General features: G+C 37.5%; 1 non-coding gene across 1 annotated transcript; it reads left to right on the forward strand.

The window, feature by feature from the left end:
* The first annotated feature begins 71200 nt into the window (after nt 1–71200).
* LOC132651779 (U6 spliceosomal RNA) lies at nt 71201–71307 on the forward strand. Its single transcript, XR_009589343.1, has one exon. It is a non-coding gene; the product is annotated as a U6 spliceosomal RNA (small nuclear RNA).
* The last annotated feature ends 782 nt before the right edge of the window (nt 71308–72089 follow it).

Consider the following 72089-nt stretch of genomic DNA (forward strand, 5'->3'; position numbering starts at 1 on the left):
AATTTTGATGTCATAATGCCATTTTGATATAATAGTACCATTACGATGTCATCATAGTATTATAAACTAATATCATTGTGATGCCATAATACAGTTGTGATATCATAATTGCATTGTACATTTTGAGGTCATAATTTTTGAAGTCATAATAACATTGTGATATCATAATAGCATTTACCTGTAAATGTCATGATTTTTTTTTATTGCTGAGTAATATCCCATTGTGTTGATGTTCCATAATTTCTGTATCCATTTTTTTTTGTTGGGAGGCATCTGGATTGTTTCAAGGTTCTGGCTATTACAAATAAAGCTACTACAAACATGGTTGAGCAAATGTCCTTACTATGTACTTGAGCCTCTTTTGGATATATGCCTAGGAGTGGTATAGCTGGATCTTGAGGAAGTGCTATTCCTAGTTGTCTGATAAAGTGTCAGATTGATTTCCAGAGTGGTAGTACATGTTTACATTTCTACCATCAATGAAGAAGTGTTCCCCTTTCTCCACAACCTCTCCAGCATGTGTTGTCACTGGAGTTTTTTATGTTGGCCATTTTGATGGGTGTAAGATGAAATCTCTGGGTTGTTTTGATTTGCAATTACCTGATGGCTAACAATGTTGATTAAGATTTTTCTCTGCCATTTAATATTCCTCTATCAAGAATTCTCTGTTTAGCTCTGTTCGCCATTTTGTAATTGCATTACTTGGTTTGTTGCTTTTCAGCTTCTTTAGTTCTTTATGTATACTGGATATTAGCCCTCTGTCAGATGGAAGGTTGGTTAATGATTCTTTTCAAATTTGTAGGCATTTGTTTTGTTTTGTTGACAGTGTCCTTTGCTTTACAGAACCTTTTCAATTTCATGAGGTCCAATTTACTGATTGTTGCTCTCAGAGCCCGTGCTCTTTGTGTTCTGTTCAGGAAGCTGTATCCTGTGCCAAAGAGTTCAAGGCTCTTCACCAGTTTTTCTTCTAACCAACTTAATATGTCTGGGTTTATGTTGAGGTCTTTGATCCACTTGAACTTTAGTTTTGTGCAGGGTGATAAGGATGGCTCTATTTGCATTTTTCTACATGTAGACATCCAGTTATACCAGCACAGTTTGTTGAAGATACTGTATTGTTTCCATTATATGATTTTGGCATCTTTGTCAAAACTTATTTGTCCACAAGTGTCAGGATTTATTTCTGTTTCTCCTATTCAGTTCCATTTTTCCACCATTCTGTTTCTATGTCAGTACTATGTGATTTTTATTACTGTTGTTCTATAGTAGAGCTTGAGATCAGAGATGGAGATACCTCCAGAAGATCTTTTATTGTAGATGATTGTTTTAGCAATTCTCGGTTTCCTGTTTTTCCATATGAAGTTAAGAAGTTTTCTTTCAAGTTCTGTAAATAATTGTGTTGGTAATTTGATTGAATCTGTATATTGCTTTTTTAAGATGGCCATTTTTATCATGTTAATCCTGCCAAGCCATGAGCATAGCAGATCTTTCCATCTTCTGATATCTCTGCTTCTAATTTTTTCTTGAGAGACTAGAAATTTTTTTCATACAATCTATGACTTCCTTGGTTATTGTCATACCAAAGTACTTTATGTTTTTGACCAAATTAAAGAACACATCAAAGATATCAGCCACTATGACCAAGTAGGCTTCGTCAAAGTTATGCAGTGGTGGTTCAATACATGTAAAACCATCAATATGATCCAACATATTAAAAAAATGAAAGAAAAAAATCATATGATAATCTCCTTAGATGCTGAAAAAGCATTGACGAAATCCAATATCCCTTCATGTTTAAAGTATTGGAGATATCAGGGATACCAAGCATATATCTAAATATATTAAAGGCAAAATAAAGCAATCCTAGAACCAATATGAAACTAAACTGATAGAAACTTTCAGCAATCCAACTGAAATCAGGGACAAGGCCAGGCTGCCCGCTTTCTCCATATCCCTTCAACATAGTTCTGGAAGTCCTTGCTAGAGCAATAAGACAATAGAAGTTCAAGGGGAAACAAATAGAAAAGGAAGAAATCAAAGTATCACTTTTTGCAGATGATAGGTTAGTATACCTGAGTGACCTGAAAATTCTACTAGGGAATTCCTTCAGTTCATAAACACCTTAGCAAAGTGGCTGGATACAAAATTATCTAACAGATAATCAGGAGCCCTGCTTTATGAGACTAAGGTGCCCAGAAAGAAATTATAGAAACAAAAGAAATTACATTGTCTAACAAGGCCATACCTTCTAATACTAACCAGACATTTCCTCACTGGGTTCTCCACATGTAAATAGATGGGCTTTTAGGGAACATTGCAATTCAAATCACCAGGAAATAGAAGATGAAGGGATTTATAGGGTAAAAGAAATTTTTTTTCCTGAAAGTTTGTCATTCAATACAATGATTAAAATCCCAGAATCCCAGCGAATTCCAACAACTAAAGAACAGGACTGACGATCTAATTTGCGGAAAATATACAATATTTCCTTAGAGAAATATTATTCATCTACAAAAATGACAGGAAGATATTTTCAGGCAAATGGACAAAACCAAGAATAATCATCCTGGGTGAAGTAACTAAAATGCAGAAAGACAAATATGGTATGTATTCACTTATCAGAGGTCTCCTAATAGTGGGGGATTAAGTTCCAATAGGCCGTCTATTGTAACAAAATCAGTCTTCCACTAGGGGATTGGATGGCCATTATATGAGTTGTTGGGCCAGGGCATAATACAAAAAATTTAAAGCAGCAAAGGCTGTTAAGTAAATATGTTGTTCTCTGCCCTCAACTGATAGATTAGTGCCATGTTCTTGGATCCACAAAGATGTTTCCTTCTGAATCAAATGGGATTGCATAAAGAGACCTACATTCCCATATTATTCAGAGAGAGACCTTAAAACACCCAGCTGTGAATGGAATTTCCCTATGTAATGCTACCTTACCTCAGTTCTCTTCTAAGCCTGCAGGAGAGGAGGCAGGAAGAGTGTCATAAGTAGAGGGAATTGAGAACACAAGGTGAACAATGTCCTGAGAATCAGCCAGCAGAGGAAGAAGATGTAGCCAGCCTCAGTGATACTTGATGAGCTAGGGCAGATAGAAGGGGGAGGAGGACCTCACCTATCAGGGGAATTTTTGAAAGGGGTAGAAGAAGAAGGGTAGCTGGGAATGGAAGGAGAAGAGGGAGGAAGCAGCAGAGGGGATACAAAGTGAACAAACAAATAAATACATTAAAAAAACTGTGATCAAGGTGATGAAGTATAGAGCTTTTCAGGACTTATGGCTTGGGGGTGGTGTCATGGTGCAGAAAGATTGAATGCAGTTTTCTTTAAGGGATTTGACACTGAGACTCTCATCATGTTCCAATGAATAGATCAATAACACATACTTCAATTGTTGTATTATAAAGGAAAAAATGTGTCACACATGAACTTGAGAGCAATGAAAAAGGAATGTAATGTGTATTATATTAAATTTGCATATAAGCAATAAAAATAATATGTTGACGACTTTTAACATGGAGAAAAGATTCTGTTAAAGGAGGGCAGAGTTTGACTTTGTAAGGCATGATTTCCAGGAACTCATTATGTAGTAGATAATCTGTGCCATGAACTAGTGGTTACATACCTACCTCAGACCCCATGAGCTCAGGTGACACCTCTGAAGAAGCAGTATTAGTACTAACACAAGGTTTAGAGGGTTTGTCTGGAGGACCACTGAAAGAATCTCAGATGCTCTTGTTTCCTAGGCAGATAACACAACCCCATATCTATGTCCTGAAAGCCCAGTTTGAACTGTAAACGCCAGGAACAAGAGGATTGCTCACTGACCACTTAGTATGACACAGCTACCAATCCAGCCAGGTCAATGAAGGCAGCCTTGCCCATAAAGGTTTGGCAACACTAGTGTGAAACATCATTAGTTGTCAAATAGTTTATTGCCCCTCAATTCTCCTTTTACATTCACTGATCTTTCCTGTTATAGCCAAACTATTCTCAGGAAATGTTGGGTTTCCTTCTCATTCCCTGCTCCTCAAGAGTCAGTTCTCCAGAGAAACCTAGACCATGCCAGCCTATTTTATCAATAAGAAGATGAAGGTACATTTGGTGAGTATGCCAGTAACTGCTCAGTTCAAAGTCACAACCTAGGAAATTTCAAATTGAAGACTACAGTAGGAGACCATCTTGTCATTCCTACATTCCCCTAAATCCCACATCACTTTGAAGTTTCCATACATAAAAATGTGTATGATAATACTCATTAAAGTTTCATTTACTATCTGACATTGTCACAGAGGTAAATTGGAATAAATGTGTGGGATCTGGAAAAAGTAATAAGATAAAGGATTGTTGGGATACATGAGATAAAGTTACACATGCCCAGGATCAGAGATACAGAACACTGATGAAAGTTTGTTTTCTCGTCTCCATGGAAACCTCAAAATTCTCTCTTGATTGGCTGAGAAGAAGAATGCTGTCATGAAACAGGTGAAAGCCAGTGAGAGTTTCAGGAGACAGTTAAAGGGCCAAGTATACAGCCTGCTTGAGAGAAAGGCTCAGCAGACCTACATGCCTCAATCTGAGCATCAAAAAGCACACAGCACAGAGATGACAGTTCTTGTGGAAAAGACTCTTAGTTTAGGGAAAATGTCACATATTTCTCTCACATGGGCATTAGTAAGGTCACTTTTCCTTGCCATGGGAGTTTTACATTATCACAAATTACATTACTATTTGTTAAATGCACAGATAAGTCCTCAGTCAGTGAATTACTTACTGTGAAAATGCTCACTGAACAAGGCGACTCTTCGAACAAAGAAACTTTTAAATAGGAACTTTCTCATATTATTTACAGAGACCATCCAGGCTGTCATAGCAGCAAGCAGTCATTTTGTTGTAGTACTTCAGCAGATATGTGAGCTTTTCAAACTGATCCCCAAGTGGCAGGCAGAGAGAGGAAGACAGAAAGAGAAAGAGAAAGTGCTAGAAAGACATATTAAAAAATAGAGACACCAACACTGACAGAAACAAAGATATAAAGTAACAGAGACCAAGAGACAGAGACTCCATTCTCTCTGGCCACATTCATTGGCATATAATCTTTAAAGCACAACCTCCTATAATAAAACTGCAATAGGAATTATATTATCTAACACGACCATAACTCCTATCCCTTCCCAGACATTTCCTCACTGGAGACTAAACAAGTAAATAGATGAGCTTCAAGTGAACATTGCAATTCAAATCACCAGAAACAGAAGAAGATGGAGGGACTTCTAGGCTAAAAGAACATAGTTATCCTGATAGTTTGTCATTCAATACAATGGTAAAAGTCCCAGCAACTTCCAATTTTTAAAGAACGGAACTCACAATATCCTTTGGAGAAAATGTGGAATATTTCTATAACGGGAATTATTCATCTAAGAAAATGACATCATGATATTTTCAGGCAAATGAAAAGAACCAGGAAATATAATCCTGGCTGAAATAACTAAACAGCAGAAAGAAAAACATGGCATGTATTCACTTATTGGAAGGTCTTTGAATAGCAGGGGATAAAGTTCCAATAGGCCATCTATTGTCACCACACCAATCTTCCACTAGGGGCATCGGTTGGCAGTGAATTGAATTGTTGGGCCATGGCATCCTACAGAAATTTTTTTAAGCAACACAGGCTGTTGTTAATGAAATATGTTGCTCTCTGCCCTCAACTGATAGATCAGTGCCATGTTCCTGTATCCACATAGATGGTTCCTTCTGCCTCATATGGGGTTCTTTGCAGATAGCACAGTCCAATATTATGCAGAGAAAGCCCTTAAAACACCAGCTCTAAATGAGATTTCCCTATGAATTTCTCTCTCCCCTCAGATCTCTGCGAATACTGCAGGGAGGAGGCAGAAAAAGTGTCCTAAGTAGAGGGAATTGAGGACACAAGAAGAACAATGCCCTGCGATTCAGGCTGCAAATTGATGAGACCTCCTGATAAGCTCAGGTCAGTTAGAAGGGGTTGGAGGATCTCAACTATCAGGGGAATTTTAAAAATTACATAGTGGTAGAGGGAGGGTGTTTGGGAATGGAAGGAAAAGAGGGAACAGCAGCAGAGTGGATACAAAGTGAACACTCTGTATGTAATGAATAAATACATAAGAAAAACTGTGATAAAGGTGATGAAGAATAGAGCTCTTCAAGACTTATGGCTTCTTCTTGGGGAGGGGAGGTGCCAGGGTATGGCAAGGATGAACTTTTCTTTAAGGGACTTGGAACTCAGACTTTGATTATGTTAAAATCAGTGTATGAACAACACATACTTTAATTGATGTATTTAAAAAATATTTTACTGTGACACAGGAGTAGGAATTTAAACTTGGGAGCAATGGAAAAGGATTGTAATGTACATTATATGAAATTCCCACATAATCAATAAAAATAATATATTGACAACTTTTACAAAGACATTTGACATGTAAACATTATTCCGTTAAAGGAGGGCAGAGTTTGAATCTAAAAGGGCTGCTTTCCATTGTGTAGCAGAGAATCCTAGTCACAAACTAGTGGTTATCCAACTACCTCAGACCCCAAGAGTACAGGTGGCACCTTGAAGAAGCAGTCCTGACACTAACACTAGGTTTTAGGGTTTCTCTGGAGGACAACAGCAGGAAATGCTGCTGCTCTTGTGTCCTAGGCAAATAATACCATCCCATTTCTCTGTGCTTAAGGCCCAGTTTGAACTGTAAACCTCAGGACTTGGAGGGTTCCTCACTGACCCAAGTGGAGGCCAGAGCTGCCAAGGAAGGTCAGCCAAGTATGGAACAGCACCATCTTTTAAATACTTTATTGCCCCTAAGTTTTCATTTTACACTCACCGATTTTCTGTGTTTCAGCCAAACCAATCCAGGAATTGGCTGGTTTCCTTCTATTTTACCTGCTCTTAAAGACTCAATATCCTGGAAACCATAGATTCTGCCAGCTTATTATATCAATAAAGAACTGAGGGTACATTTAGTGAATGTGCCATTAAATGCTCATTTCAAAGTCACAACCTAGGAAATTTCAGATGCAAGACCACAGTGTGAGACTTAATTGCTATTCTACATATCCCTTAATCCCACATGACTTAGAATCTTTCCTACTTAAGAATGTGTCCAATTAAATAAGCAGTAATTTTATATTTCTTGTTTGACATTGTCACAGAGGTAAACATGTAAAAATGTGCAGGATCTGGATAAAGGGATGATATAAAGGCTTGTTGGGTTGTTGACAAGAAAAAGTCACATGTGTACAGGGTCAGTGATTCTGGACACTGAAGAAAGATTGTTTACTCATCTCTATGGAAATCTCAATATTCTCTCAGGTGCTGATTGGCTGAGATGCTGAATGATGTCATGAAAAAGGTGAAAGCCAGTAAGAGTTTAAGGAGCCAATTATTAAAAGAGCAAAGTGAGCCTGCTTGAGAGAAAGGCTGAGCAGCCCTACATGCCTCAATTTGAGCAGGTTAGAGAACACATCCCAGAGATGGTAGTTCCTGTTTCCAAGACTTAGTTCAAGAAAAAAAGTCACGTATTGCTTTCAAGTGTTCATTAATAAAGTTACGTGTACTTGACATGTGACTTTCACATTATCACAGATTCCATTATTATTTGTTAAATGCACAGATATGTCCTCAGCCAGTGAATTACTTACTGTGAAAATGCTCCCTAAACAAGGAAAATCTTTGAACAAAAAGCGTTTAATTGGGACCTTGCTCATACATTTACAGAGAACATCTTGAGGTCACATTAGCAAGCAGTCATCTTGTTGTAGTCCTTCAGCAGAATTGAGATCTTTTCATACTGAACCACAAGTGGCAGGCAAGGAGAGGGTGACAGGGAGAGCAAGAGAGAGAAAGAGCTAGAGAAAAAGATTCAGAAATATTTAGACCAAGACTGACAAAAACAAAGATATAAATTGACAGAGACCAAGAAACAGAGACTCCATTCTGTCTGGTTGCCTTCATTGGCATATCAACCTCCAAGCACGCCCTCCTATAATATAACTCCAAAGGGAATTATATTTTTGAATGTTTTTTTTTTATTTTAATTTTTATGAGTTGCACTTTATTCACTTTGTATTCACCCATAAATGCCTCCATCCTCCCCTCTCAATCCCATCATCTCTCCTCTTTGTCCAGGCATGCCCCTCCACAAGTTCACTCATGGGGTAGGATTTTCTCTCCTTCCTTCTGATCCTAGTCTATCAGATCTTATCAGGAGTGGTTGCTTTGTCTTCCTCTGTGGCCTGGTAAGCCTGCTCCCCAATAAGGCTTTGGTTTTCAAAGAACAATCAATTCATGTCAGAGGCAATCCCTCTTCCCATTAATATGACACCCTTGGACACTAAACTGCCATGGGATACCTCTGTGCAGGGGATCTAAGTATGACTCTCAGAAAAGGGCCCTGTACTCAATTTTTTTGGTTCAGTTGTTCACATTGTGGAGCTTCTGTCCTCTCCAGATCTTAGTATTTCCTACTTCTTTTTTAGATTTCACAAGAGTTGGTCCTAAGTCTCAGCATCTGCTTTGATAGTCTACTGACCAAGCCTTTCAGAGGCCCTCACTTGCAGGCTCCTAAATTATTTCGTTTTCTCCTTTTTCTGATGTCCATCTTCTTTGTCTTTTGTGATGGGGATTGAGCATTTAAGCCAGAGTTTTCCCTCTTGATTAGTTTCTTTAGGTGTACAGTTTTTAGTAGATTTATCCTATTATTATATGTCTCTTAGTGAGTATAAACAATGTGGGTCTTGATCTTTTCCAATTCCCACCATTAGCCTGCAAATTTCATGATTTCCTCGTTTTTATGGCTGAGTAATATTCCATTGTGTACATGTACCAAAATTTCTGTATCCACTTTTAAGTTATTGAGGCTGTGTCTTGGTTGTTTCCAACTTCAAAGTTCCACGTTGTAGCACATAAAGCTGCTACAAACACAATTGAGCAAATGTCCTTATTGTGTATTTGAGCCTCTTTTGATATATGCCTAGAGGTGGAAAGCTTAATCTTGAGAAAGCACTATTCCTAGTTGTCTGAGAAAGCACCAGATTAATTTCCAGAGTGGTTGTACAAGTTTACATTCACAACAACAGTGGAGGAGGGTTCCCCTTTGTCCACAATCTCATCAGCATGTGTTGTCATTTGAGTTTTTGATCTTGGCCATTCTGATGGGTGTAAGGTGAAATCGAAGGGTCATTTTGATTTGCATTTCCATGATGGCTAAGGACATTGAGCACTTAAGTCTTTCTCTTCCCTTTGATATTCCTCTATCCATAAATCTCTGTTTAGCTCTGTTCTCCATTTTTTAATGTGATTACTTGATTTGTTGCTTAGTTTTTCATAGATACTGGATATTAGCCCTCTGTCACATAGAGGCTTGGTGAAGATTCTTTCCCAATCTGTAGGCAATCCTTGTTTTGATGAAAGTATACTTTGCTTTACAGAAGCTTTTCAGTTTCATGAGCACCCATTTACTGATTGTTGCTTTTAGAGCCTGCGCTGTTGATGATCTGATCAGGAAGTTGTCTCCTGTGCTGATGAGTTCAAGGATCTTCCCCACTATTTCTTTTAACTGATTTAATGTGTCAGCTTTTATGTTCAGAAATTTGATCCACTTGGACTTTAGTTTTGTGCAGTGTAACAATTATGGATCTAAATGCATTTTTCTACATGTAGACATCCAGTTAGACCAGCACCATTTGTTGAAGATGCTATTGTTTTTCCATTGTATAGTTTTGGCATCTTTGTCAAAACTCGTATGTCCATAAGTGTGTAGTTTTATTTCGGGATGTTCTCTTTGTTTCTAACTATCCTCCATTTGTTTTCTAGTACCCCTTTTTATTACTGGTGTTCTATAATACAGCTTGAGATCAGGGATGTAGATACCTCTAGAAGATCTTTTTTTGTGGAAGAATTCTTTTTGTTATTATTTTTTTTCTTGTTTTTCCATATGAAGTTGAGAATTTTTCTTTCAAGTTCTGTAAAGAATTGTGTTGCTAATTTGAAGGGAATTTCATTGAATATGTAGACTGCCTTTGGTAAGATCACCATATTTACTATGTTAAGCCTGACAAGCTGTAAGCATAAGAGATCTTTCTATCTTCTGATATCTTCTTCTAATTCTTTCTTCAGAGACTGGACATTTTTTTTTCATATAATCTTTGACTTGCTTGGTTAGGGTCATACCAAGGTACTTTATATCTTTGATGGAATACAAGAACAGAACAAAGATATCAGCCACTATGCCCAAATAGGCTTCATCCCAGGTATGCAAGGATGGTGCAATATATGGAAATCCATCAAAGTAATCCACCATATTAAAAAAATGAAAGAAAAAAAACACATGATAATCTCCCTAGATGCTGAAAAAGCATTTGACAAAATCCAACATCTCTTCATGTTTAAGGTATTGGAGAGATCAGAGATACAAGGCACATATCTAAATATAGTAAAGGCAATATAAAGCAAACCTATATCCAACATCAAACTAAAATGAGAGAAACTTAAAGTAATCCTACTGAAATCAGGGACAAGGCAAGACTGCCCACTCTCTGCATATCTCTTGAACATAGTTCTGGAAGTCCTTGATAGAGCAATTAGACAATTGAAGTAGATCAAGAGGATACAAATCAGAAAGGAAGAAGTCAAAGTATCACTCAGCAGCTGATATGATACCTGAGTGATGCCAAAATTCTACTAGGGAATTCCTTCAGCTGATAAATAGCTTTAGCAAAGTGGCTGGATAAAAAATTAACTAAAAAGAAAAAAAAATCAATAGCCCTCCTGTATACGAATGACAAAAGGGCTGAGAAAGAAATTAGGGATACAAAAGAAATTGTATTAACTGACAAGGACATACTTCCTATCCCTAAACAGACATTTCCTCACTGAAGACTCCAAATGTAAATAAATGGGCTTCAAGGGGACATTGCAATTCAATTCACCAGGAAGTAGAAGAAGATGGAGGGAATTATAGGCTAAAAGAACATTGTTATCCTGAAAGTTTGTCATTCAATACAATGAACAAAGTCTCAGCATCTTGGAAAGACTAAAGAATAGGACTAACAATCTCCATTTGGGAAAACATGCAATAGTTTCATAACAAGAGTATTATTCAGCTAAGAAAATGACAACAAGATATTTTCAGGCAAATGGATGAAACCAGGAAAAATCATACTGTAGGAAGTAACTAAAATGCAGAAAGACAAATATGGTATGTATTCACTTATTAGGAGGTCTCCGAATATTGTGAGAATAAGTTCCAGTAAGCCATCTACTGTGGCCAAACCAGTCTTCCACTAGGGGTATTGGATGGGAGTTAATTGAGTTGTGTGGCCAGGGCAACCTATGGAAATTTTAAGGCAACCCATATTGTTTTTATTAGAATAAGTTGCTCTCTGCACTCAAATGACTGGTCAGTGCCATGTTCTTGGATCCACAAAGATGCTTCCATATGCATCAAATGGGATTGCACACAGAGACCCACAGTCTGATATTGTGACAAGAGAGGCCTTAAAACACCCACCTCTAAATGGAATTTCCCTATGAAATGTTACCTATCCTCAGTTCTCTGCTAAACCTGCAGGAGAAGAGGTAGGAAGAATGTCATAAGTAGAGGCAATTGAGGACATAAGAAGGACAATGCTCTGAGAACTAGGCCTCAGAGGAAGATGATGCAGCCAGCCATCATGACACATGATTAGCTAGGATCAGATAGAAGGGTGAGGAGCACCCCCTCTATCAGGTAACTAGAAAAAGGGCATCGGAATGGAAGAAGGTGGGTTGGTAGGACTGGAAGCAGAAGAAGGAAGGGGCAGAAGTGGGGTTGCAAAGGGAACAATTCATAATAAATAAATAAATAAGAAATAATGTGAACAATGTGATGAATTATAGAGCTCTTCAGGGCTGATGGCTTCTTCTTGGGGATGGTGCTAGTGTGTGGGAATGATGAACTCAGTATTCTCTAATGGACTTGGTACTAAGACTCTGATCATGTTCCAATGAGTATATGAATGACATTTACTTCAATACATATATTTTAAAGAAAAAAAATTAATGTGACACATAGGTATAAATTTGAATATAATATAATATATATATATATATCCATTCCCATTGTTCCCAGGTTCAAATTCATACCTATGTGTCACATTAAATTTATATATATATATACATATATAATGAAATTCCCACATCATAATCAATAAAAATAATGTTGACAACTTTTACAATGACTTTTAACATGGAGAAATAATTCCGCTAAAGGAGGGCAAAGTTTAATGTTGTAAGGCATTCTTTCCAGGAACTCCTATGTAAGCATCCTAGCCATGAACTAGTGGTTACCCACCTATGTTAGATCTAAAGAACTCAGGTGCCATCCCTGAACAAGCAGTCCTGGAAAAAACACTACATTTAGAGGGTTTGCCTAGAGGACCAGAGCAGGTAACACAGCTGCTCTTGTTTCATAGGCATATAACACCAACCCATCTCTCTTTCCTAATGGCCCAGTTTTCCCTAGACCAAGAAAATTGCTCACTGATCACTGAGTAGGATACAGCTGTCCATTGAGCCAGGTCATCCAAGGCAACCCTGCTCATAGAATATTGCCAAAACTCGTGTGAATTATCACCAGCTGTTGGGAAGCTTTAAAGTGGTGTGGGAGTGAGGGGAATGTACTGAATGACTGTGGTCTTCGATATGAAATTTCCTAGGCAGTGATTTTAACTGAGCAGGTATTCTAGTCCTCACTAAGTGTACCTTCACATTCTTATTGCTATAGGCTGGCAGAGTTTAGGGTTCCCTGTGATATTGAGTCTTTAAGAGCAGGGGAAAGAGAAGAAAACCTGGTAATTCCTGGGAATGGTTTAGGTGAAACGGAGAAAGAATGGTGAGTGTAAAAGGAGTACTGAGGGGCAATATATTATTTGACAGCTGGTCCTGTTTCACACTAGTGTTGCCAACCCTCTATGAGGTTGCCTTGGCTTACCTGGCTGGATATGCAGCTGTGTCTTTCTCAGTGGTCAGTGAGGAACCCCATTGGCCCTGGGGTTTACAGTTAAAAGTGGGCCTTCAGGACATAAAAATGGGTCTGTGTTATCTGCCTAGGAAACAAGAGCAATTTCGTCCTACAACAAACACTCTAAACATAGTGTGAGTGCCACCACTGCTTGTTCAGTAGTGCCAACTGATTTCATGAGGTCTGAAGTAACTGGGTAACCACTAATTCATGGCTATGATTCTTAACTACCTAATGACTTCCTGGAAATCATGTCTTAAAAAGTCAAACTCTGTGCTCTTTAAGCAGAATCTATTCTCCATGTTAAAAGTCATTATAAAAGGTGTCAATTTATTATTGATTGTTTGAATTTCATATAATATATATTACACTCCTTCTCCTTTTCCATTGCTCTCAGGATCAAATTTCTACCCCTGTGTCACACAAAAAGAATTTGTTTTTCTTTAAAAAAAAACATCAATTGAAGTGTGTATTGCTTATCTACTCTTTAGAACACGATCAGAGTCTCAGTGCCAATCCCTTAAAGAAAATTGAGTTCATTGATGCCGAACCCAGGATCCACCCCAAGAAGTAGCCATCAGTCCTGAATAGCTCTATACTTCATCACATTGATCACAGTTTTCCTTATGTATTTATATATCACCATTTGTTCACTTTGTATCTCCTATGCTGCCCCCTCCCTCTTCTCCTTCAAGTCTCACCCACCCCTTTTAAACCCCTATGCCATTTGTCTAGTTCCCTGATTTGGAAGGACCTCCTCCCCCTTCAATCTGACCCTAGCTTATCAGGCCTCATCAAGGCTGGCTGTGTCCTCCTCCTCAGCAGTCTGAGTCTCAGGGCATTGTTCTTTTGTCCTCTGCTCATCACACTCTTCCTCCCTCCTCTCCTGCAGGATTCCCAGAGTTCTGAGGGAAGGGAGAATTTCATAATGAAATCCCATTTAGAGCTGGGTGTTTCCAGGTTTCTCTCTGCATATCAGACTGTGAGTCTCTATGCATTCCCAATAATGTAAAAGAAAGCATCTCTGTGTGTACAAGAACATGGCTGATATATCAGTTAAGGGAAGAGTGCAATATATTTTAATAAGAACAGCCTGGGTTGCTTGAAAATTTCCATAGGTGCCCTGCCCTAACAGCTCAGTTAACTGACACTCAGCCCCCTTGTTGGAACACTGGTTTGGTCACAATAGATGCCCTATAGGAAGCTTATCCCCTACAATGAGGATACTTCTTAATAAGTGAATACATACCACATTTCTCTTTCTGCATTTTAGGAACTTCACCCATGATGATTTTTCCTGGCTCCTTAAATATGCCTTAATATTGATGTAATTTCTTAATTGAATAATACCCATTTATGGGAATATACCACAATTTCCCCAAAGGATATTTTAAGTCCTGTTTTTTTTTTTTTTTTTTTTTTTTTAGAAATTGGAAGTTGTTGAGACTTTAATCACTGTATTGAATGACAAACTATCAGGATAATTTTGTTCTTTTGGCCTAGAAGCCCCTCTATCTTCTTTTTCTTCCTGGTGATTTGAATTGCAATATCCCCTTGAAGCTCATCTATGTACATGTGGAGTCCCCAGTGAGGAACAGTCTTGGAAGTGTTAGGAGGTATGGCCTTGTTAGATAAAATTGTTCATTTTGGAGTTATATTAGGGAGGGTGTGCTTTCAGGTTGACATGCCAATGAAAGTGACCAGACAGAATGGAGTCTCTGTCTCTTGGTCTCTGTCACTTTATATCTTTGTTTCTGTTGGTATCAGTATCTTTATTTCTGAACCATCTCTCTCACTCTTTCTCTCTCTGTCTCTCTCTGCCTCTCCCTCTCTGCTTGCAGCTTGTGTTTCATTATGAGAAGCTCTAAGATCTGCTGAAAGACTACAAGATGACTGCTTGCTGACATGATATCATGGATGGTCTCTGTAAAAATATAAGCAAGGTCCAGTTAATCACTTTTTGTTCAAAGATTTATGTTGATCAAGGAGCATATTCACAGAAAGTAATTCACTGACTGAGTATATATCTGTTCTTTTAACGACTAATAATGGAATCTGTGATAATGTGAAATTCAATGTCAGGGACACATGAATTTTTTAATTCTTACTTCATTGAAATATATGACCCTTTTACTAAATTAATAGTCTTGGACTCAGGAACTGACAGGTCTGGGTTGTGTGCTTCCACATGCCAAGATTAAGTCATATAGGGAATGCTCAGCTTTGCTCTTAAGCAGGCTGTCCACTTGGCCTTTTTAACGATTGGTTCCTGAAACTATTACTGGCTTTCACCTACTTCATGACATCATTCTCCCTTACAGCCAATCAGCACCTGAGAAAATCTTGAGGATCCCATGGAGATGAGTAAACAAACCTTCCTCATTGTCCAGTATCTCTGATCCTATGTATACGTGACTTTTACTTATGAAACCCCACAAACTTTTACCTCATCTGTTCCAGCACCTTTACTGCTGTTTACCTCTGTGACAATGCCATGTAGGAAATGAAATCTTAATGTTTATTTAAACAGAAAACTTACTAGTTAGGGAAGCTTAAAAGTTGTGTGTCATTAAGGGGAATGTACTGAATGACAATGTGGTTACCTGCTGGGGTCTTGGATCTGAAATATCCTTAATTGTGACTTTGAACAGAGGAGTGTTCACTTACTAATTGTACGTTCACATTTTTATTGATCTAATAGGTTGGCAGGGTTTAGGGTTCCCTGAGGTACTGAGTCTTTAAGAACAGCTAAAGAGAAGGAATCTTAACAATTCCTGGGACTGGTTGGCTGAAACAGAGAAAGATCTGTGAGTGTAAAAGGAGAAATGAGTGGCAAAAAAGCATTTTAAAATGGTCCTGTTACACACTAAGGCTGCCAACCCTCTATGAATGCAGTTGCCTTGGCTGACATGGCTGGATGGGCAAGTGTGTACTACTCATTGATCAATTAAAACCCTCATGGTCCTGGGGTTTACATTTAAAACTGAGCCTTCAGGAGAGAGAAATGTGTCTGTGTTATATGTCTAGGACACAATCACAGCTGTGTTTCCTTCAATTGTCCTCCAGAAAAACTGTCTAAAATAAGTGTTAGTGCCAGGACTGCTTGTTCATAGGTTCCATCTAAGCTCATGTGGTCTTAGGTAGCTGGGTAAGCACTAGTTCATGGCTAGGATTCTCTGTTACATAATGAGTTCCTGGAAATCATGCCTTACAAAGTCAAACTCTTCCCTCCTTTAGCAGAATCTTTTCTCCATTTTAAATGTCATTGAAAAAGTTGTCAACATATTATTTTCCCACACATAATTATATGTGGGAATTCCATACACTATACATTACACTCCTTTTCCATTGCTTCCAGGTTCAAATTGTTAACCATTTGTCACACTATATTTTTCCTATAACATACAGTGATTGAAGTATGTGTTGTGTGTATACACATTAGAACATGATCAGGGTCTCAATGCCAAGTCCCTCGGATAAAACTGAGTTCATCCCTGTCAGACCCTGGCAGGACCCCCAAGAAGAAGCCATTAGTCCAGAAGAACTCTATACTTCATCCCCTTGATCACACTTTTCCTTATGTATTAAGTTTTCACTATTTGTTCACTTTTTATCCCCTTTCCTACCTCTCATTCTTTTCCTCCCAGTCCCAGCTAATCTCCTTCTTCAAACCCTATGCCCTTCCTCTGCTTCCCTTATAGGGGAGGTCCTCCTTTCCTTTGGTTCTGACCCTACCTTATCAGGTCACATGAAGGCTGGCTACATCATCTTCTTCTGAAGCCTGATTCTCAGGGCATCAATATTCTTGTGTCCTTAATTGCCTCTACTTATAACACTCTTCCTGCCTCCTCTCCTGCAGGCTTCCCAGAGCTCTGAGGGAAAGGAGAATTTCATAGGGAAATCCTATTTAGACCTAGGTTTTTTAAGGTCTCTCTCTGCATAATGTTGGAATGTGGGTCTCTGTATGCAATCCCATTTGATGGAAAATGAAGGTTCTCTTTAGATTCAAGAACATGCAGTGATTTATCATTTGAGGGCAGAGAACAACATATTTTAATAACCAGGTCCTGGGTTGCTTGAAAATTTCTGTAGGATGCCCTGTCCCAACAACTCAATTAACTGCCACCCAATTCCCCTTTTGAAAGATTGTTTTGGTCACAGTAGATGGCCTATTGGAATTTTATCCCTCACTGTAAGGAGACCTACCAGTTAAGTGAATACATATCGTATTTTCTTTCTGCAATTTAGTTGCTTCACCCAGGATTATTTTTCCTGGCTCCATCCATTTGCCTGAAAATATCATAATGTCATTTTTTTAGCTGATTAATTCTCTATTATGAAAATATTCCACATGTGCTCCACAGGATATTGCCAATCCTGTTCTTTAGAAGTTGGAAGTTGCTGGGAATTTGTTCATTGTATTGAATGACAAACTTTCAAGATAACTATATTCTTTTAGCTTAGAAGTCCCTTCATCTTCTTCTACTTCCTGGTGATTTGAATTGCAATGTCCCCTCGAAGCCAATCTATTTACATGTAGAGTCCACAGTGAGGAAATGTTTGATCCTAGTTAGGAGGTATAGCTTTGGTAGAAAATATATTTCCTTTTGGAGTTATAGTATAGGAGGGTGAGCTTTGAGGTTGATATAGCAATGAAGATAACCATCACAATTGAGTCAATGTTTGTTGGTCTATGCCACTTTATATATTTGTTTTTATTGGTCTCTGTCTCTCTATTTCTGAATCTGTCACTCTAGCTCTTTTCTCTCTCTGTCATTCTCAGAATCCCTTTCTGGATGCTGATTCTTGTTTAGTATGAAAAGTTCTCAGTTCTGCTGGAAGACTACAACAAGGTGACTGCTTGCTGACATGACATCATGGATGGTCTGTGTAAAAATATAAGCAAGGTCTAAATTAAATGCTTTTTGTTCAGAGAGTTGCCTTTGTCAGTGAGCATTTTCACAGTAAGTAATTCACTGACTGAGATACATCTGTGCATTTAACAACTAACAATGGAATATGTGATAATGTGAAACTTATGTATCAAGGAAACATGAGTTTTTAACAACCATTTGAAATAAATATGTGACACTTTTCCTGAAATAAGAGTCTTGGACAAAGGAAGTGTCATCTCTGTGTTGTGTGCTTTCAGATGCCCAGACTGAGGCATGTAGGGCTGCTCAGCCTTTATTTCAAGCAAGCTGTCCATTTGACCCTTTTAATAACTTTCTCCTGAAACTCTTACAGGCTTTCACCTTTCTCATGCTATCATTCCTCCTTTTGGCCAATCAACACCTGAGAGAATCTTGAGGTATCCATGGAGATGAGTAAACAACTTTCCTCAGTGTCCAAATATCTCTTCTCCTATGCATACTTGACTCTTTCTTGTGAAACTCTACAAGCTTTTATCTAATCCCTTCATCCAGATCCCACACCTTTACTCCTGTTTACCTGTTTAATATAGAAAATCAAACTTTAATGTTTATTTAATTGTTGTTCTTCCTAATTAGGAAAGCTTCAAAGTGATTTTGGACTAAGGATAACATACCAAATGAAAAAGTGGTCTCCTAAGGTCTTCTTGGATCTGAAATTTCCTAAGTTGTGACTTTGAACTGAGCAATTACTGGTATACTAGCTAAATGTACATTCACATTCTTATTGTTATAATAGGCAGGCATGGTCTAGGGTTCCCTGGGGTATTGAGTCTTTAAGAGCATGAAAAAGAGAAAGTAACCTGACAGTCCTATAGGCTAGTCTAACAGGGTCCACTTGAAAGAGGGAATGTAAATGAGGAGGAGGGACAGAGACTTGACGAATGGAGACAAGACAGATTGCTAATCAAATTTCAGTTTACTGAACAAGAAAACAACTCTCATAAAGGAAAACATACAAGCAATTTTTTTTTCAAATTGGCAACACATCCATGCTACATGGCAAGGCATCCAGGAATTCACTGAATGTTTGCTCTCTAGTTCCCATGGTTTCAGGGTGGTTGCTATATACTTCTCACGCTCAGAACACCTGGCTTGCAGAGACCACCAAGGACAGTCTTTGAGACATGGGACTTAGAATAGACCCACATCTGCATGGCAAGGAGGCAGAATTCTAATTACCAGAATACTTCAGTTCCTCCTCCTTTGTTTTATGGAGAGCCTGTCTTAAGTTGGCATAATGTGCAATTTTTCTTACTTGTCATTCAGGTCTCAGATGCAATATTATGAGCTTCTGTCATATTGGAAAGACAACAATTTTAATCTTACCTCTATATAAAATGGAGTTGTTAGAGATCTTTAATTTGAATTTATGCCACTGCACTTGCATGCATTGAAGAAGGAACATGCATGCTCTTGAAGAAGGAACTTTAATGCATGCAAGTGCACATACAAGGAAGGCAGACACACACCAACAAACCTATAACCACCAGACTTTTAAGTGTCAGTCCCCAATTAAGCACAGAGTCAAAGGATCAAAAATGCCTCCTGAGGCTAGTAAATATATCCCAGGTGGTATTGGCTAATTCTAACCTAGTTTTCTTGGTAGAATCTATGTCATGGATCTTATTTGTCATTGTTATCATATCCAATGAGAAGTTTTTGCTAGACCAAATACCAGCAAGGTGATTCTGCACTAACACAATTAGTAAGATTGTTATATACATATTTATTTGAATAGGTATCATTGTTCTTAAAATCTCTTACTACAATGTTCCTAATTAGCAGTCAATAAGGAGGATTAACACATGCCAAAACAGAAGTATACTTGATTAATTTAGGAAAGCTACTTGCATTCCCAGAGAGAAGACCTATATATCCCAAGGCAGTCCCAAATTTCTATACGTAGGTTTGCCAATTTTTATTTGAAATCCTCCAAAGTCCAGTACTAACAGCTTTTTCTAAAATAAAGGAATTTTGACTGCCTTTACCAGAAGCCAAGTTCTTAATACCATTAATGATAGACCAGTCCAGTCTATGACTACCAATACAGGGTCATTGTCCCAGGAGTAGATGGTGGGTGTTTCTCTGATGCATCTTGTCCAAAGAACCATCAGTTGAGGACAAGTGCTATGATCCCCTTTCTCAAAGGTGTGTAACTCATTGGAGATGTAAGACTCTCATTCTTAACTGCCGTAGGAAGAGAAAGTAATATACCTCCAATATTCAACTTTGCCTGATTGCAAAGAGACGCTTGAGCTGCCGCCCCAACTTTAGAGTAGTAGGCATTCCCACCCAGAGGGGGGAGACTGGTAAGTAGTCCTGATGAATATTCTCTCTTGTAAATCAAAGATGACCTCTTCTGATTCCTGAAAGTTAAGAGTCTGTATCACTTGCGTTCCCTCAAATCAGGAAAACCCAACAAACATGTGTTGTTCAAAAAAAAGGGGGGGGGGCTTCTGGACTATTCCAGGAAACTGAATGTAGTAAAGGTGGATTAGGAACATTCATCCAATAAACAGTCATGTTAACCAGATGGGTCTTCATTGTTTTGGGGGCTCATCCCGGGACCCCAAGACTCCAGGAACCTGACCCAGAGGTTTTTTATGCAGGGTGTAAGTGTCTAAATGTTTCTCTGCAATGTTTGTATGTGCAGTACTTTCTGTTCTCTATTCTGAAAATTCCTCAGAGCTCAAGGTGTCAGTATCTGGGTAGCAAGATGTGTTCAAGGTAGACAAACTGCTAGTCTCAAATGCCAAAGTTCATGGGGACATCCCTAGCTACATCAGTATTTTGGTGGGTAATATGTCTAGTCTGTTTTGTTTTTTTGTGTGTCTGTTGGGAGTAAAATTGTTAGACCTTTGCCAGACACACTTCCAACATGGCAGAGTACCGTGGCCTTGTCCAACATGGCAGAGTATGGGGACCTTGTACTCCCGGCTCTGGGTCAGGGCATAGTTACCCCACCACACTGTAAGCTCTGGAATGCCTGCTCTCAGTCCCAGACAGCCTGGTCCTAGTGAGCATCAGGTGGTGTTTCCTGGGGCATCAGGGCCCATGCCTCCTGCACCACTGGGGTGTAGCAGAGGAGGAATCAGTATGTTCAGCCTGCCCCAGAAATAAGTTTTGGTCACGGGAAATTTGGCCAGCTGGTGATTGCTTTTGTGTCTCGATGTCTCTGTACAGTATTTGTTTGTGTCTACCTTCTGTTTTCTGTTCTGAAAGGCCTCATGAAACTTGTATAAAATGTGTATATGCACCTATGTGTTTATAAGGTTTATAAATGCTTATGTTTGAAGGCAACAAGATAGGTTACCATGTAGTGTAACTATGCCATCTTGAAATAAGTCTCATGAAATGTAATGTGACCTGTGACCATCATCTTGGTAGCCACATGTTTCCTTCTGGATTAAAAGGATGGATTATTTAAAATTGTTATTGGCTTTATGGATTGGATTGTTTCACTGGTAAATTCTGGTTTTAAAATATGGTTTTGACTTTTGAAATTATGGTTATGCTTTGTGACTTTTCTCCTACAAAAGGGGTGCTTTATTTTGATATTGCAAAAACAGGGTTTAGAAAATGTTTAGTTTATCAGGCATTTTAAACTATGATCTTAGTTAGTCTAACAGAAAATTTAAGTTTCTTGGTCCTTTTGGGGAGAACAAAAATTTGGTATTTTATTAATTTGACTAAATGATACAAAGCCATATGTTTTGAGCTAATTAAAAAAATTCAGTTTTTACAATGTATCTTGTGGAGAGCTGTTTGATTGTTAAGTTCTTTGTTTATGGAAAAAAAATGTTACCACCCTGGTCTTCACCTTGCACAGAGAAAAGAGGAAGTTACACCAAGTTCCTCAAAACGTGGACGAGGTGCTCCAGCAGGATCATGTCAGTATGGAAAAGATTTTGATAAGTGTTTTTATGTTGTCTGAAAGGTAAGAGAAAGAGAGCAAGAGATATTTTTAAAATAGCTAGTCTAAAGTAAGAATGTCTGGTTAAGCCAGAAGAATGATGCTAGGAACCTGAAGGTATACAGAATGTTGCAGAAGGTTCGTGGATGTATTATAAAAAGTCAGAGAGTTAATATGATTTGAAAAAGAACTGTATTTAAATATGGTGTAATTTATTTAAAAGGCTGGTGATTCTTCATTGCAAAATGTTTTTTATGCTCTTTTAAGGGGAAAATATTTTGGCTGATAGGTTTGTTATGGCTACAATAGTTCGTTCAGTTCAAAATTGTTCTGTACTGTTCTGTTATGCAGTTAGTTCTAAAACTTATTTGATCACAATGTTAGGACTTTTGGTTATAGGAGCTAACAACGTCTAATGGCTATGTTTGCAATTGATAGTTACAGCCTGTGATAACACATGGCTAGCCACCATGATGGTTCAGGCATAGAAAGCATGTGAAGCTGTAGTTTTGCTGCCATGTTTGTCATGTTTGTTAGGGCTTTCACCTGAGTTCAGTTACAGGTGGCCAGCTGCCATGCTGGTCCAGAAATAAAGAGGGTGGTGCCATGAGTTTGTGATCATCATTGTTTAGGTCCTGAGTTATGTTCAGTCCTCTGATTAGTGATACATGCAAAGCTTTTTACTGTTGAATTTTAATGCAAAGTGGTAGGATCAATAAGATTTTCTACCCTCTTTATAAACTGTATCTGATTAAAAGTTTTGCTTTGATTTTAGTTCAGAAAGAACAGATTTAAAGTCATGCTAAATACTACAGGTGAGCCCTAGTCTCTTTGTTTAGGTTTTTTATTGGTTAAGCATAGGATAGTTCTAGAACATGCATCTCAGAAATATGCCAGAACTAGAGAGTATAGCATTCTGTTTTATAGGACACAGTTTAGAGCAGATGATAAAGACAAAGAATAACTCAGATATGCTGGCCCTCAAGCTTGTCAGAGATCTGATGAATATGACATTTTAACATACATAAGCTTAATGTGAAAGAAAGTCCTAAAACCATGACAGTAGCTCCCAAGGTCTCTGAGAAGATTTGGGCACAATAACAGATGGCTGCAACTTTGGATCGTGATATGCTAACCACTGGGCAATACTGCCTCAACTGGCCCACTGCTAGGGCCCAGCCTAAACTGTGGACAAAGCCATGGACACTTGGAGAGCTATTGTCTCACATTGTGAGTGGAAAGGTGAGGTCAATTTCTCATGTTCCTTTTTTTCACAGAAGCAGTCTCTCACCTTCTGTGCCTGGCTGGACTGCCTCTGTTCAGGATGCAGTGAGACCACAGGAGCAGGAGACACTGCCTAGGTGATGGACTAACTTGTCATCTCTGTTATTTTGATTGTCACATGGATTGGTATATTTATTTAGCTTATAATTTATTCCTCTTAAGTCTCTGATCACTTTGATGGCTATGCTAAGCTAATGATAACTTTGCAGCTAGAGAAAAGACAATTAGATCCACTGTTAGCTCATTGATCATTTCATTAGCTAGAACTACTAGATACTAGATCTCTTATTTAGAAAGGAAAACCGGTTTGCCTTGCTCACAGAATTCATGTCAGTTGCCTGTGTCTTAAGATATATAGCTGGATAAAAATATTGAGCTTATATAGGGTCTGAGGATATAGAAGTTTAAATCATAAAAATCTAGAAAGTGTTGTTTGGTTTGGAAAATGTTTCAGGGTTGATTATTGCAAGAAAGATTGTAAAGTCTAGGTAGGTGTTTTAAGGTATATAATTATGAGTATAAAGAGATAAAAATATTTTAAAGCATATTAAAAATGGGAGATACTTTAGATTTCTCCCCCTCTTTGGTACTGTTGTGCTTATGTTATACAATTTCAGAAGTTCATAGTTTTGGCATTGATCAATAGAGTTCTGATAAGTTGATGGAGCACTGACTGCTCACTATTAAGTCACCAACTTGAGATTTTAATTTTCTTTGGTTGTCTTCTGGAGATAGACTTAAAGGAGCTTCTCGTCATGTTTAAAATATTTTTTTAATGTGTATATCTGACCCAAAAGTCATAGCTTTTACTATGGTATTCTTAATATCTGCCATTTCTGTGGTAGATTTGACACAGGAATATCTTAAACATATTCCTTTTAGTTGCATTGGTAAGCAAAGTCCAAGCATCCAGGTTTAGCACTAAAGCCATTTATGTATTTCTGCCTAACTTTTCAATGTGACATGGAAGTGGGGGCTAAAAGTAGATGCTGAGTGTATGAGAAATGGCCAAGCTCCATTGATGGCTGATTAGCTGGGCCCACAGAAAAAGTGTTAAGAGTTTCAGACTGTGGATTCACTTAAGTTGTTTATAAAAGGTTACAAAACAAACAGCTAACTTATACTCATTCCATTGGATGTAGTTTTAACTTTTACTCTCAGAGTGTTGTTATATTAGATTTAATGATGTTACTTTTTTGAGGTTTTTTTTAATATATATTTCCTTTTGTGTACCAAAAATTTTATGAGTTTCAGGAAATCAAAAGGTCATGGGACCTGAATCTGGCATAGATCGAATGGATCCCAGATGACTTTTTTCCTGTTCCTGGGAATCCTCACTTTTCCCAATTAATAGACAAATGTTAACTTCACTGCTTCCATGGTGTAGGGTGTGATCCCGAGCTGCAGCTTGTAATTTATAATAAAATGATTGTCATGTGGTTTGCAATGGACTAGGCTCCTGGTGGTGGTCTTTTTGGGTATGGCGATTTGGGTACAATTGACATCATCATTGTCAGGAGAAAACTCCTCACTTGTAGCACAAGATGTTCTGGTAGACATGGACCTGCATATTTTCCTGTGAAAAAACACAAAGAGATCCTCTTCCCCATATGAGTTCAGCCTTGTATCCATGCCATTGATTTGTTAAAGGATCTCTCCATTTTACTGTAGCAAAAGTTTTCTTGTGTCTGTAGCTCAAAATGTATGTGCTGACGATTTACCATGCTTATCCAATTTAAAAGAATTCAGAATGAAAACAGCATGATTAAGATGATTCTTTGGTGTCCATGGCAGTAGCTCCCTTTCTTTGTTTTTTGCAAATAAATCTTATTTGTTTGGTGGGCATGCTCTACCATGCCTTGTCCTTGAGGATAGTGAGGTATTTTAGTTATATGAGAAACTTAAAACTGTTGACAAAATCTTTTTAAAAGATTTGCTAGTATATCCTGTTCAATTGTCTATTTAAAATTTCTTAGAAACTCCTAAACATTAAAAGCCTGTAGACATTGAGCAATAGCATCCTTTTACAGCTTTCCTGGTAGAGGAGTGGCAAAAATAAATCCAGAATAAGTATCTAGTCAAACATGTACATATTTTAATTGTTTAAATTCAGGAATATGAATAGCATCCATTTGCCAAATCTGATTTGGAGTCAATCATTAGGATTGAATCCCAAATAAGGAATAGGCTGAAATTGAGGACAAGTACTGCAAGCCCTGTACTACCTGCTTGTTCCTTAGTCAATCCATATTTAAGTCTCAATGTTTGACTATTAAGATGATGCATATTATGGGCATCCTTGGCTTTTTTTTTAACTCTAAAACATAAACTCTGGTGACTTTATCAGCCAACACATTTCCTTTAGACAGGGGTCTTAGGAACTTTGAATGAGCTCTGAAATGTCCTGTAAAAAACGGAAAGGTTTTTTTTTGTATCAAAGTTTGAATTTGTAAAAATAAAATTCCAGCAGGAGAAGGTGTCTTAATTTGACCTGCAGTCTCTAGCCTAGGGAAAGACTAAGCTACATATATACTATCTGTAAAAATGTTAAAAGACTGCTTATTAAAACTTTGAAACACAGACAATACTTCAGGTAACTGCTATTTGTGCAGATGTGTTAGACACTTTAAATGATATTGTTTTTCTTTCATAAGCATAGGCAGCAACACCAAATACTGAACCAACAGTAAATACCTTTAAAGTATCAACAACTGGGGTAACTTTTGTTTTAATCAGAAAAACTATAAGATGCACCTATAGAAATTAATTAATTTGTGTTTTTTTTTCCTAAACAGTTTGGACTCTGTCATAATGAGCTTACATATTTTAAAATGGCCATATTCATCAGATCTCTGACAAGTCTGAGGGCCAGCATATTTGAGTTACTCTTTGTCTACAATTATCATCTACTCTAAACTTCATACTATAAAATAGGATGTTGTAATCTCAATTTTGCCATATTTTTCAAGTGTATGTTTTAGAACCAAGTTCAATCTATATAAGGAAACTTTATGGTTACCAATTTTAGATTTAAACTCAAAGAAAAAGAAAACAAAACAACAGCAAAATAATGAAACAAAGAGACTAGGTAAAACTCAATCTTATACTCAACTATAATTGTTAGCATAATTTTAAATTTGTCCTTTTTAAACTAAAATCAATGCAAAACTTTTAATTAAACATAATTTATAATGTTGCTAGCAAATCTTATTAATACTATTGTACTGTATTGAAACTTAACAGCCAAAAAATAAAGGACAAAGTTTTATTTAACATTAAACAGAGAACTAAAATTATCCTGTAGCCCTCAGCAAAAATTTACTACTTTGGCAGTACCAAATTATAGGCCAGAAAGAAACAGTGTTAAATCATTTAATTAGGTACTGCAGCCAGGCATATATTTTATATAATGGTTAACAATGACCTGAATATAGCCCTGCATAATTCTGGGCTAACATAGAAATCTAGTCCTTTTTATTTTGTAAAAGAGCATAAACAAACATTTTCCATTGAAGAATCTCCAGTCTTTTTAAATGAAGAACAACATATTTTATAGTTATTTTTTTTAACCTGAATATGTTGTACTAACTGTAGTTTCTGTTTAATTGGCTTAAACAACATGGCTTGGTTTTACTTTGTTAACCTAATAAAATAAATACAAAAAGTTTTTTATTTACCCCAAAGAATTGAGACACTGTTTTAAAGGTTTTTGTTAGACTGCCCAAGAATTACTCTTTTAAAATACCTGATAAATTTTAAAATGTTTTACAGAGTTTAACTCGATGGTCCAGAACCAAAATAAGAGGTTTGTCAAATGCTTTTTCAGCATCTAAGGAGATTATCATGTGTATCTTTCATTTTTTTTTAATATGGTGGAACTGTGTTGATGGATTTCTGTATATTGAACCACCCTTGCATACCTGTGATGAAGCCAACTTGGTCATAGTGCATGATATCTCTGATGTGTTTTTTTGTATTTGGTCAAAGACATAAAGTACATTGAAGTGATCCTGTGAAAGCAAATCTAAGATTATATGAAAAAGATTTCAAGTCTTTGAAGAAAAGAATGAGAAGACAAATGGAAATCTTTCCCATGCTCATGTCTTGGCATGATTAATACTGTAATGATGTCCATCTTACCAAAGCAATCTACAGAATCTGCAATTCCCATCAAATTACCAACACAATTCTTTACAGACATTGAAAGAAAAAGTCTCACCTTCATATGGAAAAACAAGAATCCCAGAATTGCTAAAGTAATCCTCCACAATAAAACATCTTCTGGAGGTATCATTGTCCCTTATCTCAAGCTGTAGTATACAGCAACAGTAATAAAAACTGCCTGGCACTGGCAAAGAAACAGATTGGTGGATCAATGGAACCATAGAGAAGACCCAGATATAAACCTACACACTTATGAACACCTGAGTTTTGACAAAGATGCCAAAACCAAAAAAAAAAAAAAAAAAAAAAAAAAAAAGGGAGAAAAGATAGCATCTTCAACAAATGGTGCTGGTTTAACTGGAGATGTAGCAAAATGCAAATAGATCCATACTTATCACCCTTCCCAAAACTAAAGTCCTGGTTATTTGAAAACCTCAACATAAAACCACACTCATTAAATTGTTTAGAGGAAAAAGTGGGGAAGAGCCTTGAACTCATTGACATAGGAGACAACTTCCTGAACAGAACACCAACAGCACAGGCTCTAAGAGTAGCAATCAGTAAATGGGACTCAAGAAATTGAACTTCTGTAAAGCAAAGGAGATGCTGAGACTTGTGGCCAACTGTTGGACAAAGTGAATGGAATCTAATGAAAGAAGTGGGAAATAGTAAGATCTGGGAAGAACAGGAAATCCACAAGGTGAGCAACTGAACAAATATATCTGAGCACAGGGGTCTTCCGGAGACTCATACTCCAATCGAGTACCATGCATGGAGATAACCTAGAACCCTGCACAGATGTAAACCATGAAAATTCAGTGTTCATAGTAGTGGGAACAGGGCCTGGCTTTGACCTTAACTGATTGCCTCGCTCTTTGTTCATCTCACCCTGATGGGGGAGCAGGCTTACCAGACCAGAGAGGAATACAATACAAGCACTCCTGATGAGATCTGATAGACTAGTATGGGAAGGAAAGAGAAGAACTCCCCTTTCAGTGGACTTTGGGAAGGGCATGCATGGAGAAGAGGAAGAGAAGGCTCTTCCTTCTTGGGATTGGGAGGGAGGTGGGAGATTTTATGGGGGTATACAATGTGAATAAAGAGTAATAAAAATAAAAATTAAAAAGATTAAAAAAATAACTCCTTTTGGAGTTACATTGTAGGAGGTGTGCTTTGAGGTTGATATGCCAATTAAAGTGACCAGACAGAAAGGAGGCTCTGTCTCTAGGTCTTTGTCACTTTGTATCTTTTTTTTTCTGTTGGTCTAGGTCTGTTTCTGAATCTTTTTCACTAGCTCTTTCTAGCTCTGTCTCTCTTTGTCTCCCTCTCTCTGCCTACAACTTATGATTCAGTATGGAAAGCTTTCAATTCTGCTGAGGAACTACAGCAAGATGACTGCTTGCTGACATGGCATCCTATATGGTCTATGTAAAAATATAAGCAAGGTCCTAAATACATTTTTTTTGTTCAAATATTTGCCTTGGTCAAGGAGAGTTTTCAGAGAAAATAATTCACTGAGGACTTAACTGTGTATTTAACAAATAATAATAGAATCTGTTATAATGTGAAAGTCACTTGACTTTATTGAGGATTGCTTGAAAGAAATATGTGTCACATTTCCCGAAATAAGCATCATGGACACACAAACTGTCATCTCTGGTTTGTGTACTTTCAGATGCCCAGAATGAGGAATGTAGATCTCCTAAACCTTTCTCTCAAGTAGGCTGTCCTCTTGGCTCTTTTAAGAACTGGCTCTTGAATCTCTTAATGGCTTTCACCTGTTCCATAACATCAATTTCCCTCTCAACCATTCAGCACCTGAGAGAATCTTAAGGTTTCTATGGAGATGAGTAAACAAACTTTCCTCAGTATTCAGTATCTCTGATCCTGTGCACATGTGACTTTTTATTGTGAAACCTAAAAAGCCTTTCATCCCTTTATCCTGACTCTACAATTTTACTCCTGTTTACCTTTGTGATAATTTCAGGTAGGAAATGAAACTCTAATCTTACTTTATTTAATTGGACAACTTCCTAAGTAGGGAAGCTTCAAAGTGATATGGAATTAAGGGGAATGTAAAAGGTTGTCTCCTATTGTAGTCTTGGATCTGAAATTTCCTAGGTAGTGACTTTGAACTGAGAAGTTACTGAAGTTCTAACTAAATGTACCTGTACATGGTTAATGATATAATAGGCTGTCAGGGTCTAGGGTTCCCTGTGGTATTGATTCTTTAAGAGCAGCGAAAAGAGAGGGAAACCAGATAATTCCTGGGAATGGTTTGGCTGAAACAGTAATTGTAAAAAGAAAACTGAAGGACAAGATATTATGTGACAGTTGGTGCTATTACCCCTAGTGTTGGCAACCCACTATGAGATGGATTGCCTTGGCTTACATGGCTGAATGTGCAACTGTATCTTATTCAGTGATCAGTGAGCAAGTTTCCTGGTCCTGGATTTACACTTAAAACTTACTCATCAGCACAGGGGTCTTTTCTGAGACTGACACTCCACCAGGGACCATATACTGATATAACCTAGAACCTCTGCTTGGATGAAGCCTGTGGTACCTCAGTAACCAATTGGTTTCCCATAGTAAGGGGAACAGGGACTATTTCAGACAAGCACTCAATGACAGGCTCTTTAACCTGTGGTCCTGCTAGACCACAGAGGAGGACTTTGCAACCAGTCCTGAAGATACCTGACAAAACAGGGTCAGATGAAAGGGGAGGAGGTCCTCCCCAATCAGTGGACTTTGAAAGGGGCAGGGAAGAGATGAGTGAGGGAGGATGGGATTGGGAGGGAACGAAGGAGCAGGATACAGCTGGGATACCGAGTTAATAAAATGTAACTAATATTAAAAAATAAATAAATAAAAATAAAAAAACCCTGGGCCATCAGGACAGAGAAATGGATGGAGTTATGTGCCTAGGATACAAGAGTAGCTGTTTTACCTGTGGTGGTCCTCCAGACAAACCCTCTAAACATAGTGTTAGTGCCAGGACTGCTTGTTCTGAGTTGCCACCTGAGCTCATGGGGTTTGACATAGCTGGGTAACCACTAGTTCATGGCATTGAATCTCTGCTACACAATGAGTTCTTGAAAGCATGCCTTATAAAGTAAAAATCTGCCCTCCACTAGTAGAATCATTTCTCCAAGTTAAAATTCATTGTAAAAGTTGTCAACATATTATTTTCATTGATTATGTGAGAATTTCATATTACAAATATTATACTCCTTTTCTAATGCTCCCAAGTTGAAATTCCTACCTATGTGTCACACTATTTTTTTCATTAAAATACATCAATTTAATAAGTGTTGATTATATGCTCAGTGGAACATGATCAAATTTCCATGTGCCAAGTTTTAGTGCCAAGTCCCTTAAAGAAAACTGAGTTCATCCTTGCCACACACTGCCACCAATGCCCAAAAGAAGCCATCAGTCCTGAAGAACTCTATACTTCATCACCTTCTTCAAAGATTTTCATATGTTTTATTTATTGTGAATTGATCACTTTATATCCCCTCTGCTGCCCCCTCCCTCTTCTACTTCCAGTCCCACCCACCCTACTTCTTTGATCCCTATGCCCTTTTTCTAGATCCCTAATATAGGAGGTACTCCTCACACTTCTATCTTACCCTAACTTATCAGATCACATCAAGGCTGGCTGCATCATGTTCCTTTGCATCCTGATTGTCAGGGCATTGTTCTCTTTATGTCCTCAATGACCTCCACTTATGACACTGTTCTTGCCTCTACTCCTGCATGCTTAGCAGAGAACTGTAGGAAGGTAGAATTTCATAGGGAAATCCCATTTAAAGCTGGGCATTTTAAGGTCTCTTTCTACATAATATTGGACTGTGGGTCTCTGTACGCAATCCCATTTGATGCTGAAAGAAGTATCTTTTGGATCCAAGAACATGGGACTGATCTATCAGTGAGGGCAGAGAGCAACATATTTTAATAATAACAGCCTGGATTCCTTTTCAATTTCCATAAGATGCCCTGTATCAACAACTGAGTTAACTGCCATCTAGTCCCCTTAGTGGAAGACTGGTTTGGTCCCAATAGATGGCCTATTGGAACTTAATCCCCCACTATTAGGAGACCTCCTAAAAAGTGAATACATAGAATATTTGTCTCTCTGCATTCTAATTACTTCACCCAGGATGATTATTCCTGGTTCCATCCATGAGCCTGAAAATACCTTGTTGTCATTTTCTTAGCTGAATAATACTCTATAATGTAAATATTCCATATTTTCCCTGGAGGAGATTGTCAGTCCTTTTCTTTAGTCATTGGAAGCTTCTGGGAATTCAATCATTGTGTTGAATGACAAACTTGCAGGATAACAATGTTCCTTTAGCCTAGAATTCCCTCCTCTTTCTTCAACTTCCTAGTGATTTGAATTCCAATGTCCCCTCTAAGTCTATCTATTTACATGTGGAGGCCCCAGTGAGGAAATGTCTGGTTAGGGATGGAGGTATGGCCTTGTTAGCTAATATAATTCCTTCGTTTCCCTAATTTTTTTCCCTTTGATCTTTTGTATACAGGAGGGCTAATTGATTTTTTTTTTACTTAATTTTGTATCCAGTCACTTTGCTGAAGGTGTTTATCAGCTGAAGGCCTTCCCTGGTAGAATTTTTGGAGGCACTCAGGTATACTATTATATTATCTGCAAATATTGATTCTCTGACTTCTTCCTTTCATATTTTTATCCCTTTCATCTTCTTCAATTGTCTTATCACTCTATTAAGTACTTCCAGAACTATTTTGAAGAGATATGGATAGAATGGACAGTCTTTACTTGTCCCTGATTTCAGTGCAGTTGCTTTAAATTTCTCTCTGTTTAGTTTGATGTTGGCTATAGGCATGCTGAATATTGCCTTTTTTATATTTATATATGTGCCTTGTATCCCTGGTCTCTCCACTACTTTAAAAATGAATTTATGTTGGATTTTGTCAAATGTTTTTTTCAGTATCTAATGAGATTTTCTTGTGTTTTTTTTTTTCTTTTGTTTCTTTAATATGATGGATAACATTGTAGGGTGTGCATTTATTGAACCACGCCTGCATAGCTGAGATGAAGCTTACTTGATCATAATGAATGATATCTTTGATTTTTTCTTGTATTCCATCAAAAACATAAAGTTCCTAGGTGTGACCCTAGCCAAGCAAGTCAAATATTTGTTTGAAAACAATTTCAAGAATCTGAACAAAGAATTAAAATGATATTAGAAGATGGAAAGATCTCCCCTGCTCATGGCTTGGCAGGATTAACATATTAAAAATGCCATGATTAACATGGTAAAAATGGCCATCTTAGCAAAAGCAATTCAATGCAATTCCCATCAAATTACCAACACAATTCTTTATGGAATTTGAAAGAAAAATTCTCAACTTCATATGGAAAAACAAGAATTCCAGAATTGCTAAAACAATCCTCTACAATAAACAATCTTCTGGCGGTATCCCCATCCCTGATCTCAAGCTGTATTAAAGAGCAACAGTAATAAAAATGCATGGTAATGGCATAGAAACAGAATTGTGGATCAATGGAACCAAATAGAATATCCAGGAATAAACCCACATACTTATGGACACATGAATGTTGACAAAAATGCCAAAGCCATTCAATGGAAATAAGATAGCACCTTCAACAAATGGTGCTGGTCTAACGAGATGTCTACATATAGAAAATGAAATCTGGTGCTTTCTCAGATACCTAGGACCAGTGATTCCTCAAGATACAGCTATTCACCTCTAGGTATATATCCAAAGAAGATCAAGTACACAATAAGGACATTTGCACAGCCATGTTTGTAGCAACTTAATTTGTAAAATCCAGGAAGAGAAAACTACCCAGACACCTACCTCACACCAATTATAAAATGATACAGAAATTGTAGTCCATCTACAAAATTGCTCAGATTTTGGTTCAAAGAGTTCCCTTCATCAGGGAGCATTTTCACAGTAAGTATTTCACTGACTGAGGACTTATCTGTGCATTTAACAAATAGTAATGGAATCTGTGATAATGGGAAAGCCATGTGATTTTTATTAATGACCACTTTTGAAAGAAATATGTGACATTTGTGCTGAACTAAGAGTCTTGGACACAGGAACTGTCTTCTCTGGGTTTTGTGCTTTCAGTTGCGCAGGTTGAAGCATGTAGGGTTGTTCAGCCTTTTTCTTAAGCAGGCTGTCTTCTTGGCCCTTTTAATAACTAGCTTCTGAAACTCTTACTGGCTTTCACCTGTTTCATGACATCATTCTTCCTCTCAGCCAATGAGCACCTGACAGAATCTTGAGGTTTCCATGGAGATGATTGATCAAACTGTCCTCAGAATCCAGTATCTCTGATCCTGTGCACATGTGAATCTTCTTGTGAAACCCCACAAGTCTTTATCTCATCTCTTTATCCAGATCCCAAACTTTTACTCCTGTTTACCTCTGTGACAATGTCAGGTAGAGAATGAAACTTTAATGTTTATTTAATTGGACAGCTTCTTAAGTAGGATAGCTTCAAAGTGATGGAGGATTAAGGAGAATGTAAGGAATGTCAAAGTGATCTCCTACTGTGGTGTTGGATTTCTAATTTCCTAGGTTGTAACTTTGAACAGTTACTCAGTTACTCAGGTACTCATTAAATATACTTTACGTTCTTTTTGATATAATAGCCTGGCAGGGTCTATGGTTCCTTGGAGTACTGAGTCTTTAAGAGCAGGAAAATAAAGAAAGAAACAAGATAATTCTTGGGATTGGATTGGCTGAAATAGAAAATGATCAGTGAGTTTAAATGGGGAACTGATAGGTAGCAAACTTTCTGACATCTGGTGCTGTTCTACACTAGTCCACCATCTATGAGATGGTCTGCTTTGGATGACCTGGTTGGATTGGCAGCTATGTTTTACTCAGCGGTCAGTGAGCAAGCCTCCTGGTCCTGGGGTTTAAAGTTAAAACTGGGACTATTGCAAGTTTATTACACACTATTAGCAGATGTTCTAATAAGGGAATACATGCCATATATGTTTTATTCATTTTAGTTATTTCACCCAGGATGTTTTTTCCTGGTTCCTTCCATTTCCCTGAAAATATCATGATGTCATTTTCTTAGCTGAAGAATAATCTGTTATGGAAATATTCTATGTTTTCCTCAAAGTAGATTGTCAGTCTTGTTCTTTAGCGTTGAAAGTTCCTGGGAATGTATTCATTGTGTTGAATGACAAAATATCAGGATAACTATGCTCTTTTAGCCTAGAAGTTACTCCTGGTGATTTGAATTGCATTGTACCCTTGAAACTCCTCTATTTACAGGTAGAATCCCAGTAAGGAAGTGTCTGGGAAGTGTTAGGAGGTATATCCTTGTTAGATAATACAATTCCTATTGGAGTTATTTAATAGGAGGGTGTTCTTTGAGGTCAATATGCCAAAAGTAACTAGAGAGAAATGAATGTCTGTCACTAGGTCTATGTCATTTTCTATTTTTGTTTGTGTTGGTCTCGGTCACAATTCATGAATTTCTCTCTAGCTCTCTCTCTCTCTCTCTCTCTCTCTCTCTCTCTCTGTGTGTGTGTGTGTGTGTGTGTGTGTGTGTATGTCCCTCTCCCTGCCTACAGCTTGTGGATCAATATAAAAACATCTCACATCTGCTAAAGGACTACAACAAGATGGCGGCTTGCTGAAATGACATCATGGATGGTTTCTGTAAAAATAAAAGCAAGGTCCCAATTAAATGCTTTTTGTTCAAAGAATTGTCTTGGCAAGGGAGCATTTTCTCAGGAAGTAATTCACTGACTGAGAACATATATGGGCATTTAACAAATAATAATAGTATCTGTGATAATGTGAAAATCACATGTCAAGGATTCGTGACTTTATTAATGTCCACTTTAAAGAATTATGGGAAACTATTCCTGAACTAAGAGTGTTGGACACAGGAGCTGTCTTCTCTGGGCTGTGTGCTTTCAGCTTCCCAGATTGAAGCATGTAGGGCTACTCAGAATTTCTCTCAAGCACTCTGTCCAATTTGCCCTTTTAATAACTGGCTCCTGAAACTCTCACTGACTTTTACTTGTTTCATGACATCAGTCTCCCTCTCAGCCAATCAGCACCTGAGAGAATCTTAATGATTCCAAGGAGATGAGTGAACAAACTGTCTCAGTGTCCAGTATCTCTGATCCTGAGCACAAGTGACATTTTCTTGTGGAACCCAACAAGAGTTTTTCTCATTCCTTCATCCAAATCCCACACCTTTACTCCTGTTTAACTCTGTGACAATGCCAGGTAGGAAATTAAACTTTAATGTTTATTTAAGTAGATAGCTTCCTAAATAGGGAAGCTTCAAAATGATGTATGAGTAAGGGGAAACTAACAAATAACAAGGTGTTCTCCCACTATAGACTTGCATCCGAATTTTCCTGCATTCTGTCTTTGAACTGAGAACTTACATACTCACTAAGCATACATTCACATTGTTATTAATACAATATGCTGGCAGTTTCTAGGGTTTCCTGGGTTACTGCGTCTTTCAGAACAGGGAAAAGAGAAGGAAAACCGATAATTACTGGGACTGGTTTGGCTGAAACAGAGAAAGTTTGCTGTATGTGAAAGGAAAACTGAAGGGCAATAAACTGACAGCTGGTGTTGTTCCTCACTAGTGTTGGCAACTCTCTATGAGCAGGGTTGCCTTAAGAGACATGGCTGTATTGGGAGCTACGTCCTACTCAGTGGTCAGTGAGGAACTCTCCTGATCTGGGGTTTACAATTAAAACTGGGCCTATAGGATGGAGGTATGGGTCTGTGATATATGCCTAGACACAAGAGCAGCTGTGTTTCTTGCTGTGGTCCTTCCAACCAAACCCTCTGAAGGTAGTGTTAGTGCAAGGAATGCTTGTTCAGAGGTGCCATCTGAGCTCATCGGGTCTTAGGTAGCTGAGTAGTCCCTAGTTCATGGCTAGGAATCTCTATTATATAATGAGTTTCTGTAAAGCTTGCCTTACAAAGTCAAACACTGCCCTCCTCTATTAGAATTTTTCTCCATGTGAAAAGTCATTGTAAATATTGTCAATATATTATTTTTATTGCTTATGTGGAATTGCATATATTATACATTACACTCCTTTTCCATTGCTCCCAGGTTCAAATTCCTACACATGAGTCACAATAAATATTCTTTTTCTTTAAATTACATCAATTGAAGTAAGTGTTGTTCATCTTCTCATTGGAACATGATCATAATCACAGTGCCAAGTCCCTTAATTAAAACTGAGTTCACCTTTGCCATGCCTAGGCACCAACCCTGAGAAGAAGCCATCAGCCCTGAAGAGCTCTGTACTTCATCACCTTGATCACAGTCTTTCTTATGTATTTATTTATTATGATTTGGTCACATTTGATCTCCTCTGCTATCCCTCCGTCTTCCTTATCCAGTCCAACCTACCCTCTTTTTTCAAACCCTATGACCTTTCTCTATTTCCTGAAGTTGAGGTCCTCCTCCCCCTTCTAACTGACCCTAGTTTACCAGTATTCATCAAGGCTGGCTAAACCATCTTCCTCTATGGTCTTATTATCTGGGCATTGAACTATTTGCGTCCTCAATTGCCTGTTCTTATGTCACTCTACCAGTCTTCTCTACTGTAGCTTTCCAGATCTCTGAGGGGAGGTAGAATTTTATAGGGAATGCCCATTTAGAGCTGGGTGTTTTAAAGCATCTCTCTGCATAATATCAGATTGTGCGTCTCTGTATACAATCCCCTTTGATGCATAAGGAAGCATCTTTGTGCATCAAAGAACATGGTACTCATCTATCAGTTGAGGGCAGCAAGAAATATATTCTAAAAAGATGGCCTGGGTTACTTGAAAATTTCTATAGGATGCCCTTGCCCAACAACTCAATGGCCACCCATCCCCTAGTGGTAGACTGGTTCACTCACAGGAGAAGGCTTATTCTAATTTTATCCCCCAGTATTAGGAGACCTCCTAATAATAATGAATACATACCATATTTGTCTTTCTACATTTAAGTTACCTCACACCTTATGATTATTTTTGCTTCTATCCTTTTGCCTGAAAATAAAATGATGTCTTTTTTTTTTAGCAGAATAATGCTTCGTCATGGATTAATCCATATTTTCCCCCAAGGAAATTGTCAATCCTCTTCTTAGACCTTAGTAGTTACTGGGACTTTAATCATTGTATTGAATGACAAACTATCAGGATAACTATTTTGTTTTAGCCTAGAAGTTCCTCCATCTTCTTCCACTTCCTTGTGATTTGACTAGCAATGTACCCTTGGAACTCCTCTATTTACATATTTAGTCCCCATTGAGGAAATGTCTGGTAAGTCCTAGGAGATATGGTCTTCTTAATAGGAATTATAGTACAGGAGAGTGTGCTGTGAAGTTGATATACCAATGAAAATGACCAGACAGAATGGAATATTTTTCTCTTGGTCTCTGTGACATACTATCATTGTTTCTTTTGGTCTTAGTCTCTCTATTTCTGAATGTGTCTCTCTAGTTTTTTCTCTATCTGTCTCTGTCTGTCTCTTGCTCTCTGCCTGCCACTTGTGGTTCAGTATGAAAACTCAGTTCTGCTTAAGGAGTAAAACAAGATAACTTGCTTGATGATGTGATATCATGGATGGTCTCCATAAAAATATAAGCAAGGTCTCAATTAAATGCTTTTTGTTCAAAGAATTGTCTTGGTAAGGGAGCATTTTTACACTAAGTAATTCACTGATTGAAGAAATATCTGTGCATTTAACAAATAATAACAGCATCTGTGATAATGTGAAAGTCACACATCATCGACCACTTGAAAGAAATATGTGGCACTATTCTTGAACTAAGAGTCTTGGACACAGGAACTGATATCTGTGGGTTGTATGCTTTCAGCTGCCCAGATTGAGGCATGTAGGGCTGACCACCCTTTCTCACAAGAATGTTGTGAACTTGGACCTTCTAATAACTGGCTTCTGAAACACTTACTGGATTTCATCTATTACATGACATCATTCTCCCTCTCAGTCAATCAGCACCTGAGAGAATCTTGATGTTTCCATCCCTCTCAGTCAATCAGCACCTGAGAGAATCTTGATGTTTCCATGGACATGAGTAAACAACCTCCTCATTTTACAGTATCTCTGATCCAGTACACACATGACTTTTTCTTGTGAAACACAACAATCTTTATCACATCCCTTTATCAAGATCTCCCACTTTTACTCCTGTTTATCTCTGTAACAATGTGAGGTAGAAATGAAACTTTAATGTTTATTAAATTGGACTACTTCCTAAGTAGGTAAGCTTCAAAATGATGTGGAATTAAGGGAATGTACCCAATGACAATTTAGTTTCCTACTGTGGTCTTGGATCTGAAATTTCCTAGGTTGTGACTTTAAACTGTACTGTTACGTGTAAACTCATTAATATAACTTCACATTCTTATAGATATAATACGTTCTCATAGTCCTAGATTCCCTGTAATTTACAGAAATTTAAAATTTCTGTAGGATGATCTGGCCCAACAACTCAATTCACTGACACCCAATTTCCCTAGTACAAGACTCATTTGGTCACAATAGATGGCCTATTGGATCATTATCCCCCACTCTTAGGAGACCTCCTAATAAGTGAATACATACCATGTTTTTCTTTCTGTATTTTAGTTACTTCACCCTGGATGAATTTTCCTGGTTCTGTCCATTTAGCTGAAAATATGATGTTATTTTCTTAGCAGAATAATACTCCATTATGTTGATCTTCAACATTTTCCACATAGAAGATTGTCAGCCCTGTCCTTTTGTCCTTGGAAGTTGCTGGGTCTTTACTCATTATATGGCATAAGAAACTATCAATATTACTATATTCTTTTATCCTATAAGTCCCTCCATATTATTCAACTTCCTGGTGATGTTAATTTCAATGTCCTCTTGAAGCTCCTTATTTACAGGTGGAGTCCCCAGTAAAGAAATGTCTGGGAGGGGTTAGGAGTTATGGCATCATTAGATAATATAATTCCTATTGTAGTTATATTATAGAAGGGTTTGCTGTGAGGTAGATATGCCAATGAAAGTGACCACAGAGAATGAAGTCTTTGTCTCCCAGTCGCTATCACTTAATTTTTTTTCTTTTGATCTCCGTCTATTTATTTTGCTTTTGAAACTCATTTTTAATTAATTATACTTTATTCACTTTGTATCCCCCATAAGCGCCTCCCTCCTCCCCTCTCGATCCCATCCTTCCTCCCCTTCTTCACCCATGCCCCTCCCCAAGTCCACTGAAAGGGGAGGTCCTCCTCTCCTTCCTTCTGTTCTTAGTCAATCAGATCTCATCAAGAGTGACTACATTGTCATCTTCTGTGGCTTAGTAAGGCTGTTCCCTCCTCAGGGGGAAGTGATCAAAGAGCAAGTCAATCAGATTATGTCAGAAGCAGTCCCTCTTCCCATTACTATGTAACCCACTTGGATGCTAAACTGCCATGGGCTAAATCTTTTCAGGGGTTCTAGGTTATCTCCATGCATGGTACTTGGTTGGAGTATGAGTCTCTGGGAAGACCCCTGTGTTCAAATTTTCTGGTTCTTGTTCTCCTTGTGGAGTTCTTTCCTCTCCAGATCATCCTATTTCTGAATTGCTCTCTCTAGCTCTTTGTCTGTCTCCCTCTCTCTGCCTGCCACTTGTGGTTCAGTATGAAATGCTCTCAGTTCTGCTGAAAGATTCCAACAAGATGAGTGCTTGCTGACTTTATATCCTGAACGGTCTCTGTAAAAATATAAACGAAGTCCCAATTAAATGCTTTGTGTTCAAAGAGTTGCCTTGTTCAGGGAGTGTTTTCCCAGTAAGTAATTCACTGACTGAGGACATATCTATATTTAACAAATAATAATGGACTCTGAGATAATGTGAAACTCATATGTCAAGGACAAGTAAGTTTATTAACGACCACTTGAAGGAAATATGTGACACTTTTCATGAACTAATTCTTGTACACAGGAACTGTCATCTCTAGGTCCTGTGCTTTCAGCTGCCCAAATTGAGGCATTTAGGGATAACCACCTTTTCTCTCAAGCAGGCTGTCCACTTGGCCCTTTAAATAACTGGCTTCTGAAACTCTTACTGGGTTTCACTTGTTTCTTGATATCATTCTTTCTCTTAGCTAATCAGCACTTGAGAGATTCTTGGGGTTTCCATGGAGATGAGTAAACATACATTCCTCAGTGTACAGTACCTCTGATCCTGTGTACATATGACTTTTTCTTGTGAAACCCAACAAGCCTTTATCTCATCTCTTTATCCAGATCACACTCCTTTACTCCTATTTATCTCTGTGAAAAAATCAGGTAGGAAATGAAACTGCAATGTTTTTTAATTGGACAGCTTCCTAAGTAGGAAAGCTTCAAAGTGATGTGGGATTAAAGGGAATGTACTGAACGACAAGGTAGTTACTACTGTGCTCTTGGATCTGAAACATCCTTGGTTGTGACTTTGAACTGGGCAGGTACTCATGTACTTACTAAATGGACCTTCACTTTCTTATTGATATAATAGGCTGGTAGGGTCTCAATTTTCCTGGGTTTTTGTTTTTTGTTTTTTTTTTAAGAGCAGGGAAAAGAGAAGGAAATCAGAAAATTTCTGGGACTTGTTTTCTAAAGGAGAAAGGTAGGTGTATATAAAAAGGAAACTAAGGTGCAATCAAATTCTTGACAGCTGGTGATATTCCTCACTATTGTTGCCAACCCTCTGTGAGCACTCTTACCTTGACTGACCTGCTGGATTGACAGCTCTGTCATTCTCAGTAGTCAGTGATCAATTGTCCTGATCCAGGTGTTTACGTTTACCTAGGCCTTCAGGACAGAGAAATAGGTCTCTGTTATATGCCTTGAACAAATGAGCAGCTGTGTTCCTTGCTGTGGTCCTTCAGACAAAATTTCTAAATGTAGTGTTTGTTCCAGGACAGCTTCTTCAGAGGTGCCATATGAGTTCTTGGTAACAGAGGTAACTGGCTAACCCTAATTCATGGCTAGGATCCTCTGCTACCTTATGAGTTCCTGGAAGAGTGTCTTACAAAGTCAAACTCTGCCCTTCTTTAGTGGAATCTTTTTCCATGTTAAAAGTCATTGTAAAAGTTGTCTACACATTTTTTTATTGCTTATGTTGGAATTTGATATAACATACATTATACTCCTTCACCATTGTCGCAGCTTCAAATTAGTACCCATGTGCATGCTATTTTTTTTCTTTAAAATACATCACTTCTAGTATGTGTTGTTCATCTACTCGTTGACACATGATCAGAATCTCAGTGCCAAGTCTCTTAAAGAAAACTGAGTTCATCCTTGACACACACTGGCACCAACCCCAAGAACAAGCCAACAGTCAAGAAGAGCTCTGTACTTCATCACCTTGATCATACTTTCTTATGGATTTCTTTATTACAATTTGTTAATTTTGTTTCCACTATGTTGTCCTCTCTCTTTTTTCTCCTCCAAGTACCACCCACACTTCTTCTTCTACCCCTATGCCCCTTTCCTAGTTCCCTGATAGGGGAGATCATCCTCCCCCTTCTTTCTGACCCTAGCTTATCAAGTGTCAACCAGGCTGGCTGCAACATTTTCCTCTGAGGCCTGATTCTCAGGAAATTTTTCTCCTTGTAACTTCAATTCCCTGTACTTAAGACACTCTTTCTGCTTACTCTCCTGCAGGCTTCCCGGAGTTCTGAGCTGAGGGAGAATTTCATAGGGAACTCCCATTTAGAGGTGGTGTTTTAAGGTATCTCTCTGCATAATATCAAACTCCGTGTCTCAGTATGCAATTCCATTTGATGCAGAGGGAAGCATCACTGTAGATGGAAGAACATTGCATTGATCTATTATTAGAGGGCAGAGAGCAACATGTTTCAATAACAATAGCCAGGATTGCTTGAAAATTTCTGTAGGATGTACTGGCACAACAACTCAATTAATTGACGCCCTGATCTCCCTAGTGGAACACTGGGTTAGTAACAATAGATGGCCTATTGGAACTTTATCCCTCACTAATAGTAGACCTCCTAATAAGTGACTACATACCATATTTGTCTTTCTGCATTTTAGTAACTTCACCCAGGATTATTTTCCCTGGTTCTGTTGTCCTTTTGCTTGAAAAATATCATGATGTCATTTTCTTAGATGAATAATACTCCGTTAAGGAATTATTCTACATTTAACCCAAAGAAGTTTGTCAGTCCTGTTTTTTTGTCCTTGGAAGTAGCTGGGACTTTAATCTTTGTATTGAAAGACAAACTATCAGGATAACTATGCTCTTAGCCTAGAAGTTCTTTCACCTACATCCACATCCTGGTGATTTGGATTGCAATGTCTTTTTGAAACTCATCTATTTACATGTGGAGAGGAAATATCTGGGATGGAGGTATGGCCTTGTTTGAAAATATTTCTTTTTTAAATTTTAATTTAGTTTCATTTTAATTACACTTTATTTACTTTGTATCCCTCCATCTATTTCCCTACCTTCCCTCCCAATTCTTCCCTTTCTCCCTCTTCTCCACACATGCCCCTCCTCAAGTCCACCAGTAGGGGTTTCTTCTTCTTTCTTCTGATCCTAGTCTGTTAGGTCTAATCAGGAGTAGATATATTGTCTCCCTTTGTGGCCTGATAAGGCTGCTCCCCACTCAAGGGGAGGTGATCAAAGAGCAGGCCAATCAGTTAATGTCAGAAGAAGTCCCTGTTCCCATTACTATGAAACCCACTTGGACACTGAACTGCCATGGGCTACATCTGTTCAGGAGATCTTGGTTATCTCCATGAATGGTCCTTGGTCGGAGTATGAGTCTCAGGAAAGACCCCTATGTTCAATTTTTTTTTTTTTTTGGTTCTATTATTCTTGTGGAGCTCCTGTCCACTCCAGATCTTACTACTTTCCACTTCTTTCATAAGATTCCCTGCATTCTGTCCAAAGTTTGGCTTTAAGTCTCAACATGTGCTTTCATAGTCTGCAAGGGCTATGCTTCATAGATTTCCATATATTGAACCACCCCTTTACACCTGGGATAAAGCTTACTTGGTGATAGTGGATGATATCTTTGGTGTGTTCTTGTATTTGGTTTGCAAGTATTTTTCTGTGCATGTTTTCATCAATGTTCATAAGGGAGATTGGCCTGAACTCTTTCTTTGTTGGGTCTTTGTGAGGGTTAGGTACCAAGGTGACTGTGGCTTCTTAGAATGAGTTTGGTAGTTTACCTTCCATTTCTATTTCGTGGAATAGTTTGAAGAGTATTGGTGTTAGCTCTTCTTTGAAGTTCTGGTAGAATTCTGTGCTGAAACCATTTGGTCCTGGGCTTTTTTGGATGGGAGACTTTTGATGACCACTTTTATTTCCTTCGGGGATATAGGATTATTTAATTGATTTATGATTTACCTGGTCCTGATTCAGCTTTAGTAAGTGGAATTGATCCAGAAAATTATCCATTTCATTTAGATTTTCAAATTTTGTGGCATACAGTCTTTTGAAGAAAGTCCTAATGATTATATAGATTTCCTCAGTGTCTCTTGTTATGCCACCCTTTTGATTTCTGATTTTGTTGATTGGGATAGTGTCTCTGCCATTTAGTTAGTTTGGTTAAGGGTTTGTCTATCTTGTTGCTTTTCTCAAAGAACCAGGTCTTGGTTTCATTAATTCTTTCAATAGATTTATTTGTTTTTAATTAATTGCTTTCAGTTTGATTTTTTCCAGCCGTCTATTCCTCTTTGGTTTGTCTGCTTCTTTTTTTTTTTTTTTTGCTAGGACTCTTAAGTGAGCCATTAAGTTTCTGGCATGAGATGTTTCGAATTTCTTTTTGAAGGCACTTAGTGCTATGAACATTCTTTTTGGCATTGCTTCCATTTTTTTCCCATAAGTTTGGGTATGTTGTGCCTTCATTTTCATTGAATTCTAGGAAAACTTTGATTCCTTTCTTTATTTCTTCTCTGATCCAACTGTCATAGAGTAGCAACTTGTTCATTTTCCATGCGTATGTAAGCTTTTTGTTATTTCTGTTGTAGTTGAGATCGAGCCTTAGTCCATGGTGGTCAGATAGGACACATGGAATTATTTCAATCTTCTTCTATGTGTTGAGACTTGTTTTGTGACCCACTATGAGGTTTATTTTGGAGAAGGTTCCATGAGGTGCTGAGAAGATGGTAAATTCTTTTGGTTTTGGTTGAAAGGTTCTGTAGACTTTTGTTAAGTCCATTTGATTTATGACCTCTCTTACTGTCATTGTTTCTTTCTTTAATTTCTGTTTTTTTGACCTGTCCTTTCTTGATAGTGGGGTGTTAAAGTCTCCTACTATTAATGTGTGGGGATCTATTTGTGTTTTAAATTTTATCAATGTTTCTTTTACAAATGTGGGTGCCCTTGTATTGGGGGCATAGATGTTCAGGGTTGTGATATCTTCATGGATTTTTCCCTTAATGAATATGAAGTATCCTTCCCCATCTCTTTTAATTAATTTTGATTGTAAGTCTATTTTATCAGATAGTAGAATGGCTATTCCTGCTTTCTTCTTTTTTCCAGGTACAGCCCTCTTGAAGAACCTGCTGATTCCCTAACTGTCAGATTTTCTCCCAACATGAAAACTCAGTCTGGTACCCTGGGGCACACAGTTCTGTCTGGGATGTTGAGAGATACCCCCAGAAAGTCTCTGGGCCAGAGGCTGAGAGCTTTACTCTGGGACAGGAGAATGTGTGCCCAAGCATGAGATGGTGGCTGGGAGTGCAGCTCTGGGCCGAGGCTGTGCACTCCTCTCTATGCTGGCAACTGAGGGCTCCACTCTGGTCTGGAGACTGGACATCTCAGTCTTGGCTGGAAGCTGTGTTTCCCTGTCTGGGATGGTGGCTGGGGGCTCTGCTCTGGTCCAGAGGCTCTGTGCTCATATCTGGGCTGGCAGTGTGTGTCCTCTTCTGGGCCAGAGGCTGTGTACACCTCTCTGAGTTGGCAACTAAGTGCTACACTCTGGCATGGAGGGTTGGTGACTCACTTTGGGCTCGAGGCTGTGCCCCCCATTTGGAGATGGTGGTTGGGGTCACCGATCTGGGCCAGGTTTGGGTCAGAGGCTGTGCACTCCACTCTGGGCCCACAATTGAGGTCTCTACCCTGGTCTGGAGGATGAGTGCCTGAATCTGGGCCAGAGGCTGTGTGTCCCAGTCCTGGATGGCAGCTGGAGGTGCTGCAGAAGGCAGTGAACTCCAATCTAGGGCAGCAGGTGCGCCTGCTGATCCCTAGAACCTTTTCCAGGTATTGATTAGGTAACCTGAGGTCGGGCCCCAGTTGATTTCCACACCTGACAATCACAAACACTGGTGTTTTAGGTCACAGAGTTCAGTCTCCTGGTCACAGTGGCAACACTGCTGTCCTGCTCCTAAGAAACAGTGTCCTCCTGACACCACCATCTTTTTGCTGAAAATATAATTCTTATTGGAGTTATATTATAGGAGGTTGTGCTATGAGGTTGATATGCCAAAGAAAGTGACCAAACAGAATGGAGTCTCTGTCTCTCAGTCTCTGTCACATTATTTTTTTTTTTCTGTTGGTCTAGGTTTCTCTATTTCTGAATCTGTCTCTCTAGCTCTTTCTCCCCAGTGAGGAAATGTCTGGAAATATGGAATTAAGGGGAATGTACTGAATGACAAGGGAATCTCCTTCTGTGGTCTTGGATCTGAAATTTCCTAGGTTGTGACTTTGAACTGAGCAGTTATTGTTGTATTGAAATAATGGACATTCATATTCTTAATGATATAATAGGTTGCCAGGGTCTAGGGTTCCCTGGGATATTGGTTCTTTAAAAGCAGGGAAAAGAGAAGATATCCTGAGAGTCCTGTGGGCTAGCCTAACAGGGTCCACCTGAAAGAGGGAGTATAAGTAAGGGAGACAGAGTAGCAAAGAATAGAGAAAAGACAGATTCCTTTCCAAGTCTCAGTTCACAGAACATGCAATAAAAGTTTATAAATCAAAGGTTACAGCAAATTTTTTTTTCATATTAGCAACATATCTGTGCCACCTGGCAAGGCAATTCACTCAACCTAGCAATTCACACAAGGTTACACGAAGTTCACTCTTTGGTTTCCAAGGTTGCAGGAAGTTTACTGTCTACTTCTCAGGCCTAGAACACCCTGCTTGCAGAGACCACCAAGGACAGTCTCTGCAACATGGAACTTAGGTAAGACCTGTATCTGCCATGGCCAGGAGGCAGAACTCCAATTACAAGTTTTCTTCAGTTCTCCCTTCTTTGTTTTATGAAAAGCCTTACTTAGGTTGGTTAAATGTGCACTTTTCTTTACTCGTCATCAAGTCTCAGATGCAAATTTTATGAGCCTCTTTCTTAGGTTGGAAAAACCACAATTTTATTCTTGCATGTCATTCACTTACTTCCATATCAAATGAGATTGTTAGAGATCTTTGATTTAAGTTCATGCAACTGTACTTGCATTCTTTGAAGTTCTTGAAGAAGGAACTGTAACATACAAAGAAGGCAGGCATATGCCAACAAACTAATCCCCGCCATGCCTGCAAGTGTCAGTCCCCAATTAAGCACAGAGTCAAAGAATCAAAAGTTTCTCCTCAGTCTACTAAATATATCCCAGGCTGTATTATTCAAATCTAACCTAGGTTTCTTAGAGATTCTATGTCATGGATCTTATTTTCTCATCGTTAACATGTCCAATGAGTTTTAATAGACCAAATATCAGCAAGGTGATTCTGAACCTGAGTCCAATTAAATTCTGACTCATCATACCAAGAATCAGAAACCCTAACAGGAATGATAACAAAAGCAGGTTGCTGAAGAACAACTAATACTGAAAGAGCATTATTATCAGCACTAACACAATTAGTAAGATTGTAATATATACATTCAATAGAATAGATATCATTGTTCTTAAAATGTCTTACAACAATGTTTCCAATTAGCAGTAAATAAGGAGGATTAACACATCCCAAAACAGAAGAATACTTGATTAATTTAGCAAAGCTACTTGCATTCCCTATATTTCACAATGCAGCCCTCAATTTCCATACATAGGCTTGCTAATTTTTATTTGAAGTCCTCCAAAGTCCAGCTTTTTTTCTAAAACAAAGGAATTTTGACTGCCTTTACCAGAAGGCAATTTCTTAATACCCTTTACAATAGACCAGTCCAGTCCATGACTGTAAATGAAGGGTCATTGCCCAGTAGTAGACGGTGGGCTTTTCTCCTATGCATATTGTCCATGGAACCATCATTCAAGGACAAGTGCATTGAACCCCTTTCTAGCAAGGTGGGTAACTCATTAAAGATGTAAGACTGCCATTCTTAACTCTAGTAGCTATGGACAATAATATCCCGCCAATGTTCTGCTTTGCCTGGTTGCAAAGGGAGACTTGAGCTGCCACCCCAACTTTAGAGTAGTAGGCATTCCAACATTTGACCTGGACAGATGAGAATGGTAAGCTGTACTAATAAAGCAAAGAGGATGATCTCTTCCTATTCCTGAAAAGTTAAGATTCTGTTTTACTTCTGTTCCTTCAAAAGCAGGAAAACCCAGCAACCACTCTTGTTGACATAAACAAGGACTTCTGGATCATACCAGACATCTGTATGTAGTATAGGTGGATTAGAAATATACACCCAATAAACAGTCATCTTTATTGGAGGGGTCTTCATTAACATTATTATCATTGTCAGGAGAAAACTCCTCATCCATTTCTCACACCAGAAGTTCCAGTAGCTATTGAGCTTCATCATTTTCCTATGCAAAAACAGACAGATTCTCATCTCCATATAAGTACAGGGTCGGGTCCATGCCATTGATTTTTTTTATTGTTTATTATTATTAGTTACATTTTATTAACTCTGTATCCCAGCTGTATCCCCCTTCCTTATTCCCTCCCAATCCATCATCCCACCCTCAGCTTCTCCCTGCCCCTTTCCATGTCCATGGATTGGGGAGGACCTTCTCCCCCATTAGTCTGGCCCTGTTTTATCAGGTATCTTCAGGGCTGGCTGCAAAGTCCTCCTCTGTGGCCTAGCAGGACTGCTCCTCCCTTGCAGGGTGGGGAGGTCAAAGAGCCTGCCATTGATTTCCTGTCAGAAATAGTCCCTGTTCCCCTTACTATGAGAAACCAATTGGTTACTGAGCTACCACGCTTCGCCCGAGCAAAAGTTCTACGTTATATCCATAAATGATTTCTTAAAATTTCCTTCTATTTTACTTTAGCAAAAGTTTTCCCGGTTTTGAAGAGATTAAGATAGCCTGAATATAACTCCATTTTGAAATAAAGATCTTGACTGTGAACTGAATTCAGGTACCAGGAAATATCAAAGAATGTACACCTGGCAGAAAACAAAGTTAACTCTCCTAGCAACAGTCTCCAGGAAACATAACAGAATAAATGCTTCATAGAAAATAGAGACAGACTCCCTGGCAATAATCAATGAGAATCAGTTGAGCATCGGGTAGGAAAATTCTCCCCAATATTTCAGATATGGTTTAGAAAAATAGCCAATGTGATTATATGCCTTAGCCATTGTGATTATGTGCCTCAGAAAAGTTCACCCCACCCTGCTAAACTTCACCCAATTCTGTAAAGACAAGGCTTGTGCCCCTCTGCTTGCTGCCATGGAAACATCCAGTTCACAGACTTTCCCTTTAAAAATCCTGTTCACTCAGAGCTGCTCAGTGTTCCACTTCTCTACTGCTGTGCCAGTGAGACTTGGGTCCTGAGTTCTATCACTCTCGTAATAAAGCTCTTTTGCAATTGCATCAAGTCATCTCCTGGTGGTCTCTAAGGGTCTTGTGAACCTGGCATAACTGTTTCTGTATGCCAAAATCTATCTGCTGCAGATTTACCAGGTTTATCCTAGTATTTTGTTCTGAATGTTAAAAATTCAAAATGAAAACAACATGATTAAGATGATTCTTAGGTGTCCAGGGGAGCAGCTCCCATTTCTTTGTTTTTTTGCAAATAAATCTTAATTGTTTAGTGGGCATGCCCTACTATGCCTTTTTCTTGAGGATTGTAAGGTATTTTAGTTATATGAGAAGCTTGAAACTGTTGACAAAATCTTTTAAATGATTTGCCAGTATATCCTGTTTCATTGTCAGTTTTAAATTGCTTTAGAAACTCATAGAACATTAAAACCCTTTAGACATTGAGCAATAACATTTTTTGCAGCTTTTGCTGGTTGAAGAGTGGCAAAAATAAATCCAGAATAGGTATGTAGTCAAACATGTACATATTTTAATTGTTTAAATTCAGCAATTTGAGTAATATCCATTTGCCAAATCTGCATTGGAACCAATCCTTTAGGATTGACACCTACATGAGGAACAGGCTGAAATTGAGGACAAGTTCTGCAAGCCTTGACTATATATAGTACAGGCCTGTTCCTTAGTCAATCCATATTTAAGTCTCAAGGTTTGACTATTAAGATGATGCATAATATGGGCATCCTGGGCTCTTTTTAATTCTGAACAATAAACTCTGGTGACTTTATATGTCAATGCATTTCCTTTAGACAGGGGTCCTGGCAAATTAGAATGAGCCCTCAAATACTCTATAAAAAAGGGAAAAGATTTTTTTTTTGTATCAAAGTTTGAATTTGTAAAAATAAAATTGGAGCAGGAGATGTCTGAATGTGACCTTCAGTCTCTAAACCAGGCAAAGACTGAGCTACATATACACTATTTGTAAAAATGTTCAAAGACTGCTTATTACTGCAGGTAACTCAGCAATTTGTGCAGATGTGTTAGACAATTGAAAAGATATTGTTTTTCTTTTATAAGAATAGGCAGCAACACCAGATACTGAAGCATCAGTAAATGCAGTTAAAGTATCAATAAGTAGGCTAATTTTGGTTTAAATGAAAAAAAAAAAAAAAAAAACTATTGGTTTCACCTGTAAAAACTGAATTAAATTTTTTGGGAGACATCAACAGTCTGTCATAATAAGCTTACATATGTTAAAATGTCCATCTTTATCAGATCTCTTACAAGTCTGAGGGCCAGCACATTTTAGTTACTCTTTGTTTACCTTTATCATCTGATCGAAACTTCATCATATAAAGTAGGATGTGATAATCTCAATTTGGGCATATTTTTTTTAAATACATGTTTTAAAAACAAATTTTAGGTAGATCTACATAGGCAAACTTTATGGTTACTAATTTTAGATTTAACCTCAAAAAAAAAATACAAAAAAAACCTAAACAAAGAGACTAGGTAAAACTCAATCTTGTACTCACCTATAATCTTTTTTTATAATCATTTATTTATATATATATATTTTAATTTTTCATCAATTACACTTTATTCATTCTGTATCCCCCCATAAGCCCCTCCCTCCTCCCCTCCCAATCCCACCTTCCCTCCTCCCTCTGCTTGCATGCCACTCCCCAAGTCCACTAATAGGGGAGGTTCTCCTCTCCTTTCTGATCTTAGTCTATCAGTTCACATCAAAAGTGGCTGCATTGTTCTTTACTATGGCCTGGTAAGGCTGCTCCACCCCAGGGGGAGGTGATCAAAGAACAGGCCAATTAGCATAACTTTAAGTCTGCTTTTTAAAAATAAAATCAAATTAAATTTTCATTTAAACCTAATTTATAAAGGAGCTAGCAAATCTTATTAATCTTACCATATTGTATTAAAACTTAACAGCAAAAAAAAATTAAAGGATAAAAGTTTTATTTAACATTAAGCAGAGAACTAAACTTAGCCTGTAGCCCTCAGAAAAAAAAAAATTGAATATTTTGAACATACCAAATGTATAGGTCAGAAAGAAACAGCATTAAATCATTTAGGTACTGGCAGCCAGGTATATACTTTTATAATGGTTAAGAATGATCTGAAAATAAACCTGCATAACCCTGGGCAAACATGGAACTGTAGTCCTTTTTCTTCTGTAAAAGAGCATAAGCAAACATTTTGCATTGAAGAATCTCCAGCCTTTTTAAAAAAAAGAACAACACATTTTATAGTTTTTTTTATGTGAATATATTGTTATAACTGCAGTTTTTGTGTAATTGGCTTAAACAGCATGGCTTGCTTTTGCTTTGTAATCATAATAAAATAATTACCAATGATTTTTTTTTTATTTCCTGAAAGAGTTGAGAAAATTTTAAGTTCTTTGTTAGACTGTTTTAAAATACCTGATAATTTTTAAAATATTTTATTTAGTATTTATCTCTGATGGTCCAGGACCAAACTCAGAGGTGTTGATTCAAATTGTGTCAAGTCTAAAAATACCCAAATCTAGAGATAAACATACATATAGAGAGAAATACATAAGGAACATAGAAATCTGACTTTGTCATCTTGGAGTAAGCCGAATACCCGAATAACAGGAATTGACCAGCTCCTACAAGACACAAGTTCCACAGATTCGAGAAGGAGTGTATCCCTCATGGCTCTGCTACACACACATAGATTCAGAAGGAGCAGAGCTCTTATGGCCCTTTCCATAGCTACCAGATGGAGAGTGGTCTCCAACAGCCCTCTTATCACACAGTCCCAGTGACCCTCTCTCCTGGTTCCCAAAGGAATAGAAGTTTAGGTGCCTCTCTCCAGGAATTGGAGCATCCTCCATATTCCCTTGACCAGATTGGGAACTCTCCAACTTTCACAGACAGCAAACCAAAACCAGAAACCAAAACAGAAGCCCAGCAGACAAAAACAAAAAAACAAATACAAAAACAAGAAACAACCGCATACCTGCTTTTTTACATATTTAAATATTCTTTTAAAACCAGTTTTTGTAATATTAAAACAAAGCATTCTCTTTAGGAGTGAAATCATAAAGCACAATTATAATTTTAAAAGTCAAAACCAGACTTTAATATTTAACAGTGCAAACAATCCAATTGTATTGTTATTATTGTTGTTGTTTTGTAATTTTAATTTCTCTAATTCCCTTAATAACTGAACTTGTTCCCTTAATACTTGGACTTTCTCTTGGAAACAGTAATATCCTCTTGCAGTTGTCTAGTATCTTATGCACATGGGGCAGGGAAAGCCATAAGGACAGAGGGGTGCAGGAAGCCAGTCTGAAGTATGAGACTTGGAAGTTTTTTCCTCTGACTCCATTTCATCCTCACCTTCTAGCTCCTAAATTATTTTCTCCTCTCAAATTACATAAATTTTATTGAGCTCCTTTATGAACATTTGAAATAACCTTAGAAGTCTTTTGTTCCTATCTGTTTGGCTGTTCTAACTTCCCCAAGTAACTCTTTAGCTTGTGAGATTCCTTTTCCCAAGTTTCCAGATTGATGGTACCTTCACCTGGGAACCAGGGACTTACTTCATTTACAAACTAAAGGGGAAAAGGGTGTTTCTCCCAGTTCCTCACTTTTATTAGCATTGACTTTATATTCCTCATTAACATCTCCCTGCTTTTTCTCTGCCCCATGATTTCACTGTGCCTACCTTGTCTTTGTTCCTGTGATGGGAAGTCATCACGAAGCATGTTTTTTCTTAGGCTTCCGGAGCTCCAAAAACCAGCCTTCCCCATGTTGCCCTTCATTTTCAACGTCCCTTTTTTGGGCACCAACTGACCCATCCTTTGGGCTTGTCAAAAAGTGTTGTTGTATGTGAGAGTAATATTTACTGACAACTATCTTTAGTAAAGCTTGCTGTTAATCCTAAGCAGCTATATAACCAAATCACCATACAAATACTGGGTTTATTTAGTTAACCTAGAAGACAATGCTGGGCAATAGTTATTCCCTCCTAAAAATGGTTGCCTTGATCAATAGAAAATGCATGTTTTGAGTAAACTTTATATAAATTCCTTTTTTAAATTTAGAATATAAGCATAACATAAGTATCTTCTACCTGTTGTGAGATTTAGTCCTACATTTTTATATACATTGGAGCTATTTGTCCTATTCCCTTGTTTACATAATATGAGAAGTTATGCCTTTATAGCCAAACTTTATATAAACTCTCTTAGCATTAGCATATAAACTCTCTTACCCTTAGTGTTAAGTATATCCTAGGCATCTTGTATCTGGATTTTTACATTGGTTTTGGCTACTCTTTGGCTTGCCCTCTTTTTGATATGTGGTGGACAGTTTTATTTTTTGAACATATGAATACAATTTTTGAGTTTTTCAGACTAAACTAGGTTAGCATATACTTTGCCATTTTTAAGTCTCTTGTGCCTTTTTTTTTTACATAGGCATAACCAACATTTTTTACCCTTGAAAATATCTCATGTTTAAAAGGATAAGACAGTTTCCAGAGCAGTATGACATCTCTCTTTACATAAACCTAAAAATGATGTTAATATCACCTTTAGATTAGGAAGGACATAACATCTATTATTAAGAAAAAAGAATTTCAAGGTAATCTTAGGAAAATTTTGTCATTTTGAATCTAAGAGTATCTCTGCAAATGGCTAAACAGCAGGAGTTGATCATAAGTTTTTCTTAAGTATTTATTTATTATCATTTGTACACTCTGTATCCCTTCTGTTGCTCCTCCCTCTTCTCCTTCAAGTCCCACCCACCCTCCTTCTTCTACCTCTATGCCCTTTCTCTGGTTCTATTATAGGGAAGGTCCACCTTCCCCTTCGTATCCTAGCTTATCAGGTCTAATCAAGGCTTGGTGAATTGTATTTCTCTGCAGCCTGATTCTCAGGGAAATGTTCACCTTCTGTCCATAATTCCGTCTATTTTTGAGACTCTTCATGCCTCCTCCCCTGCAGGCTTCTCAGAGCTCTAAGAGGAGAGAGAATTTCATAGGAAATACCATTTAGAGCTCAGTGTTTCAGGTCTGTCTCTGAATAATATCAGACTCTGTGTCAATGTATGCAAACCCATTTGATGCAGAAGGAAGCATCTCTGTGGATCCATGAACATTACAGTGATCTATGTGGTAAGTGCAGAGAGCAGCATATTTTAATAACAAGAGCCTGGGTTTCTTGAATATGTTCTTAGGGTACCCTTAACAACTCAATTAACTGCCACCCAATCCACCTTGTGGAAGACTGGTTTGGTCACAATAGATGGCCTTTTGGAACTTTACCTTCCACTATTAGGAGACCTTCTAGTAAGTGACCTCATAATATATTTGTCTTTCTGCATTATTTACTTCACCCAGGATGATTTTTCCTGGTTCTATCCATTTGCCTGAAAATATCATGATGTTATTTTCTTAGCTGAAGAAATATCCATTATGCAAATATTCTACATTTTTCTTAAAGATATTGTCAGTCCTGGTCTTTAGAACTTTTAAGTTGCTGGGACTTTATTATTATATAGAATGACAAACTATCAGAATAACTATGTTCTTTTAGCATAGTCCCTGTATCTTTTACTACTTCCTGGAGATTTGAAACAAAATGTCCCATAGCAGCTCCTCAATTTACATTTTGAATGCCCACTGAGGAAATATCTGGGAACTGTTAGGAGGTATGGACAGCTTAGATTGTATAATTCTTATTTGATTTATATTATAGGAGGGTGTAATTTGAGTTTGATATGCTAATAAAAGCAACCATACAAAATGGTGTTTCTGTCTCTCAGTCTCTGTCACTTTATATCTTTTTTTCAGTTGGGCTACGTCTTTCTATTTCTAAATATGTCTTTCTAGCTATTTCTCTCTTTGTTTCTGTCTTTCTCCCTCTCTGCCGGCTGTGTATGGTTTAGTATGAAATGTTCTCAGTTGTGCTGAAGGACTACAACAAGGTCCAGTTATCCCTTTTAATAACTGGCTCCTAAAACTCTTACTGGCTTTTACCTGTTTCAAGACATCATTCTCCCTCTTAAGAAATCAGCACCTGAGAGAATGTTCAGTTTTCCATGGAGATGAGTAAAAAAATCTTTCCTAAGTGTCCAGAATCTCTGATCATGTGCACACGTGACTTTTTGTTGTGAAACCCACCAATCCTTTATCTTATCCCTTTATCCATACCACACACCTTTATTCCTGTTTACCTCTGTGACAATGTCAGGTATGAAATGAAAATTTAATGTTTATTTAATTGGACAGCATCCCAAATAGGGAAGCTTCAACATGATGTGGGATTAAAGAGCTGTACAGCATGACAATATGGTCTCCTACTGTTGTCTTGGATCTGAAAATTCCTAGGTTGTGACTTTGAACTGAACAGTTACTCCCATACTCGCTAATTGGACCTTCAATATTCTTATTGATATAAGAGGTGGCAGAGTCTAGGTATCCCTGTGGTACGGAATCTTTAAGAGCAGGGAAAAGAGACGAAAATCAGACAATTCCTGGACCTGGTTTGCTGAAACAGAGAAAGATCAGTGTATGGAAAAGGAGAACAGAGGGGAAATAAAGTATTTGACAGCTGGAGAGGTTCCACACTAGTGTTGCCAACCTTCTATAAACAGGATTACTGTGATTGACCTGGATGGATTGGCAGCTATGTCCTACAGAGTGGTCAGTGAGCAATATTCCTAGTTCTGGGGTTTACAGTTAATATCCGGCCTTTAAGGACACAGAAATGTGTCTGTGTTATATGTCTATGACACAATAGCAGCTGTCTTTCAAGTTGGTTTCACCAGATAAGCCTTTTATACTCAGTATTAGTGCCAGAACTGATTGTTCAGAGGTGACACCTGAGCTCATGGGGTCTGAAGTAGCTGAGTAACCACTAGTTTACGGCTAAAATTCTCTGATACATAATGAGTTCCTTGAAAGCATTGCTTTCAAAGTAAAACTCTGCTCTTGTTTAGTGGAATCTTTTCTCCATGTTAAAAGTCATTGTATAAGTTGTTAACATTTTTATTGATTATGTGGGAATTTTGTATACTATACATTATACTCCCTTGCCATGGCTCCCAGGTTCAAATTTTTTCCCGTGTGTCACATGAAAATATATTTTTCTTTAAAATACATCAATTGAAGTATGTGTTGTTCATATACTCATTGTAACATGATCAGAGTCTCAGTGCCACATCCCTTAAAGAAAACTGAATTCATCCTTGCAGTACTCTGGCAACACCCCTATAAAGAAGCCATGAGTCCTGAAGAGCTCTATTCTTCATCACCTCGATCACAATTTTTCTTATGTATTTATTCATTAAAAAGTGTTCACATTGTATCCCCTCTGCTGTCCTCTCCCTCTTCTCATTCTGGTCCCACACACCCTTCTTCTACCCCTATGTAATTTCTAAAATTCCCCTGATAGTTGAGGTCTTCCTCCCCCATCTAACTTTCACAATGCTACCATGACATCACAGTGTTATCAGGATATCACAATGCTATTACGAACTGGCAATTGTATGACATCTCAACACTATTATGACAGCACAATGCTATTATGTCAGCCCAATGGTGATATGAATTCACAATGCTATCATGACATTACAGTGCTATTATGATGTGATATCACAATGCTCTGATGATATCGGAATGCCTTCATACGGTAATATGACATCACTATGCTATGTTGATATCAGTGTGGTATTATGACATCACAATTGTATGATGACATTACAATGCTATGATGACATCACAATGTTATGATGACATCACAATCACATTATGACCTAAATAGGCTAGTATGATATCATAATGCTATTATGACCTCAAAAATAGCATTATGACATAATTACTTTATTCTGACAACTCAATGGTATTATGACATCACACTGATAATGACTGACAATACTATTATGATATCATGAGTTCAAATAGTATGATGCAATCACAATGATATTATGATTTCAAAATGCTATTATGATATCTCAATGCTATTAGTACAGGACAATGATTTGAAATCACAGTGCTATTACAAATTCACAAATGAATTATGATATTATAATGTTATGACATCCCAATGTTTTTATGATTTCACAATGTTGTTTGATAACATAATTTTATTATAACATCAAAATGCTATGACTTCAAAATGCTATTATGCTTTCATAATGATGTTATGACATCACAATTCATTTATGACATTACAATGATATTATGTCATTACAATTGCATTTTGACATCGAAATTCATCATGATATCCCCAATGCTATTATGACATAAACATGGTTTCATGACATTACAATGCTATTATGACATCACAATGTTATTATGATTTACAACCGGATGACTTCACAATGGTAATAGGACATCACAATACTATGATAACATCAAAATACTATGATAACTTCATATTGGGTTTATGAGCTCCATATGCTGTTGTGATATCACAATGCTATGTTGACATTATAATGCTCTTATGTCATCACAATGCTATAATGACATCACAATGGTATTATGCTCCCATAATAGTGTCATGACTTGACAATACAATGATGACATTACAATGCTATGAAGGATAACTATGCTATTATGATATTACAATATTATGATGACATCAAAATGGTTTTATGACTTCACAATCATGCAAAGACCTAAATAGGCTAGTATGACTTCCCAATGGCATTATGATATCACAATGGTATTATAACATTACAAATCTATCATGACTTCAAAAAGGTATTATAACATCACAATGGTATTACAATAACATTAAAATGGTATGAAATATCAATGCTATTTGGACATCACAATGCTATTATAACCTCAAAATGGTATTATGACATTACATGCTATAACAACATCACATTTGTGTTTTGACTTCACAATGCTATTATGACTTCACAATGCTCTGATGACATCAATAAGTCATTATGATATCACAATGGTATTATGACAACAAAATTCATTATTACATCCCAATGTTATTATGATAGCACAATGCTTTTAGGATTGATTGTGGTATGAAAATACATGGAGTTGTTGATATAACAATGGAATTATGACGTTACAATTCTATGATGATATCATGATGCAACTATGATATCACAATAGTATAAGGATATCACAATGATATGTTGGCTTCAAAATAATATTATGACATCACAATTTTATTATGACATTACAATAGTATTAGGATATCACAATGCTATGATGACTTAAAAAATGTCATGTCATCCCAATGGTATTATGACATCCCAAATCTATTATAAAATCCCACTGTTATCATGATATCCCAATGCTATTATGAAATCACAATACTATGATGACATCACAATGATATTATACTATCACAATGCTGATATGTCTTCACAAAGGTATTATGTCATTACAATGTTCTTACAATATGATTGTGTTGTGACACCTCAATGGAATTAGGACATCTCATTGCTATGGTGACATAAGAATGCTATTAAGCTTTCAAAAAGGTGTTATGACTTCACAATGCTATTATGACATCACAATGCTATTATGAGATCACAATGGCATCATGACATCAAGATTTATCATGATATCTCAATGCTATTATGACATCACAATCCTATTATGACATGATTGTAGTATGACATCAGAAAGGAATTTTGATGTCACAATGCTATTATGAAACTACAATGTTATGTTGATGCCACAATGCTATGATGACATTACAATGCCATTATGATATCACAATGGCATTATGACATCAAAATTCATCATGATATCCCATTGCTCTTATGAAATCACAATGGTATTACAACATGATTGTGGTTTGACATCACAATGTAAATTTGACATCAAAATTCTATTATGACTTCACAAGGTTATTAGGACATCCCAATGATATGACATACCAAAGGTATTATGATATCGTAATGGCCTCATAATATCAAAATTTATCATGACATCCTAATGCTATTCTGACATCACAGTGCTATTACTACATGATACTGGTATGCCTCACAATAAAATTTTGACATCATAATGACATTATGACATCAGAATTCTATTACTACATCACAATGCTATTACTACATCACCATGATATGAAAGCACAATGCTATTACTACATCACAAAAGGTTTTGTCATAACATATGATAAAACAATGTTATAATATCCCAATGGTACTATGATTTCACAATATGTTTATGACATCACAATGCTATTATGATATCACAATTCTATTATGACATCACAATCCTATTATGACTTCAAAAATGTATTATGACAGGACAATGGTGTGACATCTAAATGCTTTTATGACAATTCTATTATGACATCACAATATTATGATATTTCAATGCTATTATGAGATTACAATGATATGAAATAAAAATGCTATTAAAACATCACAAAGTATTATGACATCATAATACTATTATGACATCACAATGTTATGACATCCCAGTGGTTTTAGAATTTCATAATGCTATTATGACATCGCAATTTTATTATGACATAACAATGCTTGATGACATCACAGTGCTGTTACAACATGATCGTGTTATATATCACAGTGGACTTACAATGCTATTATTATTTCACAACAGTAAGACTTTCCAATGATATTAAGACATCCCAATGGTACTATGATTTTACAATGCTCTGATGACTTTACAATGCTCTTATGATATTTCAATGCTATTAACACATCACAATGATAGGAAATCACAATATTTTATGACATCACAAAGGCAGTTTGAAATCACAATTCTATTATGACATTATAATATGTCATAATATATATGACATATCGATGATATGATTTCACATTGTTAATATGACATCACAATGATATTATGACTTCACAATGGTACTTAGGCATGATTGTGTTATGATGTCACAATGAAATTTTGAAATCAAAAAGCTATTATGACTTCACAACAGTAAGACTTCACAATGATATTAGAATATACGTTGCTATGATAACACCACAATGCTTTTATGAAATCACAATGGCATCATGACTTGAAAATTCATCGTGACATCCCGATGCTATTATGATATCACAATGGTTATGTGCTGATTGCCTGAGAGGGAGAATGATGAAATGAAACAGGTGAAAGCCAGTAAGAGTTTCAGGAGCCAGTTATTGCTTGAGAGAAAGACTGAGCAGCTCTACATTCCTCAATCTGGACAACTGGAAGCACACAACACAGAGATGACAGTTCCTGTGTTCAAGACTCTTAGTTCAGTTAATCTGTCACATATTTCTTTCAAGTGGTCATTAGTAAAGTTCAGTGTCCTTGACATGTGACTTTCATATTATCACAAATTCCAATATTATTTATTAAATGCACAAGTATATCCTCAGTCAGTGAATTACTTACTGAGAAAATGCTCTCTGACTAAGGCAAATTTTTGAACAAAAAGCCTTTAATTGGAACCTTGCTAATATTTTTACAGAGACTATCCAGAATTTCACATCAGGAAGCAGAAAATTGTTGTAGTCCTTTAGTATATCTAAGAACTTTTCATACTGGACTACAAGCAGCAGGCAGAGAGAGGGAGACTGAGTGAGACAGAGAAAGAAATAGCTAGAGAGACAAATTCAGAAAGAGAGAGAGCAAACTTACAGAAACAAAGATATAATGTGACAAAGACAGAGAACCATTCTGTCTGGTCACATTCATTGGCATAACAACCTCAAAGCACACCCTTCTACAATATAACTCCACCAGGAATTTTATTATATAACAAGGCCATACCTCCTCACACTTCCCAGACATTTCCTCAATGAGGCCTCAACATATAAATAGATGAGCTGTAAGGAGAAATTGCAGTTCAAATCAACAGGAAGTGGGAGAAGGTGGAGGGACTTCTAGGCTAAAAGAATATATTTATCCTGATAGTTTGTCATTTCATACAATGATTAAAGTCCCAGCAAATTCCAAGTTCTAAAGAGCAGGACTGACAATCTCCTTTGGGGAAAATGTGGAATATTTACATAATGGAGTATTATTCACCTAAGAAAATGACATAATGGTATTTCAGGCAAATATATAGAACAAGGAAAAATCATCCTGGGTAAAGTAACAAAAATGCAGAAAGACAAATATGCTATGTATTCACTTATTAGGAGGTCTTCTAATTAGTGGGGAATATAGTTCCAATAGGCTATCTAATTTTGACCAAACCAGTCTTCTACTGTGGGTTTCAGTGGCAGTGTATTGTGCTGTTGGGCCAAGGCACCATATAAAAATTTTCAAGCAACCAAAGCTGTTGTTATTAAAATATGCTGCTCTCTACCTTGAACTGATTGATCATTGCCATGTTATTAGATCCACAAAGATATTTCCTTCTGCATCAAATGTGTTTTCATACAGAGACCCACAGTCCGATATTATGCAGAGAGAGACTTTACAACACTAAGCTGTAAATGGGATTTCCCTATGAAATCCTCCCTCCCCTCAGTTGTCTGATAAGCCTCCAGGAGAGGAGCCAGGAAGGGTGTTATAAGTAGAGGGAAATGAGGACACAAGGAGAACAATACTCTGAAAACCAGGCCTCAGAGGAAGATGATGCAGAGAGTCTTAATGAGACCTGAAATCCTGGAGTCAGAAGAGTGAGGAGGACCTTGCCTATCAAGGAACTAAAAAAAAGGACATAGGGATAGAGGGAGGGGGTGGGTGGCATGGGAGGAGAAGAGGGAGGGGTAGCAGAGGGGATACAAAGTGAATCAATCATAATGAATAAATACATAAGAAAAAGTGTGATCAAAGTGATAAAGTATAGAGCTCATTTGGGTGTTACAGCTTCTTCTTGGGATGATGCCAGTGTGCAGCAATGATGAACTCAGTTTTCTTTAAGGTTCTTGGCCCTAAGGCTATGATCATATTCCAATGAGTATATGAACAACAATTACTTCAATTGATGTATTTAAAAAAGTTGGGTGATCTTGGAAGCAATGGAAAAGAAGTGTAATGTATGTAATATGAAATTCCCACATGACCAATAAAAATATGTTGAAAACTTTTACAATGACTTTTAACATGGAGAAAGGATTCCACTAAAGGAGGGCAGGATTTGACTTTGTAAGGCATTCTTTCCAAGAACTCATTATGTAACAGAGAATCCTTGCCATGAACTAGTAGTTACCCAGCTATGTCAGACCCCATGAGCTCAGGTGGCATCTCTGAACAAACAGTACTTGCACTAACACTATGTTTAGAGGGTATTGAGGAGGACCACAGCATGTAATACAGCTGCTCTTGTACCCTAGGCATATAACACCTATCCATTCTCTGTCCTGATTGCCAAAATTTACCTGTAAACCCCAGAACTAGGAAATGTGTTTACTAATCACTGATTAGGATACAGCTGCCCATCCAGCCAGGTCATCCAAGGCAACCGTGCTCATAGAGGGTTGCAAACAATAGTGTGGAATATCAACAGCTGCCTTTTAATATCTTGCCCTTCATTCCTCCTTTAATAGACACCAATCTTTTTCTATTTCAGCCAGACCAGTCCAAGAAATTATATGGTTTCCTTCTCTTTTATCTGTTCTTAAAGAATCAATACCTCAGGGAACCCTAAATCCCACCAGTCTATTGTATCAATAAAAATGTGAACGACCATTTAGTGAGTACAGGAGTAACTCCTCAGTTCAAAGTCACAACGTAGGAAATTTCAGATCCAATACCACTGTAAGAGACCAGTTTGTCATTCGGCACAATCCCCTTAATCCCACATCACTTTGAAGCTTCCCTACTTAGGAAGCTGTCCAATTAAATAAAGTATAATTAAACTTTCATTTCCTACATGACATTTTCATAGAGTTAAACAGGAGTATACGTTAGGCTCCTGAATAAAGGGATGATATAAAGGTTTGTTCAGTTTCACAGAAAAATTTGCATATACACAGGATCAGAGATACTGGACACTGAGGAAAGTTTGTTTAATCATCTTCATGGAAAACTCAATATTCTCTTAGTTGCTGATTAGCTTAGAGTGAGATTGATTTCATCAAACAGGTGAAAACCTGTAAGAGTTTCACTATCCAGTTATAAAAAGGGCCAAGTGGCAATCCTGCTTGAGCAGCCCTATGTGCCTCAATTTGAGCAGCTGAAAGCACACAACCCAGAGATGACAGTTCCTGTGTCCAAGACTCTTAGTTCATGAAAAATGTCACTTATTTCTTTCAAGTGGTCATTAATAAAGTCCCATGTCCTTGACATGTGAGTTTCACATTGTCACAGATTCCATTATTATTTGTAAAATGCACAGATATGTCCTCAGTTAGTGAATTACTTACTGTGAAAATACTCCCTGACAAAGGCAAATTTTGAATAAAAAACACTTAATTGGGACTTTGCTCATATTTTTACAGACATTTTTACAAATGTCATGTCAGCAAGGAGTCATCTTATTGTAGTCCTCTTCCACCTTCTATCTGATCCTAGTCTATCTGGTCTCGTCAAGGCTGGATGCATTATCTTCTTCTGTGTCCTGATTCTCAGGGCATTGTTCTTCTTGTGTCCTCAATTTCTTCTACTTATGACACTCTTCCTGGCTCTTCTCCTGGAGGTTTCCCAGAGCTCTGAGGTGAGGTAGTATTTCATAGGGAAATCCCATTTAGAGATGGGTGTTTTAAGGTATCTCTCTATATAATATCAGACTGTGGGTCTCTGTATGCAATTCAATTTAATGCAGAAGGAAGTATCACTGTGGATACAAGAACATGGGACTGATCAGTTGAGGGCAAAGAACAACATGTTTTAATTGCAACATCTTGGGGTTGCTTGAAAAAATGCCATAGGATACTCTGTCTCCACAACTCAATTAACTGCCAACCAATAACCCTAGCTTAAGTCTGGTTTGTTCACAATATATGGACTATTGGAACTTTATCACTGACTATTAGGTGACCTCCTAAAAAGTGAATATATACCATGTTTGTCTTTCTGCATTGTAGTTACTTCACCCAGGACAATTTTTCCTTGTTCCATCTATTTGCCTGAAAAATACATGATGTCATTTTCTTAGCTGAATAATACTCCTTTGTGGAAATATACTACACTTTCCCCATAGGAGATCATCACTCCTGTTCTTTTTAACTTGGAAGTTGTTTGAATTTTAATCATTGTATTGAATAAGGAACTATGTACTTTTAGCCTAGAAGTCCCTCCAATGAAAGTGACCAGACAGAATAGCGTCTCTGTCTTTTAGTCTCTGTCACTTTATATCTTTGTTTCTTTCTGTCTCAGTCTCTATTTCTGTATCTGTCTAGCTCATTCTATCTTTGTCTCTCACTGTCTCCCTTACTCTGACTGCTGCTTGTGATTCAATATGAAAATATCATAGTTTTGCAAAAGGACTACAATAAGATGTGTGTTTGCTGATGCAATATCCTTGATGGTCTCTTTGAACATATAAGCAAAGATCTAATTATACTCTTTTTGTTCAAAAAGTTGCCTAGCTCAGGGAGCGTTTTTCTAGTAAGTAATTCACTGACTGTGGACATATCTTTGCATTTAATAAAGAGTAATGGAATCTGTGATGCTATGAAAGTCACATGTCAAAAACAGGTGACTGTTAATGATCACTTGAAACAAATATATGACATGTATATAGTGGAACTGACATCACTGGTTGTGGGATTTCAGCTGCCAAGATTGAGGCATGTAGGGCTACTCAGCCTTTCTCTCAAGTTTCTTGTCTACTTGACCCTTTTAATAAATGGCTCCTGAAACTCTTACTGGCTTTCACCTGGTTCTTGACATCATTCTCCCTCCTAACGAATGAGCACCTAAGAGAATCCTGAGGTTTCCATGGAGAGGAGTAAACCAACTTTACTGAGTGTGCAGTTTCTCTGATCCTGTGCACAGTGACGTTTTCTTTTGAAACCCAGCAAACCTTTATCTCATCTCTTTATCTATATCACACACTTTTACTCCGGTTTACCTTTTTGACAATGTCATATAGAAAATGAAACTTTAATGTTTATTGAAATGGACAGCTTCCTAAATAGAGAAGCTTCAACATGATCTGGAATTAAGGAGCTGTACAGAGTGACAATATAGTCCTCTCCTGTGGTTTTGGATCTGAAAATTCCTAGGTTGTAACTGTGAACTCCCATACTCACTAAATGTACCTTCACAGTCTTATTGATACAAGAGGTTGGCATGGTCTAATACCCTGTGGTATTGAGTCTTTTAGAGCAGAGAAAAGAGATGCAAATCAGACAATTCCTGAGACTGTTTTGGCTGAAACAGAGATCAGTGTATGGAAAAAGAGAATAGAGGGGCAATAAAGTTTTTGATAGTTGGTGCTGTTGCATACTAGTGTTGCCAACCCTCTATTGGCAGGGTTGCCTTGGTTGACCAAGATGGATGGCAGATATGTCCTACTTGGTGGTCAAGGAGGAATCCTTCTCATCCTAAGGTTTACAGGTTATATATGGGCCTTCCAGTTAGAGAAATTTGTAACATTGTAAAACTTATCAGGATATTATTTTTATTGATTATCTGGGAATTTCATATTACATATATTATACTCCTTTTCCATTGCTCCCAGGTTCAAATTCCTACCTATGTGTCACACTATTTTTTTAAATACATCAATTGAAGCAATTGTTTTTCATATACTCATTGAAACATGATCAGAGTCTCAGTGCCAAATCTCTTAAACAAAACAGAGTTAATAATTGCTGCACAATGTCACAATCTTATGAAGAAACCATCAGTCCTGAAGAGATTTATAATTTATCACCTGGATCACACTTTTTCTTATGTATTTATTCATTAGGATTGTTTCACTTTGTATCCCCTCTGCTACCCCCTCCCTTTACTCTTTCCAATCCCACATCCCATCCTTCCTTTATATTTATGCTCTTTTTTTACTTCCCTGATAGGCAAGGTCCACCCCTTCTATCTGACCCTAGTTTGCCAAGTCTCATCAAGCTTTTCTGCATCATCTTCCTATGAGGCTTGATTCTCAGGGCATTGAACTCCTTGAGTCCTCAATTCCCTCTACTTATGACACTCTTCCTGCCTTCCCTCTTGCAGGCTTATCAGAGAACTGATGGAAGGTATTATTTCATAGGGAAATCCCATTTAGATCTTAGTGTTTTAAGCTCTCTTTCTGCATAATATCAGACTGTGGGTCTCTGTATGCAATCGCATTTGATGCAGAAGGAAACATCTTTGTGGATCGAAAACATGGCACTGATCTATCAGTTGAGTGTGGAGAGCAACATAATTTAATAACAACAGTCTGGTTTGCTTGGCAGTTTCCATTGGAACCACAGCCCAACAATTCAATTAACTGCTATCAAATTCCCCTAGTGGAAGACTGGTTTCATAAAAATAGATGTTCTATTGGTATGTGATCCCCCAGTATTAGGAGACCTCCTAATAATTGAATACATATGATATTTATGTTTCTTTATTTCAGTTATTTCACCCAGGATGATTTTTCCTGGTTCCATTTGCCTGAAAATATCTTGTTGTCATTTTCTTAGCTGAATCATACTCCTTTATGGAAATATTCTACGTTTTCCCCAAAGGAGATTGTCAGTCCTGTTCTTTCATCATTGGAAGTTGCTGGGAATTTAAACATTATATTGAATGACAAACTTTCAGGATAACTATATTCTTTCAGCCTAGAATTCCCTCCATCTTCTTCTATTTGATGGTGATTGAATTGCAATGTCCCCTCAAAGCCCATCTATTTACATGTGGAGTCCCCAGTCAGGAAATGTCTGGTTATGATTAGGAGGTATGGCCTCCTAATTCCTTTGGTTTCTCTAAGTTTTTCTCAGCCCTTTTATCTTTTGTATACAGGAGGGCTACTGATTTCTCTCAGTTTAGTTTGATGTTGGCTATAGGCTTGTTGTACATTGCATTTACTATATTTAGATATGTGCCTTGTATCCCTTATCTCTCCAATACTTTAAAAATGAATGGATGTTGGATTTCTGAAAATGCTTTTTCAGCATATAAGGAGATTATAATGTTTTTTTTTTCTTTCTTTTTTTAAATGTTGGATCATATTGAAGGATTTCTGCATATTAAACCACCCCTGCACACCAGGGATGAAGCCTATTTGGTCATAGTGGATGATATCTTTGATGGGTAATTGTATTCTGTCAGAAACGTAATGTGACTTGGTATAACTGTAACCAAGCAAGTAAAAAACTTGTATGAAAAAAATTTAAGTCTCTGAAGAAAGAATTAGAAGAAGATATCAAAAGATGGAAATTTCTACCATGCTCATGGCTTGGCAGGATTTACATTGTAAAAATGGCCATGTTACCAAAAGCATCTACAGATTCAATGCAGTTACCCTCAAATTTCCAACACAAATCTTACAGATCTTTATAGAAAAATTCAAAACAACTTCATATGGCAAAACAGAATCCCAGAATTGCTAAAACAATTCTCTACAATAAACGATCTTCTGGAGGTATCTCCATCCCTGATCTCAAGGTGTATTAAAGAGCAACAGTAATAAAACTGCCTGGTAATGGCATAGAAACAGAATTGTGGATAAATGGAACCAAAAAGAAGACCCAGTTATACACCCACACACTTATGGACACATGGTCTTTGAACAAGATTCCATAACCATGGAACAATGGAAAAAAGATAGCATCTTCAACAAATGTTGCTGGTAAAACTGGATGTCTACATGTAGAAAAATACAACCTGGGTGCTATCTCAGACAACTAAAACTAGTGAATCTTCAATATTCAGCCATTCACCTCCAGGCATATTATCCAAAAGAGTCTCAAGTACAAAATAAGGACATTTGCTCAAACATGTTTGTAGCAGCTTTATTTGTAAAAGCCAGAAACCACCAAGATCCACCCCACATTAAAAAATGTTACAGAAATTGTAGTCCATCTAAAATTGGAATATTACTCAGCTTTTTGTTCAAAGAGTTGCCTTGGTCAGGGAGCATTTTCACTGTAAGTAATTCACTGACTGAGGACATATCAGTGCATTTAACAAACTATAATGGAATCTGTGATAATGGAAAAGTCACGGGACTTTATTATTGACCACTTGAAAGAAATATATGACACTTTTGCAGAACTAAGAGTCTTGGACACAGGAACTGTCATTTGAGGGTTCTGTGCTTTCAACTACCCAGAATAAGGCATGTAGGGTTGCTGAGTTATTATCTCAAGCAGGCTTTCCATTTGGCACTTTAAATAACTGGCCCTTGAAACTCCTACTGGTTTTCACCTGTTTCTGAAATTATTCTCCCTCTCAGCCAATCAGCACTTAAGACAATCTTGATGTTTCCATGGACATGAGTTAACACACTATCCTCAGTGTCCAGTATCTGATCCTGTGCATATGTGAATCCTCTTCTGAAACCCTACAAGCCTTTATCTCATCCGTTTATCCAGACCCACACCTTTACGCCTGTTTACCTCTGTGACAATGTGAAGTAAGAAATTAAACATTAATGTTTATTTAATTGGACAGCTTCCTTAGTAGAGAAGCTTCAAATTGATATGTGATTAAGGGGAATGTACCCAAAGACAAGATGGTCTCCTACTATGGTCTTGGATCTGAAATTTCCTAGGTTGTTACTTTTAACTGATCAGTTACTTATATAATCACCAAATGTACCTTCATATTCTTGTTGATGTAGATGCTGGCAGGGCCTAGCATTCTGTGTGGTATGGAGTCATTAAGAGTAGGGAAAAGAGACATGGAAACCAGATAATTCCTGGGACTGGTTTGGCTCCAACAAAGAATGATCTGTGTATGTAAAAAGAGAAGTGAGGGGTAATAAACTATTCAACAGCTGGTGCTGTTCTACACAGTTTTGCCATCTTCTTTGAGCAGGCTTGCCTTGACTGACCTGGCTGGATCAGCATCTGTGTCCTACTCAGTGGTTAGAGAGAAACCCTTCTGCTCCTGGGGTTTACAATGAAAACTGGGCATTCAGGATAGAGAAATATGTCCATGTTGTGTATCTAGGACACAATAATAGCTATGATTCCTGCTCTTGTTCTTCACACAAAATCTCAAAATATAGTGTTAGTGCCAGGACTGTTTATTCAGTGGTGCCCCCTAATCATGGGTCTTGGTCACTAGTTCATGGCTAGGATACTTTACTACATAATGAGTTCCTGGAAAGCATGCCTTACAAAGTCAAACTCTGCCTTCTTTTAGCAGAATCTTTTCTCCTTGTTAAAAGTCTTCATAAAAGTTGTCCAAATATTTTTTGCTTATGTGGGAAATTCACATATATAAATTAAAATATTTTTTCCTTTGCTTCCAGGTTCAAATTCCTACCATGTGTTACCCTATTTTTTTTCTTTAAAATACATCAATTTCAGTATGTGTTGTTAATATACTAATTGGAAGGTGATCAGAGTCTCAATGTCATGTCCCTTAAAGAAAACTGAGTTTGTCCTTGCTGTACCTTGGTACCACTCCCAAGAAGAAACCATCAGTCCTGAAGATCTCTATACTAAATCACGTTGAACACATTTTTGTCTCATGTATTTTTATTATAATTTGTTCACCTTCTATCCCCTCTGCTGCCCCCTTTCTCTTCTATTTCTAGTACCATCCACCCTCCCTCTTCTACACCTAGGCCCTTTCTCTACTTCCCTGATAGGTGAGGACCTCCTCACCCTTCTATCTGAACCTACCTCATCAGGTCTCATTAAGGCTGGCTGCATCATCTTCCACCTTGGCCTGATTTTCAGGACATTGTTCTCCTTGTGTCCTCAATTTCCTGTACTTATGAATCTTCCTGCCTCTTTTCCTGCAGGCTTCTCAGAGCTCTGATGTGAGGGAAAATTTCATAGAGAAATCCCATTTAGACCTGTGTGTTCTAAGTTCTCTCTCTGCACAATTATCAGACCGTGGGTCTCTGTATGCATTTTACTTACTTCACCCCAAATGATTTTTTTCTCGTTCCATCCATTTGCCTGGAAATATCATGATGTCATTTTCTTAGCTGAATAATACTCCATTATGGAAATATTCAACATGTTTTTTCAAAGGAGATTGTCAGTCATGTTCTTTAGACCTTGGAAGTTTCCGGGGAAAACAGGGAACAATTTAGGAGCCTGACAAAGAGGGCCTCTGAAAGGCTGTGCCCTGAAGACTATCAAAGCAGATGCTGATGCTTATGGCCAACTGTTGGGCAGATTGCATGGAATCTAATTAAAGAAGTGGGAAAGAGCAAGATCTGGAGAGGACAGGAGCTCCACAAGAAGAGAAACATAACCAAAAAAATTGAGCACAGGGGTCTTTTCTGAAATTCATACTCCAACCAAGTACCATACATGGAGATAACCTAGAACCTCTGCACAAGATGTAGCCCATGGCATTTCAGTGTCCAAGTGTGTTCCATAGTAAGAGGAACAGGAACTACCTCTGACTTGAACTGCTTGGCCTTCTCTTTGATCACCTCCCTGTGATGGGGGAGCAGCCTTAGCACACCACACAGAAAGAGAATGTAGCCACTTTTGAAGAGATCAGAAGAGACTCAGATCACAAGGAGGCAGAGAAAGATCTCTGCTACTGTGGGCTTGGGGAGGGGCATTGTGGAGAATGGGGAGGGAAGGTGGGATAAGAAGGGATGAGGCTTTAAGGGGTAAAAATGAATACAGTGTAATTAATAAAAAATAAATAAAAATATAATTCCTTTTGGGTTTATATTATAGGACCTTTGTACTTTGTGGTTGCTCTGACAAAGAAAGTTACCAGAGAGAATGGAGTCTCTATCTCTAGGTCTCTGTCACTTTATATCTTTGTTTCTATTGTTCTCCATCTCTCTATTTCTGAATCTGTCTCTCTAGCTCTCTCTTTGTCACTTTCAGTCTCCCTCTCTTTTCCTGCTGCTTATGGTTCAATATGAAAACTCTCAGTTTTGGGAAGGACTAAAACAAGATGACTGCTTGCTGACGTGACATCTGGGATGGTCTATGTAAAAATATAAGCAATGTCCCAATTAAATTATTTTTGTTCAAAGATTTGCCTAGGTCAGGGAGCATTTTCACAGAAACTAATTCATCGACTGAGGACATATCTGTACATTTAATAAATAATAATGGAATCTGTGATAATGGTGAAACTCAAGACATTAACTTTATTAATGACTATTTCAAAGAAATATGTAGTGCTCTCTTCAGAAGCACCTATACTAAAATTGGAACAATAGAGAGAATATTACCAAGGCCCATAGGCAAGGATGAGATTCAAATTCGTGAAGCATTCCGTTTTTGTTTTTGTTTTTTTTTTTTTTTGAGAAATTAAAGAAAACACAAACAGAGGAATTTGTGGAGAGAAAGTATTTAGGAAATAAAACAGGAACTACAGAGCTAAGCGTGAGCAATAGCAACAAGAGATGGAAGAAAGAATCTCAGGTGTTGATGATACAATGGAAGAAATTGATGTATCTGTCAAAGAAAATGTTAAATCTAAAAAATTCCTGACAAAGACCATGCAATAAATTCAAGACAACTTAAAAAGACAAAACATAAAAATAATAGAAATACAGGTAAAAGAAGATTCCCTCCTCCAAGGCCCAGAAAATATTTTCAACAAAATCAATGAAAAAATTTTCCCCAATTAAAGAAGAGGCCAATAAGAATATAAGAGATATACAGAACACCCAATAAATTAGTCCAGAAAAGAAAATCTTCCCACCACATAATAATCAAAACAGTAAATAAAAATACTAAAAGAAAAAAATACTAAAATCTGCAAGGGAAAAAGGCCAAATAACATATAATGGCAAACCCATTAGTATCACACCTGACTTCTCAACAGAAACTATGAAAGCTAGAAGGGCCTGGATGAATATCATGCAGGCCCTAAGAGAACACAGATGTCAGCAGAGGTTACTATACCCAGCAATACTCTCAGTCCTCATAGATGGAGAAAACAAAATATTCAATGACAAAAAAAAAAAATCAACAATACTTACACACAAATCCAGGGTTACAGAAGACACTAGAAGGAAAAATACAACCCAAGAAAACCAGCTAATTTCAAGAAAACACAGG

This window comes from Meriones unguiculatus (assembly GCF_030254825.1).
Source record: "Meriones unguiculatus strain TT.TT164.6M chromosome Y unlocalized genomic scaffold, Bangor_MerUng_6.1 ChrY_unordered_Scaffold_25, whole genome shotgun sequence".
Classification (NCBI taxonomy): Eukaryota; Metazoa; Chordata; class Mammalia; order Rodentia; family Muridae; genus Meriones; species Meriones unguiculatus.